Below are 72,089 nucleotides of genomic sequence, written 5' to 3' on the forward strand. Positions count from 1 at the left end.
TTGTGTTGCTCCGCTGCGTTGTCCAGGAAATTCTGGGGAAAGCCCACATCTGGTTGTGCTTGGAAAAAATGACTTGTGAGGGAAATCTAGTCTCTAATTTTCTGGCGCATGAGACCTGTTCCACTAAAACTCTCTGGCAACCTTTTTCAACACACTTTATTGGTGTCAGTCTGTGCTTCCTTACAGTCTTATCTGTTCGCATTCATGTTAACAGAAAGATTATACCCATGCCCTACTTTAAATACAACAACAGGAGACACAGCGAGGGCCTGACTGCTCCACCTCCTGGAAGCAAGTGAGAAATACAAGCTCTGGACTAAGGAGCATGTCTGCACATGTCCAATGCTGAGTCCAGGGAATACTAAAAGAGATGGTTAAGTTATTTCAATGGAAGCATGTGAGGTTGTTTTAATCATCCTTCATTAAGAAAATATTAAAATAACACTATTTATATATCTACATGCCTCTATATGCCAAAACATGAACACAATCTGTCCTCAAGACTTGGCCAATGTTTGATACTTTGATGTGTAAAATCAGATCAGACCAGATGATCAATTTTATTAAACAAAACAACAATTTCTAAAACTGTATTGAAATTCATTAAGATACAAAAACTATTTGCAAATGACATTTGGACTGTGCAGGAAAATGTCTCATTGAAAAAATACAAAAAAACCCAAAACTAATAAAAAATAGTTGTCAGAAACAGAACGTCTTGCTTTGTACAATCATCCATCTTCATTGTTCTGTTGTAATCTCCACTGGACCGACATCCCATCCCACGCCTGTGTCCATATCTACGTGGTGTTTCACTGCTGTACCGTCAATCTCCAAAGGGTCCAAAGGATTGTCACTGTAAAACTCATCCATTCACATATTAATGAAAGGTCAAATCAGCCAGAGAGAGGGTGGGTGGGTGAGCGCTTCACACTCGTCTCTCTGCGCTGATCGCAGGCCGCTCCCTCTCTGCCGGGCCGGGCCTGTTGTCCTGGGACCATCGCAGGAGGTAGCGACTGGCCAGCTGCAGGTTCCACTGGTACCTGGACAGGATCCTGACGCAGTCCTCTTTGGAGCAGAGGCTGAGCGAGTACAGCTGCTCCAGCTGAACGGGACAGAGACAGAGAGGACAGGGCTTAGAGGCGGCTATCGATACTCAATGATGATGAATAAACAAAACCTGAGGTCAGGCAACTGATGAGTATTTGCTTTCTGAAAATAGGTGTTTTGCATCAACATTCAACTATGAAACACCTGGAAAACACATGATGTGACATCACTAGGTGGGTGTGGCCTGTAGTGCAAGGTGTCTGTTTTTGTAAGAAGTTTTTGCAGGAGATGCATCAGAAAATTACAACCAGACCAACCTGTACTCCTATTTCAAAATTTGGCTTTATTTTGAAAAATATAGACAAAAATAGCATACTGTCTATCATACATTGCTGTGTATTAGCAGCAGATGCAGACAGGGCCATTGTATAGGGGAGAAAGGTGATAATAATTCTAGGGGCCCAGCGCCCAGTAGGGCCCACAAAAAACCCAAGTAGTCTAATCTTTGTGTGACTGAATTATTCTGCATAAGACCCTGACTAATACTCATAGTAATGCTGCATTAGCATCAAAATAAAGTAGGCTAAATAAAAAATGATAATACATACGTAGTCTAAGAAAAAAAAGTGGAAAAGTCAGGGGGTAGGGGCCCATTTTGGTATTCTTTCAGGGGCCCCAGAATTCCTAGCAACGGCCCTGGATGCAGATGGATCTATGTTTATGTTATATTTCATACAGTGGTGTCGACATTTTCTCATGTTCTGACCTTGAGTTGTTGCTCGGCTCGCACCGGGTTCCAGTCGCTGCGCTGAAGTGCGATACGAACCTCGTCAGTGGTCACTCCGTGTACTGCCTCCATCACCTGACCACAGCAGAGCAGAGAGATAAAAACTTATACATGTATTTGAATCCCTTGAACCAAAAAGGAAAAAAACTTCTGTGCTTCTAAAACAGGAGGAACTTCTTCTTCATACCTGCGCGATGAGACCGTCTTTTGTGTTCTGCACGTGAGGCGACTTCTCCCTCCTGTCCCTCTCCCGATACCTCTCCCTGTACCTCTCCCTGTTGTCTGTGTGGTCATCCAGCATCGGGGTGGAGCGCGCCATGGGGGCCATCTTGGTCAGGTTGGAGCCTCCGACGCCCGGCGGAGGCAGGTGCTGGGGCTGAGGTTGAGGTTGTTGAGGTTGTGGCTGCGTCGGAGGGGGGGGCGGGACCACCTGTGCGGGCCAGAGGGCGACTGGGCCCTGGTTTCCTGGGGGTCTCCTCTGGGACCGGACGTTCAAGCGTTTCAGGTTGGGGGGCGGCGGGCGAGGAGGGGGCACGATGCTGGCCTCGCTGAAGCGACGGGGGTCCTGCTGCATCACCACGCTTTGAGCTGCCATGACGGGGGGCATGAGTTTGCCGTGCTGGTCCACTCTGACCACTCCCACCGTGTGGGCTCGAGGCCGCTGTTCACTCAACACCGACTCCAGGCTCCGAGACATACCTGAAGACACAGGGAGCATCAGTCAGAGTTAAATATAACCAGTCTACACTGCAAAAACTCAAATCTTTCCAAGAATATTTGTCTTATTTCTTGTCAAAATGTCTCATTTTAGTCAAAATGAATCTCTTTCCACTTAAAATAAGACTCATCACCTAAAAATGAACTTGTTTTTAGATAATTTTCACTTGTTTCAAACATATTTTCACTTTAAATAAGTAGAAAAATCTGCCAGTGAAAGCAAGTTTTTTGTGCTTGTAATAAGAAAGAAAAACTTGCTCCACTATCAGATTTTTCTACTTATTTCAAGTGAAAATATGCTTGAAAGAGTCTAAAAACAAGCTACTTTTTAATGTGATGAGTCTTATTTTAAGTATAATGAGATTTGTTTTGACTAGAAATAAGACAAATATTCTTGGTAAGATTTTGAGTTTTTGGAGTGTATAATATAATATAGACTGGTAGCAGTGTTATGATGCCTACAAACACCAGTAGGGGGCAGACTGGCCAAAAATAATTAGATAGCATAAAAAATATAATAAACAGAAGAACATTTAAAAACAGAATTCATGAATATATGAATCAAAAACACTGAAACACACTGGCACAGTGATGGTGTAAACGTGAGCAGAGGGGGTACAGAGAATAGTAGCCACTGAAAGTCATTCACAATTTTTCCTTGTGGTCTAAAATCAAAAAGTAAAAGTAGTATTTTTCTACGTTGGAAGTCTCGTTCGTTTCTAATCCACCTGGAATCAAGTCTCATCAACAAACTAAAAAACCCTCCCTGGCGGTAATAATAATTCAAAACTGCCTGATTTGAAGGGATGAAGCACAGTGAATTTTATTTGTTGTTATTAGTTATTTATTAATCCCTCTTTTACTTGTATTTATAGGTCTGTGTACCTATTGCTTTAAGATGCACCATTAGGGACTCTGTGGATGGGTGGGTGTGGTCAACTTGTTTGTTTGTTCTGTGATAAAGCAAAAACAAATCGGTTTCCATATCTCTGTCTGTGCTACACTGCCCTCAATAAAAAGAAAGTTGATTTTTTTGCGTGAAATTTAAATTATTTACTTATGTTTTCAATGGGGTTTATTTATTGAGTAGATCACAGGAGCTAATGGGGATCCACATTAAGAAGTAAAAGTTAATAGTAGGTAATGAGGATGTGATGGAAAACAGACTGAGGCTTTAACTGTCCATTTTATAAATCAGTCCAGACAATGTTTAAGTTGTGTAAAGTGCATGATTATAACACCCAACACCACCCAGGTGATGCTGGGTTAAGCCATGACGTTTGACATACACTGACAGTTTGTCTAACAGGTGTATTTTTAGCTCATACCTGCCATTTTCTGCAGGTTGGATCCCTCCTTCTCTCTGGCAGGACTCGGCCTCCAGCTGCCGCTGCTGCACAGGTCAGAAAAGTAAACACATTAGTTTGACAGCTGTTTTGTGTGACAACAGGTGAGCAGTTCAGTCCTGCATCCAAGTCATTCTGCAATAAAAAACTCAGACTCAGTGACCTGAGGCAGCTGTTTATAAGATTTTCTTCTTTAACTGCTGCAGTTGATTTAAGTCATCACTTGTTTTTATGTGAATAAAAAAATGAGCCAAACACAATCTGACTGTTTTATCACACTGAGTAAACTATCAAAAAGATCATTCTGGGCACTAAGCTGCCCTTCAGAATAAAAGCCAACGTTAAACCGTCACTGACTCGTCCAGGTGTTCTGGCGTCCCCCAGCAGCGGTCAGGCTTGATGTCTCCGTGCCCGGTGTGCTGCAGACTGCCCTTCAGAGGGGCTGAGATGAGGCCAGAGCTGGAGGCTGGGATGCCCCCGGGGTTCCCGGAGGGTGCGGGAGGAGCAGCTACCCCAGGGGGGGGCATTTTCCCGGAGGGTGCAGGAGGAGCAGCTACCCCAGGGGGCGGCATTTTCCCGGAGGGTGCAGGAGGAACAGCTACCCCAGGGAAGGGCATCGGCACCGTGAGGCTCGCGGGAAACCAACCGACCGCCAGCGTCCTGTGATTCTGACCTCTCCACTCACTCAGCTCCAGACTGAACAGAGAAAGAGACAAAACATTTAGTTAGAAACCCAATTAAGATCAAAATATTGAAAGTTTTGGTAACTCTTTAATTTACAGGCCGCTAATTAAGTGATAATGTCAAGAAATAGCCAAGAAATAATGGTCAATTTCATAGCAGTGTCATGTTTTTCATAGAGGCAAAAGATTACACATGCTTTTCATGCTTTTTTTTGGGAAAGGCCAGAATTTTCCTAACCCCCCTTGCAACTGACTGTTATTTCTGGGCTATATAAGCAAACAATCGTTATTTCTTGGCTATTTCTCGACATTACTATGATATTTACTGTTATTTCTAGGCTTTTTCTAGACCTTATGATGCAATTTCTTGTTATTTCTTGGCTATTTCTTGACATTATCACGTAATTAACGGCCTGTAGAATAAGAGAGTTACAGTTTTTTTATTGGTTTTACATGTTTGTTTGTTTTTTGGACTCCACTTGTTCATGTGCAACAAACAACTGAAAACACTGTGAAGTCCACTTCAGAGCTACTTGTACAAACAAAAACAAGGCAGAGTGCGTTCAAGGACTCCATGAGCTCACGGCTGGAATGCACTTTAGTGAACAAGAGGATTTAAAAACCCTGTTTCATCTCAACAAAAGCCCATTGTGCCGGTCAAAGTTCTTCTCTTTTACGCTCTTGGCCCCACCCTCCTTTTCCCTTCACCCACCCGTGGTCTATGACTGTCACAAGGTCGTTGGTCACCAGTGTGAGTTTCCTCGGTTCAGAAAAGTCCCTTGTCGCTTGCACCTCCATTGGTTTCGCCTGTTAAAGGGAGAAAGAGAAAATGAGGAAGGAAAACACAAAGACAAACTGAGAGGCGTTTTTAAAGGGATAGTAGCATTTTTTTTTAAAGTGGGGTTGTATGATCTACAAATAGCCCCTAAGTACTTTAATTGCAGTCGAAGACTCTCTGCACTCCTCCTGTTAGCAACGCCAGCCCATAATAGCCCTGCCCAGAGATTTATAACATACAGTGTTGTGAACAGACCCAAAGAAACAGCCTATTTTCACGGCCTAAAAGAGGTTTTACCTGAAAAATAATACACAGTTCCATTGTTCGCTATAATATAATTTTTTCCAGCCCTTCAAAGTGCAGGAAAAACACAGTTTTTATTTGGACCTAACCAACTCACGTATCCCTCCGCCCAGGGTTAGCGCCCGCCGATCAGCAGTTGGTTAGCTCCAAATAAAAACTGTGTTTTTCCTGCACTTTGAGGGGCTGGAAAAACGTATATTATAGCAAACAATGGAACTGTGTATTTTTTTTCATGTAAAACCTCTTTTAGGCCGTGAAAATAGGCCGTTTCTTTGGGTCCATTCACAACACTGTATGTTGTAAATCTCTGGGCAGGGCTATTATGGGCTGGCGTTGCTAACAGGAGGAGTGCAGAGAGTCTTCGACTGCAATTAACTCATTGAGTGCCATTGACGTATATATACGTCAATCAAAATCCAACGCTTGAGTGCCATTGACGTATATATACGTCAAATGCAGTTTTCTGCGGCTGGTAAATGGGGACGCTGTTGCGCAGACTGTGAGTAATTTTGGGGCTTCTGGGATGTGTAGAACGAAGAAGACTGTAGATCAGAGCAAGAAGTGAAGAGGAAGGAGAAGACGAGTGCGATCGGTACAGAGATAAAAAAGTTGGGAAAAGTTTCTATTTCTAGAGAAAAACGACGGGCAGAGCCTGGAACAAGTGTAACGTGGAGCTGGAGGAAAGCTTAGCCACGGATGCTATTAGCATAGCTCCAGCATGAAGTGATCGGAGGAGGCAGGAAAGGTAAACTGATCTAGATGATAAGCACCGAAATGCCGAAGCGAAAGCGGATCGCGGAGTCAGTTTCACCAGTTGCTGTCTAACCGACGTGACGACGAACCGAGAGATCAGCGCGGTGCGTCGCTGCCGCGGCCGCGTCCAGCACAGAGGCTGGAGACGCCATGACGTCTCCCTCCCTCCTTCAGAGACGAAGGGAAGCAGCAGGAGGAGAAGTAGGAGAGGGGAGGGGCAGAGAGGGGGTGAGGGGAGGGGGGGGGGGGGGAGAGGGTGAGGGGGCAGCAACTGCAGGAGGAGTAGGAGAGCAGGCATCACTCTGCAGAGTAGGACTCCTACTTGTTGTATTTTTTATTTTTATTTTTTTTTTGTACAATGAAAAAACATGTGAAATGAAATTTTCAGACGTCTTACATGTTTTTGAAGCCAAAATTAAAACGGATAAATCACTGTTTTTCTTGAGAGACTCTCATTCACAAAAATGCATTTTTCTCAGCTTTCTAGAAAAAAAGTGGTCTTTTTGGTGCAACCAGGCTCTATTCAACTTAAGATAAATTAAGAATGGAACAAGGTACAAACAAATGGTTTTTCCCTAGTTAAATAGAGAGTCTCCTCTTTCCTTTGAGCTATTTTGTGTTTTCAGAGTCATAATACAAAATATTCTCTTGGTCTTAAAATATTACTCAAAATGCCCCGAAACGCTGGCACATGGCACTGACCATTTTATAAAAGGGCTGGCACTCAATGAGTTAAAGTACTTAGGGGCTATTTGTAGATCATACAACCCCACTTTAAAAAAAAATGCTACTATCCCTTTAATTCAGGCCACAGGTTGTGACATAAATAAAAACGTATAAATGTTCATACCTCAGCCACCATGGTGCTGAGCTGGGCGAAGCTGGGTCTGTCGCCGGCGCTGCAGGCCCAGCACTTCCTCATGACGCCGTACAGCTCCTGAGGGCAATCCGGAGGTTTCTCCAGACGCTCGCCCTCCCGCTCCACGCGCCACAAGATCTGCAACGGCGGCAAGAGAGTGAATGTCAGGAATACTTTAATCACTGAGTCACAGAGTGCGTCAAAAGAAAGTGTTTAGGGTGTGGACGCATTCCAAACAAACGAAGACAAACGCGCCGACTGACTGACTGGCACGGGTACAAAACACTGACAGCTCTGACGGGAGTTGACAACAAGTGCGTACCTGTCGACCCGACAGACCGAACCAGGGCTCCTCGCAGTAGGTGAACATCTCCCACAGGGTGACGCCGAACATCCACACGTCCGAGGCGTGGGAGAAGGAGCCGACACGGAGGCTCTCCGGAGCGCACCTGGAAGAAAAGAAATGCAGAAAGACCAGAAGGTGAGCGAAAGATGCAAAAAATGTAATGATCATTTCCTTGTTCAGCTTTGAATCTCTCCCAAGAGTCTCTCACTCTCACCAAGCGAACGGGATGCGTCTGTGCGCCGACATGACGTAGTGATCGACCTCCTGGGTCAGGCCTCGCATCAGGCCGAAGTCGCCGATCTTCACCGTCTCCCTGGAGGCCAGCAGCACGTTCCTGGCGGCCAGGTCCCTGTGGATGTACCTCCTGGTCTCCAGGTACTCCATCCCCGCCACGATCTGGGTGGCGAAGAGCCAGAGGCGGACCAGCGGGTACTCGTACTGACGCGAGCGCAGGGTGTCGTATAGTGAACCCAAGGGGGCCAGCTCTGTCACCTGGAGCAGAGAGAAACAGGCCAGCGTGAACTCCAGCTTCTGAATTCATCTTGGCTTTAAAGGGATAGTTCAACATTTTGGCAAATTGGCCCATTGCCATAATCCCTATAGTTTTAGCAGTAGGTTCGTTACCTTTAATTGTCGGTGCAAACTATTTTTAGGAGCGGAGCAGAGCCGCGAGCTGCTCAGAGCTACGCTACGGAGACTCATGGGATTTCTTGGTTTCCCTCATCAAACTCATCAAATACACAATCCAAAAACTCTAAAATGCTCTCGTAGACAAGTTGTGACCTGCACATCCACCACGCTATGAGATAATACGGAACATGACGAGACCGATAGCGTTATCTCATAGCGTGGTGAATGTGCAGGTCACAACTTGTCCACGAGAGCGTGGAGTTAGAGTTGTTGGATTGTAAATTTGATGAGTTTGATGAGGGAAACCAAGAAACCCCATTAGTCTCCGTAGTGTAGCGCTGAGCAACTCACGGCTCTGCTCCGCCGTTCTAAAAACAGCTTGCACCGACAATTAAAGGTAACAAACCTACTGCTAAGACTATAGGGATTATGGCAATGGGTCAATTTGCCAACATGTTGAACTATCCCTTTAACAGATTCACTCGTCACATCTATCAGTTCAAACCAACTCACCATCTTGAGCGGCTGTGTGAGCACCACGCCGTAGAGTCGTATGATGTTGGGGTGATCCAACGACTGCATGATGGTCACTTCCTGGAGGAAGTCCGTCAGCGTGTCCGTCTGCCTGGACATGCTGCTCCTCAGAGACTTCACCGCTACAGGCAGCTGACGGGAGATAAGAGGCAAACACAGAGGCTCAGAGTCAAACAAAAAACAAAACAGCGACTTCAGCCACAACATCTCTGTGATCATTTTACTCAGTATTCATTTGTTTCCTTTATGTAGTAGTGTATTCTGAATGTAATATTTTTAGGGACTCTGTATGTAAATAAGCATTTTGTAAAAATCCAGCATGTGTGTTTTGTAATCATGTTCATGAACTTGTATTGTCCCAGTTGCATATCTCTGTCTCTGTTATTTCCTGTCATTTCTGTCTAAAGAAATTGCCCAAAAATATTGAAACTTATGAACAAACCCATCCAATCAATCTACAGCTGTTGTGACTTGGCTTTTTAAAAAAAAAATTATCCTAGAAGGCAAAGCATCAAATGGAGGAAACAAAGCTCAAGCTAACACAAGCTTTAAATACAATATTTACACATTCACACCACAAATAATCCCTATCAAAACACTGAACAGTGTCCACCTGATGAACTCAACTCCAATATTTCTTCTCCTTTTAGCTCTGATTTTGGTCGCCACCACCTTCTGAGGGGAAATATCTGACTCTTCTGTTCACCAGATTGGTGAAGGTTTTGTGTTGCTACAGATGTGCCCTGGCCTACAAATTGTATTCACCAGATGTGGCAAAAAATACTTGTGACTCCAGCAAAAGGTAATTGAAAATCACATATAAAAATTCCTTTTCCCACTAAAATCATGATGGAAATTCATCAAATAATCGCAGTGCTGCTCTTTATAACAACCTTCTCATGAAGAGCTTAAAATAACAAGATGTTCAGTCAAGAGAAATAAAAGCAGTTACCACTTTGATACCCCTATTGATAAATGTATTTGATTTGTACCGGAAACATTTGACAAAAGAGTCACCATCTATTTCATTTTACAATTTTGCTGCTTTTATAAAACTGTCCCTTACCACTCTCCCAGTGGGTGTGTGCCACTCTGCCCTCTTCACCACCCCGAAGGACCCGGAGCCCAGTTTCTCAGCCAGGACCAGCTCGCTGTCCTGGATCAGACAGGGGAGAGTCCGGCTGCCCCCGTCCTGGCTCTGCGCCGGGCCGCTGCACTGCTCCACTCCATCTGGACCGCGACCACTAAGCACCTGTAGGGCGTCAAAAAGTGAATAAAAAACGGCCAAGCCTCATCAGATGTGGTTCACACACACACACACCATCCGCATGAACTCTACGACACTGACAGACCTTAGGGATCCATGGACGGGATCGCGAAGCTGATTTGTGGCGTTTCAGAGCATCCCATAATCTTCGTTGTGCTGAAAAAAAAAAAAAAAAGTTTATCCTCAACATGACTTCTCACAGTTTCATCTCTAACTTTATTATTTTATTAACTTTTTGTATGTGTGTTTGTTTTTTTAATGGACCTTGAGTCTAATAATAAAGTCTATCTACTGTATCTATCTATCTATCTATCTATCTATCTATCTATCTATCTATCTATCTATCTATCTATCTATCTATCTATCTATCTATCTATCTATCTATCTATCTATCTATCTATCTATCAACTGTAGTAAAATAACTACATTAGATATACAATCATCAATTTTACTCATTCTGTGCATTACATTTAATATTTTAAGTGTAATGACATCACTGTGATGATTTAAGGGAATCTATCTGATGTAATGAAACCCATTAAGGCAGTGTTTTTCAACCTTGGGGTCGGTACCCAGAAATTTGTGATGTCAAAATGGGGTCACAAGCCAAAAAAGGTTGGGAACCACTGCATTAAGGAAACTGTGATGATCAAACATGACTTTATGCAAATGGTTCCATCAACAGTGTAAATCCAAATGCTGATTGGGTGAATTCAATAGACCAACACGCCACTGGGTTTAAACAGAGGACAAAACCCTTTGTGCCGGAACCAGTTTGAGCTCCTCTGTGTCTTGTGATGTAACAAACAATCCATTATTAAGAGGAAATCGTCTCTGACAGTCTAGATACTGTACGTACTGATTTTCACCCAGCGTGGATGATCAAAGGAGGCGATCAGATCAGGCTCACCGGGTTTGCTGATTCCTATCTGCTCCAGGTCGGCCTCCTTGACGTAAGCGAAGTGCTCGATGCGGGTGATGTTGAGGCCATCCCTGACGCGCACGTAGAACTTCTCCAACTGGACCTCGGCCAGGAGTTGGTACAGCCACTGAGTGTCCTGGTCCATCAGCATGACCTGGCCGACCTGCCTTTAATGGAGAGGAGGGGATCAAAGTTCACAAGACGTGCACGGACCCTTTTTTGTTTTCTATAAATGCAATGCTTGTATCAAATCTCTCAATCTCTTTCTCATTAGGGATTTCACAATAAAAGCAGGAAACTCAGAATATAGCCACACGTTCCAGTCTGGAGATCTAAGACAAAAACTCCCAGAGATGCACATACCAAACAGTCTTCCACATCTCATTAAAGAGCCTGTTAAACTGCAGCTTTGCTCCCACTTGGGCCTTGTTAAATTACCATGGAGACCAAACAAATAGCCCACAGTGAATGAAGAGGAGGAGACGGAGGAGAAGGAGGAGGAGGAGGGGGGCTGTTGTTCAGCGTGTAGCCGTGTGCCAGCTTTTAACAAGTTGTTTGTTGGTATCCTATGAGGAGGCCTCTCTGTGTCTATGTATCTCACCCTGGCAGCTGCATCACAGAGCCCATTTTCTACAGTATATCAATGTTATACAGACACAAAGAGGAACAATTGAGCAACTTAAACATAGCAAAGTGGAATTTGTGATTTGCATAAACTTCCACTACCAAACAGACAGCTAATTACCTAAATGAGACCAAAAAGCCGAGAGGGAAAACGTTGCCAGACAGTGGAAGAAGAAGAAGAGGGAACAGGTGGATGAGGAGACACAGGTGGCGCAGGAGGTGAAAACACAAATTAAAAGATGTTTTTTCCTCTAAACAAGAAACACGAAGGTCCAGTGTGAGCACAGTGAAAAGAGTTGTGACTCATTTTCAGCCTCTAATGTGACGATCCTGAAAGGAGACACGTTAGCTTCCTGGTGGTTTCAGGGGCACCACCACCAGTCGGACTGGATCCTGTTCACACACCGTTCATGTGACATGACTCAATATAAACTCATTACACTATTTTGGATACCATCTTCCTTCCAAATTGTTTTTCTTTCACATCCTTAATGCTGTGACCTGAGCAATCGCCCTGCCCTGGGTGATTAGTGCAACGATGAGGATGATTCACTATGAGTAACTGCCTTCTGAAAACCTGAAAATGCACAGAATTCATCTTTTCTTTTTTTTTTTTTAATGGATTATAATCTCAAGCCTCTGCACTTTATTTTACTGGAGGCCTGTGCCGCCATAAATCTCCATCTTATCAGCTCACCCAACCCAGCAGGTGAGTCAGGGAAGGCCTTCAACATTCCCATGTCAGCAACCCCTGGAAAAAAATTAACATCCCAACTAAACAACTAGCCCAACTACATTGTGATCAGTTATCAACGCCATTACAACAGAACCAGACATGTGTATACTACGGTGCCAGCCTGGACTTGCATTAATTTCCAGGGACAACTCCCCAATTAATTAGCCTCTAACGTGAGAGAGCAGGAGGCCGATCCTGCACTGGGCTGCGTTCAAAAGAAAAAAAGAAAAACACGCTACAAACACAAAGAGCTCTCTCTGTGTACACACTGATGAATCTTTAACCTGCTCAGCTACTGAAACAACTGCTCTCAGTGCACAGGCATGTGTGACCAAGTTTCCAACTATTTAGATAATAGCTTAATGTGATTGAACAGTGGCTGATTAAACTCACACAGCTTTTTTTTTTTATCGCACACATCTGTATGTGTGGAACTTCAAACTGGCCAGCAGCTCTGTTTACCCAAGTGAAGCTGCGCTGCTGTTGCAGAGCAGAGCTGCTGTTTACACTGCTGGAGATGCCTGTTTCCTCTGTCTGAGGAGTAAATTAAGACGAATCCACGCTGCTACAACTGAAACACTGTCGTTGTTGTTGTTGATCCCTGGCCATGCTTCATTTGCAGAGAAATGCTGTTTTCTCTTGTTATCATAGGAGTGAAAGGTGCGACTCTCACACATCTGCACAGGATGCTGTGCAAGTGTCCACAATATAAAGCTCCAGAGGCAAAGAGTAGCAGGTAAAGATGTAGTAAGGGCTTTTATTTTGGTAAAAAACCAACAGTGATACTGTGCAAAAAATAAATAAATTCAAATCTCAAATTGTATGTGAAGTAAAGTAGCCTATATATACCCCCCTCTTAGAGTTATAATAACATATTATTGACTATTACTGATGGATTGTTGTGTTTACATGTTGTGGAGGTGAAGCTGCAAGAAGCTGCTTTATGAGGATTGATAATGTAAAATAATGAACCATTATCTGTGCTTTATGATCACAGGTTTTGTATATGAACCTTGGGTCAGAGCAGTAACCAACATGGCTGCCATGTAAAGGCACAACAACAGTGTTTTCTTTTAGGATAAATAGACAGAATGTGTAGTGTATTTTATTCCAGAGGGAGAAATTCAAGTTATTTGAGATGTTGTTTAAAACAATAAAGTACCAGATTTAGGCTATAAGTATTACAACTATGATGGAGGATATGCACTTGAATAATTGTTCTCATACCCAGACATACTGTATGTCTGAAACCTGTTTGAATCATAAAGCTCTACATGAGTGGTTCAGTCCAAACCGAGGTACCCACCGTTTACCTGAATAACTCGGTCCTCCGGTGGTTTGGCAGCTGTTTGTTAACCACTGACGCCCCGACACCGGTGATCCATGGTGGGTGGTTGGTTGGTTGGTTTAGAAAAACCGACGGAGGTCTCCGGTTCCCCCCACGAACAACAACAGATCAATCACAGCTGATCTCTGAATCCTCGGCTTCTGCTCAACAATAATCCACAGTCCGGGCTGTCGCTCGTTGAAGCTGCAGAAGTGTTTTATTTGTGTCTTCTCACGTCCCTGTGACACACAACAGGTACACAACAAGTGCACTTGTGATCTACCTGGGTGTTTCGCCTCCTCTCTCTCTCTCTCTCCCTCTCTCTACTCGGTGACCACACCTCTTCCTGAGCTTTCAACACCTCCAGACAACATGACTTTACCTGCACAGGTAGCAGGTAACATCAACTACCGCCGTAATGTGGTCCAACTGGATTAAGTGGAGTCAACACTCATTAACATTGCGCTTTTGTAATTATTCATTGTCACGTTACATATACAGTGATCAATACACAATTGTTTTATTCTCTACAAATCACTTACGCTATAATCCATTACGATCAACTCATGGGTTGCCAAGTTGTGGAAAATCCTCCTTCTGTATGACTTTTTTCCAGACACTTCTCCTTGGGTTGTTTCCTTATAGGCTACTAGAGGAAATGCATTGACATTTATGTAGGCATTGATTATTCACATGTTTACTAACGGACTGTTGAACATACGGTTTATTAAAAACTTATAAATATACAGAATCATAGCCTGCCTATTTGTTTTAATTCAATTTTATGTTTGTGAAGGCTGCAGTTTATGGAGCTGATGAATTCATATTTTGCCCTCACATTTTATTTTATTTTTGATTATTGACAATAAACTGTAGTAAATATTAGAAAAAATAAATCCCAGATACATTTTAGAAACAGCTCAGAGTAAAACAACAGCCATCATAATAATAAAGTTAAATGAACACCATTAAAATAAAATAAAAAAGTGTTTTCCTTGACTGGGTGTACCTAATAAACTGCTAACTGCTTAATAAAGCAATAATAAGGTCACTGTCTTCTGACTCCTTACTGTAATATGATGATGTTTTCAGACATAAACACGTTGCAACACAATGAAACTACCCATTAGTCAGTGTTTATTATGTCTTTCTATAAATAATACAATGATTTTCCTTCATTGGCCGTGATTAACTCCTACGTTTGACCTCAGACGAAACTTTCCAGGCGCTGTGAGTCAAGTCATAGTTTTCTGTCTCTGTCTTCCTCTCCTTCATGCCTCCTTGCTGCAGAACTAGTCGAACAGGATTCCCCCCGCCTGCCCACCCCTTACCTTGCTGTTCATTTGAATGCAAACCAAGCCACACAGTAGTTACAGCACAGGCCCATGGGTGCACTTTGCACTTCCTGGTACAGTATCTCCCCCCTGGTTGCTCCTCCTTCTCCCTCCCTCCCTCCCTCCCTGATTTACTCAACACACACAATAGAGTTCAGACCCTGCAAACAGGAGCGGCTGTGGAGATCTGTTTTCACCTCTTTCATGCACTTTGAACAAAGTTATAAAAGACAGCATAAACACCTGGCTCGTGTTTACTCTTTTAGTTTCAGTTCATAGTGTCAATTTTATGGAAGTTTCCACAAAACAAATGATGCACACATGACACATTTAAGTATAAATTTGAAACCTATTGACGTTCATAACCTCCCTATCATCAGATAGGTATTCAAACTGACACTTCCCAGATCTGATGAGCAGATGAGTCTCCAGGGCCGACAAGAAGTTAGTGGGATGGATGTTTACACTTCAATCCCACGTCTGCAGATACTGAGGCTGAAATTTGTGAGTGTCAGCTTTCAGTGTGGGAAGCTCTGTCTTGTTTCGAGCGTCTCAGAGACAGGGCCGACTGGAGGTGAAGCTACACGACATGTGAATCACTGCAGGGAAAAAAGCAAAATAGCCGTGTGACCAGAGCGGAGGCCTCAGTGAGACTGAGCATTATTCTCACACACACATACGTAACAGAGCTGCCTCAGGGGTGGGCTGCAGATGAGCCTGTCATTATCTTACGGCACTTCCTGTCAAATGACTGAAAAGATGACAGAAGTGGAAGAACAAGCGCACACAATCACACGTTACTAGGAGAGGAGGGAAAATCATGCAGAGCTAAAATCATACTAGTAGTAGCTATTCAAACTCTACCTTGAAAACAACATCCCACGATATGATACAGTAGACTGTTTTTATGATTATTAATGTTCAAAATTATTGTGAATAGTTTTTTTTGTGTTTGTTGTTAACTGGGTGTTGTTTTGTTGTTGTTTTTATTGTTTTATTATAGGCTATTATATTATTTTGTTAATCATAATCCTAATGAACACAATAAATAATTATGGCCACAGACATTTATAAAAACAAATGAATTATTTAAACACCAATAAGCATCAAGCAAACAAACAACAGTCACAATAAGTTGGGAAATTATCTGTTTGTTTGTTTGTTTTTTAAATTATTATAGGAACTTTCCATCCATGATGATACCATACAGTCTATGGACACCAGTGTCTATTTTTTTTATATTATGCAAAACTTTGTTTCACATTTTAGTTTTTCAGAATAATATGCAATCTCTAAAGCACATACGCCAGGGGGAATTTACAAGTTTACAAAAAAATGTTCAAGTTTTCACATAGTAGGGCAGGCTATATTGATAATAGGACACCAGTGACACAGCGCCCTCTACCGTCGCTGTAACGTCACGGCATGACTGTAGGTTCGTCATCACTCTGCGTCAACATGTTTTTTTTTCTTCTTTAAAATACATTTTAATATAAAAACCTATAAATAATCCGTTTTTAATGTTGAGATGTGATTCTGGAAGTTTTTTTTTTCCCCCCAAGCCTGTTTTTTTTTTAATACCATAAATAATAACTTCGACGTACAACGTAAACCGGAAGTCCGCTCTGCGTCTGCTTGTATTGTAAACACATGGCTCCGTGTCGTGTGTGAAGCTCAATGATGCCAAAGCTGTCTGATGTGAAGTTCCCAGCGGGATGTCAGACTCTGCCCGACGGCTTCTGGTCCGCCGTGGACGTGTGGGTGCAGAAACCTCATGTGGTCAACAAGCGGCTCTGCGGGGTGAAGGAGGCGCAGAGGACCGAGGTGGACGCAGAGGACCTGCGGCTGCTGCTGCAGGAACCACCGGACTCAGTCTCCGGACTCTGTCCCGACCTGCTGTCCTTCCTGTCCCCTGCACAGACACACGACGCCGGGGACAAACCCTGGTGCTGCACCGTCAGGACCTTCATCCCCAAAGTGAACAGTTACGGGACAAGCCTTCACAAAGAGGTGGTGCTGAGAGGTAGGAGCTGGACTCATGGATGGATGGATGAAAGAGTGTGTGCATTGCAAAAATTCCAAATCGTTCCAAGAATATCTGTCTTATTTCTTGTCAAAATGTCTCATTTCTGGTCAAAACTAATCTCTTTCCACTTAAAATAAGACTCATGACCTAAAAATCAACTTGTTTTTAGATAATTTTCACTTGTTTCACTTGAAATGAGTAGAAAAATCTGCCAGTGAAAGCAATAAGAATGAAAAACTTGCCCCACTATCAGATTATTTAAAGTGAAAATGTGCTTGAAAGAAGTAAAAAGTGTCAAACAAGCTACTTTTTAATGTGATGAGTCTTATTTTAGGTATAATGAGATTTGTTTTGACTAGAAATTACATTTTGACTAGAACTAAGACAAATATTCTTGGTAAGATTTTGAGTGTTTGCAGTGTGTCCCCTGTGCTCCTGTAATAACACACCCACACACTTTGTTTGTCTTGTGCAGACTTTGCAAGACAACAGGTGTCCTTCCTGCCTGTGGAGGAGGACGCGGGAGGACAGGTGTCTCTGAAGAAGACCAACATCTATCAGATTCAGCTCTGCAGTCAGGAGAACTGTGAGGAATGGTGAGACTTTTACTGGGTCACTGAAGGCATCACAACACACACACACACACACACACACACATAGAAAAACATAGAATATATCTATTATTGATCGATAATAGGTTGGATTGAAATAGATGAAACATCAAAGGCAGAGAATATGTGCAATAAGAATAAAGTGCAAACAATCATGATTAGTGATCACTGTCTTCAACTTCAACTTCAAACTACTTTATTAATCCCACCAGGGGCAATTGATTTCAGCAGCTTGCACAGTCCAAAAAAAACACAGTACGAGTACACACAATAAATACATATAACAGATAAGGTAAATAAATAAAATAGGATGCCAAGGGTACAGTGTAGTCAAAGATCCGTTGAATGAGTGAATAAATACATAAGTTGCACATGTTTGACCAATAAAATGTGCATGGTAAGAGGAATAAAATCATTATAAAGAATTTAAGAGGCGAATAGCAGAGGGGATAAAAGATTTAAAAAACATAGCGACGACCTGAGGGCAACAGAGAGAATTTACTTCACAGCACGTGACCAGGAGAAGACAAAATATTATTTACTTTCCTCAAAGTTTGTTGGTCACAAAAACTGTTCAGGTCCCTGAGTTTCATTCCTGTGATCTTGGAACAGGTTTTTATAATGCTATACAAGCTGTTTTTATCTTTCACTGTGAGGCTGGGAAACCAGCATATAAAGGAAAAACACAGGAGACTGTCTGTAGAACATGTTAATCTAACACTCTAATTACTTTATATTATATGTAATAAGTAGTGGTATTCACAAAGACATGATAATAATACAACTACTGAATCCTTCCATATGTGACATTTTGTATTAAAGTGCCTCATGTCATCAATTGAACTAAGGCTGAGAGATTATTAATGGATAAAATGTATTGATCTTATATCCTGCTCAGTTTTTAAGAAAACACATCAAACAGATATTTCTTTCCTTGCTCACATATGCTGAAACCGAGCACACTGTTAAAGAAGTAAACAACATTTCACCCTCAGGTCCTTGGAGCTGCACGCCTTTACCCCGGACGCCTGGGTCTCCGACGGCGTGGCGTACCCGAGGCTGCCCTGGCTGACCTCAGACCTGCTGCCCAAACTGGTGCGCTGGGCGACTGAGTGCAAGAGCAGCGAGTTCAAGAGCACCTTGTCTCTGCTGCCGGTGGAGAAGTACGGCCTCATGTACCAGCAGCTGAAGGAGAAGTACAGGGCCCTGGTGAAGGTGAGGAGGAGGAGGAGGAGGAGGAGGAGGAGGAGGAGGAGGAGGAGGAGGAGGAGGAGGAGGAGGAGGAGGAGGAGGAGGATTGACTGTGTGTGTGTGTGTCAGTAGGGATCGGTACCGAATTTGGTACTTTTATTGGTACAGACTGAATAGTATCGATTCATGTGAAATCAAACGGTACCACATTTCGGTACCTGAACGCACCATCACGTCGCATCAGTGAGAGTGGATACAGAGAGATATGAACTATTCAATTTTTTTTTCATTGAATGACTATTTGATTATTTGAAAATAATTTCCCATACTTAAAACATAAAATACTCTTAAAGGCTAAGGAAATACATATTAAAAATTCAGAGTTTTGACTATTTTTTAGTAGACAAAATAACTTTAAATACCACACATACACACAAAAAGTACAGAAAACAGGTACCGTTGTATCGGTACCATATCGATTTAAATGTGAAAGGTTCCCATCCCTATGTGTCAGTGTGTGTGAACTGGATGTTGATGCTATGTGTCTTTCTGCAGGTTTGGCCTGAAGTGACGGATCCTGAGAAGTTCGTCTATGAGGATGTTGCCATAGCGACATATCTCCTGGTGGGTTCAAACTGGGTTTCAGTGATTTATTGGCTTGTTGTGGGTCCTGAAGATTGATATGTGAGTGTAAAAAAAAAAAAAGAAAAGAAAAAAAAGAGCTCCTTCACTTCACAGCCCTGGTGGCTCATACGTCTTTTTGCACTTCACTGTAAATGAGCAAAAATGTGTCCAGATGTGTTTGTGTGTTGGTGACACACGTTGTCGCCGGGCGGAGCAGCCAGAGGTGGGTCAATCAATTTGAGTGTGAAAAACGGCTTTGACCCAGTAGATCAATCAGTGTGTCATGACGGCTGCAGGTGTGAAGGTGTCAGGCAGCAGCAGCAGGTGTCACCTACACACACACAAACACACACACACACACACACACACACTCGGCTGCTGTAAATTGGATTTTAATAAAAGTGATGGAGAGCCCTGGTGGTGATGCTCTGTCTCTGCTGTGAAGGTGCTGTGGGCTGAGGAGCGAGCAGAGAGAGGCCTCGCTGACCGACAGTCCTTCGTGGACCTCGGCTGTGGAAACGGCCTCCTGGTTCACATCCTGACCAATGAAGGGGTGAGTCACAGAGTGGATGGACACGATCAGTTCATCATTATTCTTACATTTATTTACATATTCTATTTTTTTCTTTGAAAGATAATAGCATTAGGACACATTTTCTTTTTTATATTTATATATTTATGTTTATTCTTATCTCTATTCAGCTGTAACACAACCTTATTTCCCCCCTAGGGATTAAAAAGTGTTATGATTCAGATTCTGGGCGACACAGTGGAACAGTGGTTAGCACTATGGCCATACAGAAAGAACGTATGTTTGTTCTCTCCAGGTTTTCTGGCTTCCTCACCACATTGACTGGTGACTCTAAACTGCCTGTAGAAGTTTTATTTATTTATTCATTTGCACATATATATATATAAAGGGAATATGGGGTGAGGATGTAAACCCGAAGAGGGCTTATGGAGTGACCCCACCCTGGTATTACCATTTACTTATGTGGAGAAAACAATTTAAAAAAAGAAAAAGAAAAGAAAAATACAAGAATAAAATACAAGAAAAACAGGTGACTGAGAGTATGTGAGCATGGTTTGTCTATAAATCGGTGGTGTTATAGACTTCATCCAGGCTGTACCCTACCTGTTGCCTGTCATGTCAGCTGATTCTGATTAGTGTGTCAGCGTGTGGCTTCAGTACCAAAACATTATGAGGTTTTTAAGCCCTTTTCTGTTTCAGTAGCTGTAACATTATCTGTTTAAATGAGCTCAGTGTGAATGAATCTTGGGACGGATCATGGAGGATCCACCTGTTGGATCTGCACTAGCCCAGGTAAACAAGGCTGCATGTGTAGGATTAAATCACTGCTGATGATAAATAATTGCTAAATGTGCTCAAATCCAAGTGTATGAAGTTAAACCCCGAGATACCAGAGGTCCTTCACTAAGCTTAATGACACAGAGCACTGGTTGAAGCTCAGATGAGGGGAGTAAGGGTGATACATTAAATCCACACTCCTTTCTTATTAAGGTCCGGTCACAAACTAGGTCAGGTGTAATTGAAATGACACACAGCAGGTTGATGGACAGAGCGTGAACGTGGCAGAGGAAGATTACCCGCTGCTCCGACTGACTGTGTGTCTGTGTCATCTTGTGTGTTGCAGCACCCCGGTAAAGGTCTGGACGTTCGCAGGAGGAAGATCTGGGACATGTACGGCCCCCAGACTGTGCTGGAGGTGAGAGAGAGAGAAGATTTTAATTAGAGTCATTATCTTTTTCTTTTCACATGAAACGGGAGAATCCATACGATGCGACGGAGGCGTCAGGGCCCACTCTCTGCTTTATACTGTGATTAATTGGGTTTCTTTTTTTTACATCTTTTGCTCTTAAACAGATTGAACTATTGATTCGTCTCTTAGCGTTAGACAGATAGTCGCAAACGTTTCCATGACAACAGAGTAACCTCCATCTGCTGATGAAGACCCCTCTCATATGATCAAAAGCTCCAGTCCGGCTATTAAAGGGACTTTGAGATGAGGTTGTTTTCTTCAGCTCATGTTTCAAAAGGTCAAAACTAAGGGGTGCACACTTTAAATCGACTTCAAGGTTCAAGAGTCTTTATTATCCCCTAGGGGCAATTTGTTTCACAGCAAAGTAGCAAACATGCATACCAAAACAACAAACACGTCCAAAAACATTCAACATAGGTCATTTAAAGCAAATATTCACGTTTCCTTTTCATTTATGATCCTCACACACATTGGCCTGCCACCTGTTATAACGCATTATTTGAGTCACCCCCTTCAATGTTTCACCAGTGTTAAAAAAAAAAAAAACCGTCAAATCTACTTGTTGCACATGCACAAGTAGATGAAAAATTTACTTGCACTGCCTTGAATTTTAGGGGCAAAATGCTCCCATGTAGGGGCAGTCTGGAGCCCTGACAAGCATTTTGAAATCTAACTTTATGGAACTTTTTCACTAATGAATTGATCAATGAACAAATATCCAGAGGATTAATCAAAAATAGAAATAATCGTCAGCTGCAGCTCTAGTAGAAGTAGAAGTAGAAAAGACGTGTTAATCCTCTTGCCAAGTGGTCATTGACCTCTTGGCGAAACGGTTAGCATCGTTGCCCACGGTGCGGGAGACCTGGGTTCGAAACCCACTCAGGGACAGTGTGTTTTGAGAATCCCATTATTTGTGTGCTAATATCTAATGTTGAGTTCAGACATGCCCCCCTCTCTTTCCTCTCTGCTGCGTGGCCTCAGTCGCCCGTTTGACAACAAGCTGCTGACTGCCTCCATCTCAGGTCATCTATTATTGACAGGTTTTTTTAGCAGAGCGGTCGTGGCTGACCAATCTCTCCGGACCCGCCAGAAGTGACACACTTAGTTTTTAAAGCTTCATTTGGAAGCAGCTCTCTGGACGCCGCAGGCTTCAGCGCTCTTTAACTTGCATCATTTGTAAAAGCAAGCTGACGTGTAGTGTCTGTTGAAATGAATCCAAGTATTTATGAATCTCACATCCACAGCTGTGTGTGTGTGTGTGTGTGATGTATTAAAAGTTTCAGAAGATAAGAAGTTTTTTTTCTTTTTCCTTTTAGACAATTTCCGTTAAATGATTCAGAATCAAATCATGCCGGCGCAGATCTTCCCTGCTCTGAGGCGCTCTCCTGCTCTTTTTGCTATTTCAGGAAAAGGCAATTACTCCCAGTGAGAGCTTCTTATTCCCGGGCGCGGACTGGCTGATTGGGAACCACTCGGACGAGCTCACACCGTGGATCCCCGTCATCGCAGCCAGGCGAGTCATCAGCAGACACAATCTCACTCAGCAGCTCAAGTGCCAGCTGATCTCTCCAGTTTGGAATAACATTATGGGCAGAGAGGGAGGATGTGTGAATGTGCGAGCGTGTTATGTGTGTTTGCATCTGTGCATGTGTTTATGAAGTCGACCATCTGGGGGCGATGTTGAGCCTCAACTGAGAAAATCAGCTTTTCCCTCTATTCATTGTGACCACTGATGATAATCTGTGGCAGAGAATTGTTGCTTCCTGTTGCAGGAGCATGAACACAGTTGGGAAAACACTTAAATTGCGCACGAGCGGCTCTGGCGGTGTGCGTTCGCCACGACAGACTGATAATCATCACTGTCTGAGAATGTCTTTCACTCTCGTGTTACAGGTCGGCATACTCCTGCCGCTACTTCGTCCTCCCCTGCTGCTTCTTTGACTTCTATGGAAAATACCAGAGACGTCAGTGCAAGAAGTCTCAGTATAAAGAATACATTGACTTCATCAGCGAGGTCAGCCAAGTCAGTGGCTTCGACACAGAGGAGGACTGCCTGAGAATACCGTCCACCAAGCGGGTAGGACGACACCGGCAGAGCTGCTGACCTACATAACTCATGTGTTTGATGTTTTTTTTGAAATATCAAAAAAAAAAAATTCAATCTTTTAATTCTTTTTTTTCTTTTAATCTTTTTTACATACCGTTACCAAATACTTCCAAAGCAGCAGAGCTCAGCATATCCTGACTTTTAGTCTCTACTGTGGATCCTACAGTTCCCACAATGCACCTCTGTCACATCTACACTTCCTGGAGTACGCCCTCACCATTCAAACTTCACACCCTCAGTTTGCTACCAGGGCGGCAAATAATAATTACCTAATGTATTGATCTGCCAAGTATCCAGAAGCATGTGAAATATATATGACATTTATGTGACATTTTGATTTCTTGAGTTATAGCTGAAACTTTTAACTACTAAAATCTAAACATCTTTGAATCCAAGTGAACATTTGTATCAAGTTCCTGAGATATTTTGTTTTACAAGGTCAAAACTTTTCTATATGAGGTCACTGTGACCTTGACCTTTAACCTTAAAAACACTACTTGTATCAGTATCAGATTGAAGCTTAATATCAACCAATCAGATGAGAGCTGCAATTTAACCAATCAGAAAGCAGCTAAAAATCAAATGACACCTACAATATGATTAATAAGAACACAGGTACAAACCATTCAGCTGAAATTATTAATTGATGATGTAAATCTCTGTTGTCTCAGTTGTGAACTTTGAAGACTGAAGCTGGAACTGAGATAAACCTGACGAGAAGTTTAGTAATTTTTTCAGGCTTTGATAAGAGCCATTATAAAGACTAACGTATACTTAACATGGCGATTAAACTCAACGCCTGGTTTCTTTGAAAGGTTAATTCACAGGTAGCTCGTACCTGTGAAGTCGCAGGCTCTTGTTGGATGTCATCTCACTTCATCTATGATTACTTTTAGTCTTTTTACCAGTGGTACTTTCCAACAAAGTGGAGCTGCCAGGAATTATTTTTATCTTACATTAAAAGAGCCTTTCAAGTTATTAGATATCTCAGCAAAATTATCATAAAATGTCTTCCTGTTCTTCAAACAGACACAGCTGTGCTGCTGCCTTTTCCCCACCTGAGCCTCATTTAGTATAGATGGCAGGAAATAAATCAAGACTCTGCTGTCTCCAAAGGGACATGTGTTTCATAGCTGGTAGCCACTAATAGCTGTGATACACAAGGAGACGCCAAATTAACAAACAGCTATTTGTTGTGGTTTTAATGTAGATGTAGATCAGTCACGATCAGTATCAACATAAACACATGTTGGGACGAACATAAAATATTAATATTACATGAAATTATTTAGTTATTTTCCCTCAATCTAGATTTCTTGGTGAGTTACTTTCCCTAAAAATCCAAAATTATTGTTGTATTATTACTTTTTAAAAGGCCATACATCTTTTGTTTCCTATTGAATATACAGAGAGTGAATCACTGTGTTGTGATCTCAGTTTCGAGTTTCTGGTTTTACAGTTTGAGGCCTCGGCGCCCGCGGGAGTCGTCCTGACAACCACCTTCTCTCTCTGCAGGTGTGTTTGGTGGGAAAGTCCAGGAGCTACCTGCTCCGTGATGAGGCCGAGGCAGAGCGACGGAGAGCTCATTACATCCTGAGTCGACAACCGACCGCACCAGGGGTGACAATTCAACGGTCAGACGTTGGCGATCACGGACACTGTTGCCATGGGAACCCAGACGGCGACAGGACCCCCGGGAGCGGCTGGGGAGCCGGGTTCCAGCCACGAGACAGGGTCGAAGTGGTCCGAAACTGCGCCGCGCTCCCCCGGGACTTTGTTGACGGTGTCGTCCGGCAGGTTGCCGAGGCTCTTCTGGGAATGACTGCGGGCGACGGCGGCGGCGAGGACTGGAACCGAGGAGGTAAACCACAACACGACAACAGAACAGCCACCAAGCGTCAGAGATAAACAAACAGATCGCAAAAGTCTCCCTGGACACGAGCTGCTGATGCTACTGGAGTGATGAGTGGGTTCAGATTAAATTCAGAGTAATACAGCTTGTCTGCTCATCCAGTCTTTTAATTGTGCACTTTGGGGGTTTCTGAATTCATTATCCGGTAATATTTATTGCAGGGCTGCCGCGCTGGCCTATAGGGGCTGATATTAGGGAAACTGAAAAAATAAAGTTTTCAAAATGGCTAACAAACAACCTAACAGCCAATTTTAGGCTTTTAGACTTAGACTTTTAGGCCAATTAAAGTTGTTTTTGCCTCCAATTATTAACTTAAAATGCTAAAAGCTAAAGAATGCCAACACAACATCTACCAATAAAATATGTTCATTTAGCTGTCTTGTACATTTACATTAGGAGTGTATATATATATTTTATAGATACAAGTCATGAAAGTCAATAAGTAAATTTAGTTCAAGTGAAGGCTAGCAACTTGCTAACTAGCTTGATGTAGCTCTTTGCTTAATCTTGAGCTCCTTTCTGTAGCATCTACAGGTTAAATCCAGGTCTTAAAGAAATAGTTTAACATCTGGGAAAATGGGTTAATTTGCTTTCAGGCTTTGACGATTAATACAATTACACTAGACTGGAAACAAGAGGGAAACCATTAGCCCGACCAGTTACAACATGTTTAACAGTGTCAGTGAGCTCTAGAAGTAGCCTATTGACCAAGGGGGCAGTTGTCGGTCTGAGAAGTGAAGCTCACTTCCGCGTTCAAAAAACTGCAATCCCCTCGGCTGTCGCTGGGGGCTGGCTCCAGAAGGGAGCAACTCCAATTGAGCCCCATGTTAAAATAGCCGATTTTACAGCTTAAAAAAACATATTTACAGCCTGGTACATTTTATTTTTTTGGTCTCAACTGATAGTTTCTACCCCCGCACACACTCTGAGGGGGGTGAATTTTTTTAAAACTCTACCGTTTTACTATTATTAGGTTTAAAGTTCTGGCCAATTAGGGCGCGCAAACGTTGAGTGACAGGTCCGGCGACCGCTGCTACGAGGCCAGTGGGCGGGCTCTCGGCCGGCTAACGGCCGCACCGCTCCAAATATGGCAAGTAGAATCCAACATGGCGCGGTTCAAACCACCGTAGTAGCGGCACAAAACAGACTCCCCCAAACCAATGGGTGACATCACGGGTGCTACGTCCATTCTTTTTACAGCTATTGACGCACAGATTTTACAAGTTTAACTGGTTTCCCTCTAGTCTAAATGCTAAGCTAAGCTAACCAAGTTGCAGCGACGTGTAGCCTTGAGAAGAATTGATCTTCAGTCTCTCAAGTGAATAACTTCGTCTTTAACTTGAACTAAGATTCACCCGAACAACTCCAAAACAACACACATGAACTAGCCTTCCTCTCATATTTCCCACCAGTACCTTCAAATGTATCTCAAGCTGCTTTGTTTTGGCAACTTCTGAAGGCTGACACCCCACCTCCATCACCCTATCTGACCCCCACCCCCCCCTCTCCTGGCACCATCCTGTCCCCTCTCTTCATCAGTCCGTGGGGCCTTTGAGACCCTGAGTGACGCCACTTTGAACTCTGTATCTGACTCTCCGCCAGCCACTTCCTGCACCACACGTCGCATCACACACACACACACACACACACACACACACACACACACACACACACACACACACACACACACACACACACACACACACACACACACACACACACACACACACACACACACACACACACACTGTTTCACCACTGACGCATCACCTTTGTCAGTGCCAGTGCACCCTCGCTGCCACACAGACCCACACCATATGAATAAGATAAGGAGATGAGCACCACTGTGATTAAAACAGAAAATTCCCTGTCAGGATGTCAGGGCTGAAATTAGAGATAGAAAATATGAGGCAGCACGAATACAGGGAGAGTGTAACTCTGTATAGAGATGACTGGATGAATAATGCACCACTATCTATGATTTATGCATGAGTATGCATTTGTATTGAGGTATTCCTACCAGTTATCTGCTGTGTTAGAACAAAGGGTAAGTTCAGGCTAAGCCAGCCTACGGTATATTGAATAAATCCCTTTGAGATTCACTTTCTCTCCATTTTTAGTGTGTCCTCAAACAGTGTGATGATGATGATTGATAATATATTCTTTCAATTTACAATATCCAAATTATTTTCAAGGAGAATTTGGGTTATATAGCTCCAAATATTCATCTCTGAAACACAAGACACAAGTTGTCACCCTATGGATTTTCCCTTTTTAAATTATATTACCGTAAGATAAATATTAATTGTTGGATAGGGACATTTCTTAGTGGAAATAAGAAATTAATAAAACTCACAGTAACTCTCACAGTAGAGGTTCAGGATCTGTTGAAATCCTATTATCGTATATAAGCTATATATAGATAGATAAAACACTTTCTATTTTACACCATGCATGGATCAGTCTGTCATTTCGTGCATGAACATAAATGTGTTTATATTTTAACAAATGACGCCATAAAACCTTAAATTAGAAACAACACCAGCCCTGCTGCTGCATGATGTGTGTGCTGTATAGCTCACTGGGTGTTTTCAGTAGTTAATGTGTGAACGTGTGAATCTTGTGACTGTAGCAGTGAGTCAGGTTACTAATTCATGCGTGCTGTACTGCTGACTGGGGCCGCTGCAGTTATGTAATCGCGCTGAGAGCGAAAGTAGCTGCAACACGCATGACGTCCTCCCGCGGAAAATCGGTGAAGTGTCGGTACGACGACGAGGTTTAAAATTCACAGAGCGTCTGATGTCAATGTTCTTTACTCTGTTCTGCTGTGATCTCACTGTGGTGGAGACACACGGTATAAAGGAGGGAGTGGGTGTGATCCTGTTATTAAAGGGTGGGTGCCTCCTGTTATACAAGGCCTTCAGAAAACCCATTGGTGGGCTGTGCTTCCCAGAGTCTCTCCCACCATCATCATCATCATCATTATCATTATCATTATCATCATCGTCCACACCTGCACCACCCCTCACTTCTACTGTACATCAGATTACACCCTGACTTATACTGGAATCACAGTAAACACAAAGTCTACAGATGTACCCACAATTCTGGACAAGACAAGACATCATAAGACAACATAACATAACATAACATAACATAACATAACATAACATAACATAACATAACATAACAAAAACATAAACATAGCATAACATAACAACATAGCATAACATAGCATAACATAACAGCATAGCATAACATAGCATAGCATAACATAACATAACATAACAACATAAACATAGCATAACATAACATAGCATAACATAACAGCATAGCATAACATAACATAGCATAACATAACATAACAACATAAACATAGCATAACATAACATAACAACATAACATAGCATAGCATAACATAACATAACATAACAGCATAGCATAGCATAACATAACATAGCATAGCATAACATAACATAACAACATAAACATAGCATAACATAGCATAACATAACATAACAACATAGCATAACATAGCATAACATAACATAACATAACATAACAACATAAACATAGCATAACATAACATAACAACATAGCATAACATAACATAGCATAACATAACATAACATAACATAACAGCATAGCATAACATAGCATAGCATAACATAACATAACATAACATAACAACATAAACATAGCATAACATAACATAACAACATAGCATAACATAACAGCATAGCATAGCATAACATAACATAGCATAGCATAACATAGCATAGCATAACATAACATAACATAACAACATAACATAGCATAGCATAGCATAACATAACATTTATTATATTGGCTTTTAGTTTGTAATATTGCTTCTTATGTTATTTATTGTCTTCTTTTTAGTTTCTTATCTCACTGGGCCTGAATAACACTTTTCTTTCTCTGTGTTTTTAACATGTACAACATACCACAACATAACATAAATCTACAGTGAAGAAGAAAGGGTCGACAAGATTCAACACAAGTGTATATGGACAAGTGATATTGCACATATCTACACTAAAATAGCCTTTTAAACAATGTTGCACTTCCATAGACTCTCAGATGTAATTTCAGAGTAGTATCATTTCCCCAACACAGAGAGGTGCTGTGATTGTGAGGAAACTCTAACCCTTCCAAAAATAGTGAAAAATGTCCATTACAACATCTTTGAGTCCAAGTTGATACAATACAAAACCCAATGATATTGATTCTTTTATCAAATATCCACATTGAGAAACTTATTATTAATGTCAGGAGGACCGATTCCCAACCTTTTTATGGCTGTGTGGTGTGAGAGGTTTAACCAAACCAGCCGCCCACTGTTCCCTTCACAGGTTGTTTTCATTTTCATAGAGTCCAGAGTCCCGAGGAGGAAATACTCTGGTATTTTACAAGACTTAAAAAAAAAAGTTTTGAGAAAGGTCAGCTGTTGGGATGTTTTTGACTTCAGCTTATGTAAAGATGATAATACTTTGTTTTCTTTTCTACTTTTAAGCATTTCCAGGTTTGAGCAGATAACAAAGTGGAAACATGAGCGATGTCCTGTGTCAGACTCGTGCTCTTGGCGGCTGATGAAAATGATCCTTTCGTATGTTTTATTCATCACTCAGCAATTTTCAGAGCTATTTTTCCCCACTCAGCCTGATTCTGAATTGGCTTAAGCAGCAGAAACGGTCCTCCACAACAAGCAATCAGGCGCTGGCCATCTTCTCCACGGGCACATTCAACCCTAAACAAGTCAAACTGCACGCCATGCCGGGCCATTAATAATCGTCTACGCCTGGTCTCAGTCCAAACAGAGTCTGCTCTGTCAATACTGCCCTCCTCCCATTAATCCCCATTAACATTGTAAGCAGTAAAGGGCAGCTTTAAACGGTGTATTGATATTATATTAAAGCCTGGAGCTCCCTGGCGTCTCTGTGCTGTGGGACGGCAGTCTGCCCGGTTTCACACCCTGCAGCACAGGACTGTGTTTGGCTCAGTGAGCGTCTGCGAATGTGGGAGTGTGTCGCATATTTTAGGGATTACCTCAGCAATTTGTCCGGCTAAATTTGGGACATATTCAGAGTGGACAATATGTTGTGCTTTTTTTTTTTTTTTTTTGGATGAAATTCTGTGGCAGGAAAAACAGACTTCAAAAAACAAAACAAACAAAAAAAAAACAGCAGATGTAATTCAGTTTGCATGAACTAAACCCTAAAAATAAAGGATTTTATACCTCTGCACCATCTGATCTGGGATCAGGGGCACGGACAACACGTGAAATTCTCTCATATCCACTCATCTCTAAGCCGACAGGGGTTTGCACGGAGTGCCGCCAGAGATTTGGCGCAAAAGTACAATGAAGATCGCATTAAGATGTCTGCGGATTTGGGTCAAATTGCTATGGAACGACACAAAGGAGGGAGCATTAGAAATCCTGGAGAGCGTCCCTCTCCAATATGTCATAGAAAAAAAGGGGGAAGATTGTCATTTGTACAAACCAAAGGTCAGCCCTGATTGAATTCTCTCGGGGGGGAAAAAGGGCAGAGCTAGAAATATAAAAAAAAAAAAAAACTTGGCTTGAAACTGCGTCCAAAGGCGGGGTGCTGCGAACGGAAGGGGTACGTCATTTACCAGCTTATGGGAGCTTAGGATTTTGTGTATTTCAATAATATCACCCCCACCTTTCTCCTTTTTTTTTTTCTTCTTTTTTTTTGCTCTTTGGTATCTGAAATTGCTGTCCCAGTGGGGGAGTGACGACAGTGACTCATGCTCTCGAGCGGCCGGTGGGAGATGCAGCGGTGAAATGCATGCTGGTCGCTCTGACAGCTTGTTGGAGCAGCTTTAATTGAGCACACTTCACAGCCCTGACTAACACTGACAGACAGGGACTGAGGTGTTTTTTTTTTTTTTTTTTTACCCCTGCAAATGTTCTGTATATAGCAATGATCACCATGAAGGAAGTCACTCTGCCTCTCTCTCTCTCTCTAAACAACTGCTGACATCGACCCGAGCCAATCAGCTGTATCGGACGCTTCTTTTTTTAGTGCATAATGATGGATAAAAATTATTTCCGTGCATGCCTGAAGCAGTGTGGTAATACATTGATGAAGGTAACATCGATAGACCTCCTTCTGCTCTTTTGTCACGCTTATCTTTCATCCTCTCCCTCCTTCCTCCTCCTCTTCCCTCCCTCCCTCCCTCTCTGGTCTTCAGGCAGCCTCTCTGTGAGCGAGGTGGCCGGCCTGTTGGAGCAGGAGACCCTGCAGCGCCTCAAGAAGGAGTGTGGAGGCCTCCAGACGCTGCTCAAGAACAACCATCAAGTCTTCAGAGGTACCGGCAGCTCTCTTCTCTCTACACACACACACACACACACTCTGGGTTTTTCCAAGAGTCGTTAAAATTCACAAAAAAATGCTTAATTACAAAAGAAACCCAAACCAAAAATAACTAAACTCAAGGTCACTTACCGGCTTTTTCCCCCCTTCACATCTCATGATCGTCATCAGCTCAGTTGTCATGGAGACCGCTTCTATTTCCAAGGTCAAGAATGAGCGTCTTAGGAAATCTAGTTTATTCAAGAAGTACATTGAAGGAATTATCCCTCATTTATTTCCACTGACGCCGTGAAATCACCAGGAGTGAAGTAGACACTAGAGAGCAGATGAGAAACAGTGAGTGTACGGTGGAAAACCAAGACAATTAGTTTTAGGGCAACTTCAGTCTCTCCTTTTGTAAGAAGATGTTTTTTCATTTATTTGATTGGACCAAGTGTTGTAGAAAGTGGGAGTTTGTTTTTGTTTTTTTGCCTTTAGTGAGAGACAAAGTAGCAAAAGGCCGAACCCACGGCTGCGTCAGAGGGATTATAAAAACCAGGTATTCACAGGTTTTTATGACGTCCTTCAGTTTTTGATCAGCGTCTTGTTGTGAATGATCCACGCGCCTCTGTTGCTGTTGCCATGGAGGAGAAGTCGGCACCAGAATCAGACAAAAAGCTCCAGCAGCTGAAAGTGAAACAGATTGAAACTCCTCAATGTTTCAGCTTTGAAATCTCTTTTGAAGGTTCATCACAGAGAAAACAGCTGGCACACAACATCCAGTAAATGAACTAGAAGTTCTTAAAAAGCATTTTTCACAGCATTGCACCTGTAAACACCTGGAAACACCTGGAAACACCTGGAAACACCTGGAAACACCTGGAAACACCTGTAAACTACTACTACTATTAATGCTAATACTCATACTACCACTTATACTAATACTTATTCTACTAGTTATACAAATACTTATACTTAAACTAATGAATACTTTCCACCAATAATACTAATACTAAGTCCACTAGGCCTACTACTGTACCACTACTAATACCAATCCTAATACTACTACCAATAAAACAAATTCTAAATCCACTACTACTACCTCTACTCTTAATTCTACTATCACTACTAAAACTACTACTTTTACTACTAATCCCACTAATACTAATACTAATGACAATAGTACTAGTGTCTCCCTCCACGCTGGAGGAACATATGACTGCTGTGACAGTCAGTCATCTGTTGTCTTGTTATTATTATGCACAAAACAAACAGGTTGTTTACTTCTACAACTCCAGATGCCTGAAATAACTCTCCCACCACTCGCTGCTCAGTAGGAACACGTTTATTTTTTAAAGTTTTAGTAAGGGGAACATCTTGTCGCTGCCTGTGTTTCAGTGGAAGGAGGGAGGGTCCACATCAGAGACTGGCGGGACAGGAAGTCGTCCAGGGCGGACGCCAAGAGGAAGCCCGTTGCCCCTGGCGCCCTGAAGACTCGTCCCTGTTGGTTCCACAGCCGCCACCCTCAGGGCTGCCCCCTGCAGGACGAGCACTGCGCCTTCGCCCACGGAGCCGATGACCTCCGACCCTCAACCAGACCTCTGAAGAAGATAAAAAAAGATGCTTTTTGATTCCATCATTCCTCCGCAAACACTTAATTTATTATCCATTTAGTTTTAAACCGCTCCTTATGATAAATGAGCGTCTGAGTTAAAAACCGGGGCCTAACTAGATCTGTAATCAACAATAAACGCTCCGTCCATCAGTCGATGATGACCCTGCTGTGAAACGTCCACTCCTGCTGCCATGAAGCGAGAGGGAAGGTTTCGGTCCAAGCTGAGTGAGTTTTATTGATGCGACGTTACATCATTTCTGGGAATTGAGGTCTTGAAATTTCACAGTGTCCTCTCTCTCTCTCTGTTCTGTCTGTTCTGTGTGGGACCAGACTGTGAGGCTTCCTGGTGCAGCGTGAAGGTTTCACTGTCGGAGCTCGCTGCCATCTCTGGGTTATCTGCCGGAATTTAATTTCAAAGGATCTCTCTGCCTTTTCTATTAACTTTTCTAAGAAGTGGGCTTTTGTAAAGTTCAGATTTCCACACCAACTTGTCTTTTCAGAGAGATTTCAAGCAACATCTTTGTATTTATTTAAAGATCATAAAATAAATCATGGATTTTTTTTTTTTGAAGTCGTTTTTCTTCTTGGTGAAGAGTCTGCCAAGTATTTTTCCAACTTTTACCTCAACTGCACCAATACTTTAAAAGCTTTTGTGTATTTATAGTATTTACCGCTGCACTTTGCTCAGACATTTACTGCACCTCAGTCAGGTACTTTGAGGTTCACAGACGGGGCGACGGATGAGGACCGGACAGCGTTTGAACAAAGTAAATGTTAGTGGTATGAATTATTTGTTGGAAGGAGTTGAGGGGTTGAGCGGCGTGGCGTCCCCTCTGGGCGGGCGCTGGCTGCTGTGGCTCTCTAACGCAGCTGGCCGTCACCCCGCGGCTCAAATGTCAAAGACAGTCAGGCCCACCCGGGGACTGCAGCGGGGCGACGAGACCCGATTCCTGGGGGGGTTTGTTTGTTTATGTGACAGACAACAATCAGACTATTGATGCAATAATTCATGAGGACAGACAGTTTAAGCCCATTCAATACTGCAGTCACATACGGAGCCCACGCAACGTGACAAATGACATTTGGTTTGCAGCGTCATGTTCAGCTCATATGTGCAGTTTTATGACGTTAAATGATGGGCGTACCCGGTTCGAGTCCCGCATCGGGCAGACATTTCCTGCATGTCATTCCCCCTCTCTCTGCCTCCCCCTTTCCTGTCCATCTCACTGTGCTATCAAATAAAGGCAAAAATGCCAAAAAATATACTTAAAAAAAAGATTGAACATCTTTGTTCTGACATTTAAGCCACAAAGGAAGCAGCACTGACGCATCTGATCACCCAATATCTAAAAAAAAAAAGCTACGTTTTGCCAAGCAAATGGAATAAAGATGAAATATAAGGACAAAAAAATAAAAATATTAGTCAAATCAAAAATATGACCTTGACTTTTTCAAACAAATTCAGTTGTATTTTTGAATTTGTAGCACATTTATATGTATGGTTGTGTATAGATATCTTATAATTTTGATTTGTATAATCTAAATCCTGACTAATACCTTGACTTGCTGTGTCAATTAAATCAGAATCTAATCGTGACTTCCTGTTTCCATTTAGAAATTTCTTTCTATTGTTTGTGCCGTCATTTTTGTACCTTCAACCATCAGGCTTTTTAAATCTTCTGCAAATGGTAGATGAGCCGCCAGACAAAAAAAAATACCTTTGGGGGATTAATAAAGTAATTTGTGTCATATCATATTAGTATTTTTGCAACTGAGAAAGTAAAAGTGACTCAAATATTTGGCTAATGAGTATTTTTATGCTTCGGGCATTACATTTAACAGTGAACTCAATGGAAGGGAGAAAAGTTTTACAGTACTTTTTGTAATTTTATATGGAATGACCCTTAAAAACCAAACTGCATCCATTTCAACAACACAAAACCAAATGAACAAGAGCCACGACGTTTGAATGTCTTGTACACTGCAGTATAAAAATCCATACAGCAGCTGAAAGGGACATCCTCAGGTTCGTTAGGTGTGGCAGACTGGATGACCCCGTATCCCCCGGAGCTCAATGGCTGTGATTGAATATTGATGAAGGTGAACATGTATTTACTCCACCTGACCACATAAGGTCCAGCATAGGAGGAAGGAAACGGCACCAAAGAGAGTTTTTTTTGTGTGTGTGTGAGAGCTACAGTAGAAGACAATTCAGCGGTGATGAAAGGCCGTTCAGACGTTAACGGCTTCAGCGATGATGGACGTAAACTACAGAGGAGCTGAGAGCCAATCAGTGCCAGTGTGGTCGTGTTGTGACAGCCAGCACTCAGTCATAATGTGCACAGCTATGTGTGGGTTTTAATGACCTGTTTAAATCATTTCTCTCCCACTCTCCTCACCCCCCTCCCACCCCCACCCCCACCCCCTCCAACTCTTAAAAAAAAAAACCCTCCCCCATGTCATTACGCTTCCTGGAAGGAATCAATTTATGAAAATACTCCCGCTGCTCAGGGGTCTGCAGAGATCATCCGGTCCAATCGACCTGCTGCCCTACATTTAACTGCCGAGGAGTGTGACGTGGCCGAGCGGAGGCGTTTCACCTGCCCCCCCTCCCATCCCCCCTCCCCAGCTCACACACACTCACAGACAGCTCCTGGCTTGACCTTTGCACCCCGGCCGTTTCTGATCGCTGTACAATAAGCCATCGTGATGACTGTGTTTATGTCCTCGTCTCGCACGGCTGCCCCCGGAGACGAGAAGGAGAAGATCCAGAACGAGAACAATTACGGCTGCCCGCACCCACCCACCCACCCCACTCCGTCCCACCCGCCCCACCCACTCTGAGTGAGTCTCTCTCTCCCTGCCCTCGGTCCTCACATAAACACATCACTGGAGACTCTCACAGCTCATCTCCATCTCTACAGGAACAAAGACTGTCCTCCTCGTAATGGAGTAGCAAATCACTATAATGAGATACAGTACCTCATTATTGACCTGTGCAAGAACTGCATCCTTTCACTGTGTCTAAATATACATTATTAATGTTATATTTCATCACAAAATTACAAGAACCTGAACTCAGTCAGCACAACAGCCCCAACTCATCGTCCACTCCAACCATATAAACATAACTTAAGGTATAACATAATCTTACAGGAAAACAGGCCTTTACCTTTTTACAGCCCAAATCTCCATCATACCAACACAAACAGCTAAAACACAATTATGATTCATATACATATGTCACCAGACCAGCAATACAAGGCTGGTTTATACTTCCTAAACTAAACACCAACTTTTTGAAGCATACAATAGAATACAGATCTATGAGAGCATGGGATTCTTTACCACTGACGAAGAGCTAAACGCTCAAAACGTTGTCCTTGTCCTTTTATTATGTAATCCTCTATTACATTATTGAACATTTTGGGAGAATACAGTTTGTCGCTTCACCTTCCTGGACTCAGCACCTGGCTACATTTTGGATGTGTGTGAGCTTTTTTCTTTTTTCCACTGCCAATAATAGAAATCAATATTTAAAAAGCAATTAAACAAACATCTTGGACTTTCATACCTGTGAGATAATACTATATGCGCACACACACATGCATACACACATACACATGTATAGACAGGGTTTTATGGCTTATGTAGGTTTTTCTTGTTCTGCACTGGAGTATCTTATATATGTTCTTTGATTTAGGATGATGATTCATACCTTTTGTAAAGATTTAATGTAAATTTTTGTTGACTTGTCTATTTTAAAATGTGGACTCCGACTGCGGTGCTCTATGGGGATCCTCACACATCAACAAATAAACAAATCAATAGTAAAGTCTTTCAGAATAAATCAGAGAAGTGAACGTCACTCTGTGTTAAAAGTGTAGTGAAGTGAGTTTAGCATATAGAGTGTAAGGTCACAAGCCGACACGATTATGAAGCCGTAACACAGATGAGTGTGGATGTGGAGGACCTCAGCAGGAGCTCCTGTGTGTTCAGTTTAATTGGCTTCCAGATAACAGGATCCTGCTGCTGCTGCTGCTCCAGCGGAAAAATATGTGAATCATGCGAAATATGTAAACAAAGTGTTTCCTTTAGAGGATCTGTCCTACACAACGTCTGATACTGAACAGTGGCTACTTCATTTTGACTGCTGCTTTATGTTAATGCTCTCTGTGCAGTAATTGAAGAGATTATAGCCTATAAGTATATTTTTTGGATGTATCCATCCTTATATTGGACATGTCTGCCTCATTCAACTCCCAGGAAAGAATTAGAGTTGGTGAACGGAGAAGAATGGACAGAGGGGAACACATTAGCAGACGGACAAAATTACTCTCCACGCCTGAAATCTAGGTCAGGGAGAAGTGGCTGCATGTGTTTGTCTAAGCCAACAACTTTCCCTGTGTTTCCCTCATGCCTTATTCATTGTGGCACCATGGGGCTCAGTGTAACGCAGTGTCTCTGAGACATTATTTTGGATGTACAGAAGTCTCTCAGAAAAACGAGCCGTGTAGGACTCCGACGCTGACAGCTGTCACTGCAATGAATTCTTTTGTTTGACTGTTGCTGCCTTAGAAAACCTTTTTCCTCCTCTTCGGCTTTGTTTGTTTGTTAGTTTTCTGGAGCTGGGTGTGGCAGCACTGTGTGTCAATATCGTTGTGTATTTATCTATGTATGGATATATGGACTGCAAGATTGTGAGATACTATTATTTTTATTCTTGTAAACACTACTCAAAGACTAGGCTACTATCACATCAGTTAGACAAGGTAGATATCAAGCTTATTAATATAACACCTTTCATCCAAGTCAAAATGCAAGTGATTGAAGAAAAACAAAAATGGACTTACTTTTTAGATACTAATGCACACCAGTAGAAATAACACATGAATATTATAAAAAGAGCAAAAAGTAGGCTATATAATTAAAATAAAAGCATTGGAATAAAGATAGGCCTATAGATAGGACTAGTAGTAGTCAAATGTAGAAGATAAAATGGAAGAAGATATAGACAATAACATAAAATACAAGATAAAGTTAAAAAAGAAATAAAAAACATTACGATAATGATAAAAAATATCAAAGCAGGCTTTTCATTTACAGCTGCTTTGATAGCAGATTTGATTCTCTTTAGCCAGTTAGCTGAGCCGACTTTAGCTTAATAAGTTAGTTTAAAACTGTTTAAAACTGGCTCCTGTTCGCTTTTTATTCCAGTTCCAGTTGATGTGTTTAAAAAACAAGATCAACGTAGTGTTAATACACACTTCATACCCATACACACCTTCATACATGACATTTATACCAAGAAACATGAGGCTAAAGCTGTTTGATCCACACAGAAAGTTTCTGTAGCAGATTGGGAAACAGGAGCAGCACGGTCCTGCCTGTATGGAGAAATAACCCTGTTGTTTGGATTATTAATGAAATATTTCATAACAGTATGTTTCACTTTTAGTCTTACAAGTGAAAGCTTCTATGGTGAAGATAAATATGTTTGCCTCTGCTCAATAACTGCTCTCCAAACCTGACTTCCGTACCTAGATGGCTTATTAATTAAATATGAGCTACTGTTCATAGAAATGGCTTTAATTCTTAAAATTGTCCCTAAAACAGACATCTTCAGCTTCATGTCTGTACCATCATCTGATATTATTTGAAGATCTGCTTCGTTAGTATTCAGCTGCACCCCATAAACACTGAATGGCTCGTGTGACTAAGTCACCTCAAAGGAGAAGAGCTTACTCATCCTGGATGACGCTGACCTACTATTATAAATTAACAAGATAGCAGTGAGTCACTGGGTGATTTGTTGTGTTGATGTCATCATGTGTAGCCTACTAATGTGATGAAATGGTGAGGAGAAATACTCCCACAACTCTTTGATTAGGTTTTCCTGGACGCTGTTGTGTTTACCTTAAGAACAATCATTCACTTTGTTGGGCTTTATAGCTATAAAGTATTAGAAATCCCCTAAATCATGTCTTTATGGTCTGATCTGAGATGTTTCTCTTGATTTGTGTGACCTCCAGGGTTGATTTATTTCATGGATCACCAGAGGGCAGTAAAACAACCTGTAAACACAACTTTTATATATCATCACCATCTAAAGCCGCGTCAGTGAACGTGTTAGTTACACGTAGGTGATACAGTTAAACATTGGCATTATACTGTGGAGTTGTTACTTTGTCGGTTTGGTCTCCACCAGCTCCAAAGGAAAATATGCATGTAGTTCCTTAGACCAGTGTTTCTCAACCTTGGGGTCGGGACCTCTCATGGGGTCACCTGGAATTCAAATGGGTTCGCCTGAAATGTCTAGTAATTGATAAAAAATAAAAATAAAAATATATTTTTTAACTATTTATTATTCTTTTAAAATTATGATTAAAAACACCACACTCAATCTTAAACAACTGTATTCTATACTTTCTCGAATATAAATCAAGTTCAAATAAAATGCAGCATTTAAAAATATCTGAGCTGGTGCATCTTGATTGATGGCCGCCATCATGTGCAGTCACATGATGGCGGGGTCGCCAGAAATTTGTGATGTCAAAATGGGGTCACGAGCCAAAAAAGGTTGGGAACCACTGCCTTAGACGCTAAATGCTTCACTGTTGCTAACTGTGATTTGGTTTAACCAGCTGTAACCAACTACAGTATTTTGAACTCGATTGAAAAATAACATATGAAATAAGCATGAAGATGGATCGAAATAACTTTTTCTAAGTTTGTTCGTGAACTTACTTAAAGAAAGAGAAAAGCCCACATCACATCTCAAATCCTCTCCCATTTGGGCTTTGATAAGTCGAGGATGATACTCTCATCCTGGCACTCGATCGATTTCTCAGAGCTGACCGACGGATGTTCACAGTAGATAACAGATAAAGTCCAAGTCTTTAACAGAATGTCATATTACACTTGTATAGGAGACCCCTCTTCAGCCCACTGTACCTCCTCCAACCCCCCCTGCTGCCCCCACCTTCCTCATCCACCGACCTCTTGACACTCAGAGATAAGGGGCGACGGCCTCTCTAGCTGTCAGGCCTGGTGCTCCCACAGTTTGGTGTTGTGTCAGCTGAGAGACAGAAAGACAGAGACAGAGAGAGAGAGAGGTTTGAAAATGTTTCCATTTGACATTTCACCCTTCAACACATACTTCATTTGAAATTCAAAAAGTTTAGTGTCGTGCCGTCACCAGTGGAATCGCTTCCAAGCGCTGAAGCTGTAAATACACAACACACATACGGGCCGTGCCATGGCATCTACCCAACGCACGCATATTTACATAGAGTTAAAATTAGAATATAGCTTATTCTATGCACAAATCTCCATATTTACTTATTTATTTCACTGATTAAACCTTGATTTAAAGATTAGTTTTTCGTGAAAAACAAATCACGAACCACCACATTTACTCTCAGATTGATCAGCATCAATATATTTATATTGTTTTGTTTTCTTTTAACTTGTTGAAATCACCTCGTGGGAGCTAATCCACTGAATTAATATTTGATGAGATGTTAATCTAATACTGTGTTCTGCACAAAATGCGATGCCTCACAGAGTGTGAATTCCCTCTCTCCCGGCCCCCCCTCCCTCCCTCCTCCTCCTCTTCATCCTCCTCCTCCTCCTCTTCCTCCTCCTCTCGTCTGCTAATCAGATCAGAATATAGATTTTCTTTTTTCAGGCCTTATTCAAATTACACCCTGTTTATATCTCGGCAGCTGTAGCGGTGTCTGCGGAGCATCAAAATGCTGAGTGATGAGGTTACGTGTTTACATGACTAATGTGCAAAAAGCTTTTTCAGTATGAACTCTGTTTTTCCTCTTAGTGATTTATACAATACATTTCTCATTCACATTTAGTCACAGCAAATTGCTCCTATGTTAAAAACTCACGATTTGTGTTTCCAAAGGTCTGTAAACCAAACAAAGACTTTATGACCCAGGAACGTGATACTGTATACACAACAACACACAAGCTGGGGACAGTGTGTTAGGGTGGTGGGCTCCCTGATGATATAATTTCACTGTCACATCAACAACATGAGAGCTAATTAATGAGTGATGAAGCTTCACAATGTTGATCTCACTCAGATTGTATCATCATTCAAACACTTACAGATTCTGCTTTTCCCAGATTTTTGATCACAAACAAAATCACAGATTTACACTTTCTCTAAACAACTCAAATCTAATCAGGATAATGAGAAAGTAATAAGACTTGTTGTGATTTCAAAACTGTGCACGATGGGGGTCAACGGCCGAACATGAACAGTATCTTAACCCCCACTGTGCAAATAGTCCAAAAAATAAACAGAACTGGAAATCATTAAAAGTTAGAGCTGTTGAGATTGTGATCTCTGCATCACTACATTTGCACTATTGGACCATACTTAAGCATCAAACTTTAAAAAAAATCACCAAATATCCTTAAAGAAAAACAAGCCTAATAATGATAATTAAAAAAAAAAAAAAAAACTGCTGCGTGAACAGGCTGAGCCAATTCATCAGCATCTTGCACCTTCACTAATCTGCAGCGATGAATCACATTTCATTGAAGACTCGGGATGTTTTTTGGCTGCCATTAGCAGCTTACACTCACTCTGTCGTCCTCATGGGACAAAATTACACCCAGTTTCGGTTTATTTTTCCAGCAAACATGATGCAACGCTACATTAAACTCAACTCTTTTTGCTGTTGGGGGTGAGATTGCACCTTTAGCCGGTCATTATGTGAAGTGGTTGACGACCGGTCTTCACAAAGTTGCTAAAGTGAGTAAAAGAAAAAAAAAAAACGTGTCAGACCAACATCCGAGCAGCTCGGCAGCTCTCATGCGAAGTGAAATCAGGGGGTTTCCATAGAGGCAGACTTGGGAGGGGGTGTTGTTACCATGGGCGACGGGCTGAGGTGACCCAGATGACATAGAAAGCAGCTGAGGCTGTTGGACCACTGTGCTTTGACAGCTACACTTATCCTGGTCTGATAGCAGCCAGAGAGGAGGCCTGCTGTTGAATCACTGGATTAGTGCGTAACAGACAGATCTAAGCTGTGCATGAAGATTTTTGTGTTTACCTTTTGTTAAACACTCACAGATACAGTGCTGTGTATCAGCTGTGTGTGTGTGTGTTTGTTTGGAGGTCGGCCGGAGCGCTGCTGGCAGCCAATGAGGAAAAAGTTAAACAGTTCAGCAGATACATGTGGCTGCACAGGGGAGGGCAGAGCATGTCAAAACACAGACATGACTGCTGCTGTGCTGTTTGCCTAATGAAAGCCGGCCCACGGAGAACATGTGTGATATGAAATTATCACACCTGACCTGAAGGTCCGAAGAGGATGAAATGCACAACAATACTCTGATATTCACCTGAATAAGATCATATTACAAGTAAGACATGATACATGTGGAGTACTCTGATCTTAATCTTATAATGGAGACATTTATATCTGAATATTATCAGGGAATTTTGTGGCATTTTTCATCAAACAATTTCATCCAATTTCATCCAGTTCCCAACATCTTGACCAAACTAATAGAAACATGGCTTCTTTAAATAAGAGGTACAGTATATTTTTTTAGGAAAGGAAGAAACGTTAGCTGTGCTTTATGTTTTGAGAAAAATAGTTTGGATGGGTGGAAACATCGCCCAAAGAACGTGCCAATGTCATGATATCAGGCATCAAAACTAGTGTTATTCAGAATCTACTGATTAACTTGTGAACAGTAATATTCCTGTAGCTGCTGCACATATAACACCATTTGGATTATTGCCTTAACCAGAACATGGATTTTACTCAGAATATGTGGTGCATATAAACATAGTCACTATTCATTGAGTTACTTCACTGCTTATAGAACTAAAGCTGATATTTCAACATTTCTTTTTATATACTGTGGAAACAAAAGATATAATTAATGCATTAGCCGTCAACTTTGAAAGGTGTAGGTAGGTGTATTTTTTTGACATTTGAAGGGAGCTGTTTGTTGTAGTGTTATTCAGGCTCCAGGGGCTCCAGTTCTCTCATTTGCATAAGTCTTTGGCAAGAAAGTGTATTTTTTTTTCAAATGTGGAAATATCCTCTGAATGGTAATTTTATATACATACATACATTTTATATACATGACACGTAGCTTATACCCTCCTGGTAGCTACATGTACATGAGCATTTTGCTTCCTTTAACTGATATAACACCTGAGAAAAAAAACATTTTTACAGGCAGTTTGTTGATGCCATGATATTGTTTCCAGCTGTTGCATTTAGGTTAGAAATGTAGGAATGTAGTCAAGTGTTTAAAACATTTTTTCTTAGTGCACATCCAAGCGTTAAAATCATCAAGTACCATAATACACGGACAATGAATGGCTTCATGTTTTTGATTCAAGCGTACCGGCTCTATTGAACATCCACCTGCCTCATCTTCAGAGAGATCCTCTAAATCTTAACATGGTATCAGGCACCAAAAAAAAAAAAGCCTCATATAGCACACAACGTCTTTTTTTTTTTTTTTTTATCAGTGCAACCAGCATCCATATTCAGAATCAAAACAAGCATCCGCTTTTAAAATGGCTTTTCCTCAATCTAATCGCACTTTGACAGGAATGTTTGGTAGCCTCCTCTCTGCTTTTAAAGGCTCCCTCTGCCTCCCCAGAGAGGGGAAGAGTGGGCGACGCCGGCTGAAAATAGAACTCGTTGAGAAAGGATGAATCAACGCTGCACCTTATGCTTAATTAAAGATTAACGAGAAATTGCTCGCTGGTGTGGAGGTTTCTCAAAGCCTCACTTTACTTCTCTGATTAGGGTTATGTAACACTTGTTAATACTGCATGGACCATGCTAAAAAAGTAATGACATCTGCCAAGTGTGGCTGCATCAATCCTGTCATGGCCGGGGCTGCAGAAATCTGTAGCCGGTGAGTTGCCTACACGTTGATTAATTGGCCGCACACATCTGCTTAATCACTTATATCATACTGATTTGTATGAAATGTATCTGATTTATTAATGAACCCCTTCGTGAAAAGGTCCGAGCGCCGGGCCGTAATCTGTCACCTCTTTGTTTGAAGCGCCGGCAGATGATTTTCTCGTCTGCGTGCTAATGCCACACATGCTGCTGAACTCAGTGAACCCCACATGTAAAAAAAAAAAAAAAGAAGAAAAAGAAAAAGATTTGCTCTGCATAAAAGCAACAGAGGCCACCGCTGACGTCTTCTATAACCTCAAACAGGAATAGGAAATTGTTCTGTAAGGCAATTAAAATGTAGATATCGTGGTCAAACATGATCCCAGAGTTTTGGTCTGTGGTGCCAGAATAATAGGATTTATTTCAATCCTTACCAAATAACATAAAAATAATTTCAAACGAAACATGTAATTTACAAAATAAACCAAAGCTATTGTTTCACTTAGCTGAACTTTATTGAAGTAAAACACAGTCAAAAAGTAAAGCGATACTTGAAATCTCTTCAAGCATTTGATGCCATGTAATTAAACGTGCCAGTTTTTTTATATCCACCGTTTACAATTTCATCTGAAAAGCTTAATCTCAAAAGTATTGAAAGTTAAATTACCGGCTCGATTGATCTCTTAACTTTCAGTGCTGTTTTATAATGAGTTTTCTGAGCAGTCTCTGTTCCTCACGGCTGAAGAAGATGAGGAGAAAAGTACCTACTGTACATTATAAAGGTGTTTTAACACAGAATGCATATAGACTTTACTTGAATCAACAACAACAAACATGGCAACCACCAAACCAAACAAACATCACATGCTAAAGCAAACAAAACATCTTATAGATACTGTAGATGAGGGTGGGCCCTGGTTGCTGTGGCAACAAGACAGTAAATGTGTGAAATTTTCCAACTTCTCCTAATTACAAACCGTACTCAAAAAAACATTGTTGTGTTGTGTATTTGTTTTCAGATGCATGAAGAGAGGAAACTCTCTAATGCTTCTGCCTTGTTAATTTAATTTGACTGATTTATAGTAAGAAATGATATAATACAATAATAATCCTAATTATTATTATTATTACATCAATATATAATAATTTTTCCTCCCAGAATGACCGGCACCTCCTTGTTGACTGAACACACACTCTTATAGATGGTGCCGGTGGGAGCGGTCGCAGAGCGAGGAGAGATTACAGACATGTACACACACACACACACACTTGGGAGCTGCCGAGTACAAATACAGTTTTGGCAACTGAGCCGTGAAGCTCACTCACTGGCACTGTGACAGCAGCTTTTGGAGAAGGGGGGGAGTAGCCTACTCTTCCTTTGTGCAGAGCGGGCCAGTGACTTCTCTAGTCTTCTTGTTTCCACTGTCTGGTCCCTCCTGTGCACACATACTGCTCTCAGATACCACGACGACGCAGCCTTTAGATCCTTATAAATATCCAATGAAGGGTGCCCAGAGAGTGTAAGGGTCCGGGTCTCTGACCCAGTGCAGAGTTTACAGCAATTGCTTTCTTGCTCGGCCCTTCGTGACTCATGCAACGTATTTAGCATGAGTCACAGCAGTCCACACCTTCAAGAGCATCCAAGTCTGAAAGATGCCTTGAAGCTTGTATGAAGCAGATGTTTTTGGATACAGCCTGTTCTGGGTGTGGGGGGGTCTTGTCCTTAAGGCTGATGGGTCGGAAAGGTTAGATGAGGATGAGTAAGAGCAGAGGTACTGTGAGATGCACAGACGGGACAAACTGCTACCACTGGGGATTTAGCTTTCGAACTGTATTTATTTACGTGTGCAGGGAGAGGGAAGAAACTAAGTAGAGCAAAAGAGAGAAGTGAGTCGAGGCTCAGACTGTTTGTATTTACTATGGCTGAGGGCTGGGGCACATGGAGACAGCTGGTCAAATTATAGAGCTCATAACATATTCACTGGCAGTGGATTGAGTGTAAAATGCCAAAACAGCATCACGCAACGCTGTTTAAACAAACTGTAAACCTCTCGTATAAGTATTATTATTGTTATACCTTGTTTGAAAGCTGATGGACAGGAATTATTGGACAATAATCTCGGTCTCAAATGACCTTTCACTGAGCGTTGGCCCCATTAATGTGCCCGGTAGGTTAATCATAAAACAATAACAGCAGCAGAGATACCAACACAACATTTTCAACCATTTTCAAAGCAGTGGGTTCTTGCCTGGCTAATTTCGGCCAGCAATCATTGATTTTGTCCACTGAAATTTTTATCCTTACAGAATTTTGTCAAGTATAGCAAGTTACTTAAGCTGACATTAGCTTTGTTGGCTTTAAAACATTATCTCTGACTGACTTAATAATAAAGCTAGCTTGTTTTGATATGAGAATCCTTATAATAATGTCGTACAATAATGTATTAAAGGGACTATTTGTTAGTTTTCTCGGCTGTAGAGGCATAGGGCCTAGTGCTTTTTGTGAGTCACTATCAGAAAGCGACTAGACTAGCTGAGCTTAGCTGGTTAGCAAAGAGATAGATAGGTCTATACTTTCTTGATACAATGCTGATTTCAGTAGCCTAGAAGCAAATATGTGACAGAGACAAGAATCACATCACGTGGAGACTAAAGTTTGATGCTGAACTATAAAATGTCTTTTCTAATGCTCACATGCCTACAGAGCAATCAAAACTAACAAGGCTAACAGTTAGCAGTTAGCACAAGACATCAGAATAAAGAAAAATAGGTTACACTGCATCAAAAGAGTAGGTAGCCTAATATAAAGTCAGTCAATGATATTATAATCATGTTAAGGGAAAAAAGTAAGATGGAAACAGTAGGCTTTACTTGGACATGCTAAAATTGTTATAGCTAAAACAACAGGTGATATTTAATCTCTCCCAAACGCATTTGTTTTTATTTTATTTTTCACACTCTTCTTCAGTTCCCATCCACCACCTTATTTATCTGACTCAGATTTATTTGTCTTTTACGTGCTGAGTGAGTTTTCAGAGCAATAACTTTAAAACCCATTGTACTCTCTGAGATTTTCCATGAAACCTTGGCCGGCGTCTTAGCTCCAAAATGTGCCTGTTTGGTTTGGAGACATGCAGTTTTCATCCAACAGCAGCAAAGGAATAACAATGAACATTTATCCATTTAGTAGAACGCACACCATGAAATCCATCTGTGTCACAGTGCAATGGTGTAATGGTGCAGTGTAATTGTGTCATTAAACTGTGGGGTTTTTGTTATGGATGACAGTGACGGGCTCATTATTGGTCAGAGTGATGGATCATTTACAAAGCTGTATTGTAAACCACTATAGTACATTTTGTACACTGTGAAGGGCTCCTTGAGGTCGGAGGCCATGTATGTGTGTGTCAAGATTAAAGCCCTTAAAATGGATTATTAAAAGTATTTATACTTTTATTTGAACCATTTATTTTTCAGATTTCAAAAAGTAGCAACCAGAATTAAATTAATCTGTTACTGTTATAAAAAATAAGACAAGTTGCACCTATGTCATTGTTGATTATTATGTGATTATAAAAACGTAACTATTATCGAGACCACTGATTATGAAGACCGTGAAATGCCGTTGAAAGCCACAGCTTAAAGGAAAAAGGATGTGACCATTAAATTAATCCGATTTTTTCCAGAAATAAAAAACAACCAAATAGAAAAAATGGTTGTTTATCATTTCTGCCATGTTTACACAACTTACTTTAAAGGGATAGTTCAACAGTTCGGCTCGGCCGTTCTAAAAATAGCTTGCACCGACAAATAAAGGTAACGAACCTACTCCAAAATGTTGAACTATCCCTTTAAATTATCCTATTTGACAATACTGTGCTGCCTTTTAAAAAAAAAAATCACAACTCACTATACTCATAAAAACACTGTACTTTACTCTTGTATTGTACTGCGACATTGTTCGCAGCCACCGGAGCCTTAAATATTTAGTGGTACAGGACATCCATCTCAAAGCAGTTGAACTGTCTGCACAACATCATCTCTGAAAGGCAGAGCCGTTCATTACAGCCCCCCCTCTCTCTAAAAGACTTGTTAAGTAGTGTTTCCTTCATCAGTGGGCCTGCCTGCACGTTTTATGAGGCTCTTTTCATAGTTTGCAGCAGAAGCTATAATGCTCCATCACGTGCCTGCTGGCCTGCTCTGTCTGCCCACTGGAGCCCCGGCTGGCTTCAAAGCGCTCCTGTCGCCTAATGATAATGAATGCAGTGTGTCTGCTCAATGTGCTTAGTGGCGCACTGTCAATCTGTTCCACTCAGACTCAGGTTACAGTCTGCTCCTGCTCTTACTCTCTGCAGGAGCAACCGCTGCCAAGATAGACAGTCTTTTTGCTCGCCGGACGCTCGGAGTTGGAGCTCCCTCACGGACGCTTTGCAATAACAATCGTGTTTGTGACCCTGTGGTCCAGAACAAAGGAATGCTCTTTAAATCCAAATCAAACACTGTAGTCAGCAGTTTGATACAATGCTGGACTCCAGCACTATTCTTCTCCCTGTGGCTTTTTTTTTTTTTTTTTTTTTGCAAAGGCATCCATCCAGGAAGCCTGTGTAATATATTTCAAAGCTTCATAAAGAAGTCTTTGACTGTATGAAAGGATTGATGAAGAAATCAATAAATAGGCAGGGTATAGCCCACTGGGTCATTAATAAAACACTAAAGGAGTCCTTTCAAATGTGGCCTGTCCACACTGGGTCAAAGCAATCTATTTATGCCTCTTCCTCCTCACCCCTGCTATCTCTCCATCCACTCCCTTAGGTCTCCAGATAAAAGAGGGCTCATTGTGAACAAAGCAAAGGGTTTGACAGAGCTTTGGACACCTGCAGAGGACCAAACCACTCTGTTGGCTCAGATTCGATAAAAAAAAAAAAAAAACGCTTATGAGAGAGATGAGGAAAGGAAGGACCATGAGAAATTTCACTGCCACTTAGTGGTTGCGCGCGTGTGTCATGACCAGCCGTTTCAACCTGTTGAAAGCTGCTGAAATGCCCAACCTTGTTGCATAGATACGGAGCAATTTTCAGGCACTTCTTTTAATGTGTAATTTTGAAAAAAGCAGCTGATAACAGAGGCTCCATAATCTCCTCGGAAGACAATAACAACCCCCGTGTAAATGATATTTACATCCACATCGAGAGCATGTGCTGCCAGAGATGGTGCGATAACTTCTCCGGCTGAGATGTTGCTATGGGAACATGACTCATCGCAAGTCTTCCTGCTTTACCTGTGGCAGCTGCACAGTACTCATGAAAGCTATTTCATGCTCCTTTTGTTTGCCAACCAGCAGCGCTGACTGAGCCTCAACTTTCAATAACATATCATATCAGATGTCTGGGAAAACACAATGTAATACAGGTGCTAAAACGGCTTTTGTTGGGAGTTACTTTCTTTTTTTTCTTTCTTTAAAATCTCCCAGGAGGTATATTTATGTGAACTTAAGGACAGGAGTTTAAGCCTGAGCAGAGAGAGGCTGTGATTGAACCAACATCAGCCAGTCACATCAGGCCACGAGCCAAGAACAACACAGACAAAGAAATACTGCATGCATCAGTGCTAAGTGGCTGGAGTTAAAAATACACTATGATTTATATAGTTCATAAACAGTATGTATCCTAATGAGCTAATTATTGCCCATTTGTCAGTGTATGTATACATTTTGATGTTTAAATGTTGTAATGCGAGTCAATGATTCTCCATGGACTTTAATGCATTACATCACTCATAATAATATATGATCATAACTAACATGATATGTTATCACAATGAGATGATTTAGAGTTAATCAATATGCAAAATTGCATAATCTAATATAATTTTGGTAACACTTTATTTGACGCCTATCTTTATAACGCACTATAACCATACTTAAAATGAGTTATAATGCAGTTATAACACTGTATAACTATAGTTATAAACACTCATGAATGATCAATCATAATGCTTTATAACAATAATCATAACACATTATAGAGCATTATAACTCTATTATAATACTTGACCTTATAAGCCATTATAAAATTCTCTATGATGTGTTATGCTTATTGTTATAAAGCCTTATGATCATTAATGAGTGGTTATAATGATAGTTATACATGTTTATAACCCAATTATAACACATAACTATATCTATAATGCATTATCGATGTGGGCATTGTCAGCAAGTTACTAACAATTATAACGTATTATAAAACCTGACCTTATAAGTCACGATAAAATGCTTTATAGTGTGTTATGATTATTGTTATAAAGCATTATGATCATTTATGAGTGTTTATAACTATAGTTATACAGTGCTATAACTACATTATAACTCATTATAAGTCTGGTTATAATGCGTTATAGAGATAGGCGTCAAATAAAGTGTTACCATAATTTTATATTAGAATGGATTTTAATGATTTATAAAAACACTGTATACATTTTTTTTATCACCTTTCATATTAAATGGGATCAACAGGTTTTTCGCATTTCTCAGTCTTTTCTAAATGTGCAACATACATACCACACACACGCCTCAGCTGTCTTCACAGTCCATAAACACAGGCATGGCAGATGTTTGAGCTCAGATGTGTTTCTGTGTGGTTCTTCAGGTATGTTGTCAGACACTGAGACGTGTGGAGGGGGCCCATCTGTCACAGCACTACTAACCCTGGAAGTGGAATCCAAAGCTGTCATTCACAACAGGGCCCACACACACACACACACACACACACGTCTCTTTATCCTCACTGGCCACTTCCCAGCACTGGCGAGGCTGAAATACATTGGTAATAGAATCAAAACAAAATGAAGCCCAAACTGTCGCTCATATACAGCACGGAGGAAATGTCTGTCAGCTCATGTTATGACACCTATCTGTGAGGCGTCGTACGTCACTCCATGTGGGCTCCTTCCTACGACACATGGAGACTGTTATTTTCTTTTTTCCTCATCAGAATCACTAACCTTAAGATCAAATATTGATCCGTACATGATGGATCACTGGAGTATGAGTGGAGCATAGCGGCCTTTAAAGGTTAATGTCTTCTGACCTTGTTTCTAACCCTATTCGTATCTCCATCCAGATGCTGACTCGGTGGCAGCTGACCTGTGGCCACTGTGAAATGAACACAGTCTCAAACGAGCACTCGCTCACACCACCTGAGTGAAGTTAAGTGTCTTATGGACGAATGTGAAAGAACCACCCCATCACCAAATACACAGATCTATAATCATAACAGAGCAGCAGTACGTATGAGATCACAGCAAATATATACACAATGCAAGTGATAAAAGTGTCTTTCGAAACACGGAGAGATATTGTAGTGTTTAAAAAAGGAGGATATCATGTGAGGATCTAGATATAGTTTGTGAACAGACATGTTATAGTTTTCCTCGGAGTGGTTTTAACTGCTTTGCTACAACTACGTAGAGTGTGAAAACAAAAAGGTCAAAGGTCAAGAAATATAAATGTCTATTTAAATGCACCCCTGGAGGCAACTGAGCAGAGAGACAGGCTGACAAAGTACAGGAGTGAGCATTATGCTGATGCTTTTGCATGTTTTAGTCTCAGAAACCTGTTTGAAATGTATGATCCAGTCACTATTATCGACTCCGTAAAATTTGTTAACCTGACATTGTGATGTATTCCTGCATCCAGGAAAATCACTGCAAAAATAAGCCTTATTAATGATGCGTTCAAGGACTTGTGGGAAACTGTACTGTCAAGAATGAAAGGAGAAAGCAGTGCTTTTTCAATCAATGTTTCTATCTATTCATTAAATAATATTTAAATTAATTTGACCTTCATTAAATCCACATTTTTCTTAGAGCATCTTTGTTTTTGTAAAATGTTATCAGTTGAGTGGTTTGATTTTTGCACTCAAGTATAATTTTCCATATAATTACATTAATACATCAAATTCAATTAAAAGTAACAGATTCATTTATTAAGAGCCTGATAGATTATTTAAATGTTTTGATTTTGATGATAATCTTTTTAAAAACATGTGACATGTAAAGAGATCGGATTTTAATATGATGAAACAGGAAAAGCAACAAGTCAAATCCATGAATCTTTAAAGCAGCTGAGAAGCAAATGATGAAGTGCAGTAAGGATCTGTGCTCTGCATGAAGCTGTCCAAACACATCGTGTTACCCACGACTGTATTCTGTTGCTCTGAGATGAGACATACCAACCGCAGAGTTACCTAACGCACCGCGACCCCGAGGTCGTCTGCAGCTCCTTCCTGGACTCCGGCACTATCGGAGCTCCTGGGACTGTGCAGAGGCAGCGAGTCTTAAAGGGTGCTGCGCAGGTACAAGCTCCGAGTCACACTCCGGGTACCTGAAGGGGCCACGGGGGGATTTCACATCTGTTCTGAGATCACACTTCCCCCCCTGACCCCCCCATGAACATCTGAGGCACTTCTCTCGCTGCCTAAAGGTGATGGGGATGTTGGTTTGTATGAAGGTCAGATGCTGTTACATAAGACCAGTGGTTAGAAAGAGAAGCTGAAAGCTTTCAGAACAGTCTTTGTTATAGGGCTGAGGTCGTGAGGTGCCCACAAAGATCCATTTTACTCTCGCTGTGCTCTGCTCCAGTCTTGCTCTCCTTGCAAAAACGTGACACTCTTTGTGTTGCTCTGTTTGTGCACTGAACACGGCGCACGGTTTAATTTGGTTTTGGCAAAACCAAAACTATGTATCAGACATAACAATCGGAGCTGAATGAGCCTGTTTTGCCATCAATAATTATATCATAGGGGCTGAAACTATGATAACTTCACTGGTGATGAATCTGTTGAGTATTTTCCACAATTAATTAATCAGTTAAGTTCAATAGAAAGTAGTTCCACAGATTCCACAGAGTACAAGGTTTAATATCACTTTTTGTGTTTGTCCAGCAGTTTACATCCTCTTTATAAAACAGAGAAAACACTGAATCTGAGAAGCTGAAACCACTGAATGTCTGGCATTTTTTCTTCAGTCATGTTTTTATGTAATAAATGAAATATGAACGATATTTGTTCATGGACTGAGACGATGGCATCTTGAGGTCAGTTATGAGGTAGCGAGACACAAAACCAATGATGTTCTCCACAGCCTTGGTTTCCCTTGATTTAGTGCTAACTATCAAATGTTAGTAGCCTATGTAACAATGCAAAGAAGCTAAGCTAAGAAAGTAAACTCATTAGGCTACACCCACTTAGCATGTTAGCACAGTGGTTCCCAACCTTTATTGGCTGATTCTGACATCACAACCTTCTGGTGACCCTGCAATCACGTGATCTTGGCCGTCTATCAAGATGCGGCAGCTCTGATATTTTTGTTATGCTGCATTTTATTTGAACTCGATTTATATTCGAGAAAGTTAAAGTATAGAATACAGTTGTTTAAGATTGTGTGTGGTGTTTTTAATCATGATATTTTTATATTTTTATCTGTATTTTTTTTCAGGCAGACATTTCAGACATTTCAGGCGACCCCATTTGAATTCCAGGCGACCCCAAGGTTGAAAAACACTGTGTTAGCGCCTCACCACCTGGTCAAAATGTTAACTTATTCTGTTTCAATATAACACACTAAACTTTGACAAGTCAGTGCATTAGTGCTAATGTTAGCATTTAGCTCAAGATACTACTGTGCTTACATGGCCTGACAGCTGGCTGTAGCCTCTTGGCCTTTGTTTACTGCATCATTTCAGCACTAGGCTACGGATGAATTAACAAACAGTTGATCAGGTCAGGAGCTGTTCTCAATTACATGATGTAGCCTATTAAGACCTAATCATTTAAGCTATTTATCAAGCACTAATGCCAAACGTGTGCTGATATACAGCTCCTGAAATGTGGGGAATTAAATGATAAATTGAATGTTTGCTCTGTTGTGGACCATTGGTCTGACATAAAACGCTAATTTAATATGACACTCTTGCATGTAGGAAATTGTGATTGGCTTTTTCTCACCATTTCCTGACACTGCACGGACTCCGTGGTTAACAGATTAACCAAAGTGGTGAATTGGTGGGGCTTCTTACAGTTGAATCAAGGGCATTTAATCCTAATTGCACCTAGCTGTGCATGTCGACCTAATGTTATCTCTAAAGGATTCCCCTGTCTGCTTCCTCACTGTCCCTTCACGCTTGAGATCGACTCTGACTCGTGATCAATTGTAATTATGTGTGTTTTGCCCAAACTCAGAGCTGGAGATCGCAGCATCTTCTCCCCTTTCTACTTTTATTACAATACAAACCAGCATTGGTTTATTTGGTTTATGGTCCGTGTGACCCCGGGAGAGAATGAGTGGATATCCTCTTGTGACTGAATTAATTTGTTAAACTGCTACAGACCGCTGAGGCATTTTGGAGGATACCTAAAACAGCAGTGGCTGATTACTCAACTCACATAAAAGCATCCTCTCAAAGCAATCTCATTTGTGGCTCCAAAGCTTGTGTTGTGAGTTTCGCTCTGTTACCTCGGTTAGGTAATACACCGGCACTGAGAGTTATATTGGAGGTGACACCCCATCAGACCTATAAATAGCTTTGCACTTTTCCCCCAGGAGCCCAGCTGTAGCTCTCTCCCAGGCATTTGATCTCTAGTTTGTAGGGGACTGACATCACCCACGGCTGCTTTGTCTCCCTGACTTACTGACTCCTTGCACACGAACACATGTGCAGCAAAATACACGCCAAGAAACTATAGGCTTTCATCTGCAGCTGTGATGGTGACGCTTTTTTAAAAGGTAGACGCTTCACAGATAGTTCACCTAAGGGTTTCCCTCAGCTACATTTAATGATGACTCACCTATTCATTTTAAAAACTAAGCTCTGATGGTTACAAGCGAAAGCGGCAGCCGCGGAGTAAAGTGAGTTCTGTGAAGGTGCATCGCTCTTGAATAAATAAAACTGTTCACTTAATTGGAGGGGCTGGGGATTCAGGCACAAGCCCAGCACAAGCCTCACAACAAGTGGGAGTACGGAGCGACTGAAAACAAAAAAAGATATACAGAAGCCCTGCAGGCTGCGTCTGACCCCAGTGAGTCACTGTCTACACAGGCTTCTCCAGGACTGGCCATGACTCAGTGATGAGCGCTAACATTACTGAAGTGCACTTCTGCAGTGTGTAACTCCACTTTGGATTAGGCACCATTTTAATGCTCAGCGTTTTATGCCATGCATTATCACAGTGAAGGCTATAATTTCCTACAGCGACTTTGTTTTCATTATATTTTTCTAGACCTTTCTTTATTCTACTGAATACAAGACAAGGACACTGTTATACATAGTAAACAAACAATATGATGTAACTAATGGCTTTATTAATGGTTAATATTGTTGTTTATGGCTTTATAAATCAGTTATAAGCCATTAATAAGTTACCTAACGCCAACAATTCGTTAGAACACTTACCTGCTGGGAAAGGTGAGAAACAACTGATCATTTATTAATGACTTAGTGCCACATATAAATGCTGACAGATGGTTTATGAGAAACTGACTAACTCATTATTATTAATGTGTTTTTTCTATTATTTATAAATGTATTGTATATTGTATGTATGTACATATATACTTGAAAAGATGGACTCCAAAGAGCTTTTCTACAACCTGGCAACCCCAAACGTCTTAATACTAACTGCTTAGTAAAGCATCAGTAAATGATTAATTAGTTACTAACAAATCCATTAGTCACGCTTATAAATGTCTTATAATGGTTGTCTTTCAAAATCAATTAACACTTAAAAAATCAGCCACTTGTGACAGTGCTAAAAACTACCTCAAGTGTGCAAAACTTAACAAATACAGAAAAGAAAATATTACAGGATGTTCTATTTGAATCTGTAACTCAGATTCATTGTGTCTGTCCACTGTGATATTTCTGCCATCATACTGATGATTGTAAATGGCGGCCCTGTCCTATATTTTTTGCATACCGGACACAAATTATAATACAATAATGTGAATCTACAGTAGCCACCGGCCTATGAATAATTCATTTCAGGAAAGGGATATCTATTTGCCCCGCGCGCGTGTGCACCTGCTGCCATTTGGCCACCACGTTGGCCACCGCGTCTCCAGGAGAAAATCCCTGCTTTTTTTTTTACCCCCCACTCTGCGCCCTCTCCCTCCATGCAGATGTGCATCGATCGGACGAAAGCCCGATCAATTCGGGCAACGCCAGAAACTCTTGCGTGAATAACTTATAACTCAGGCGTGGCGTGGCGGGGTGGGGGTGAGGGATGTGCGATGTGCGCACAAGTTTGCGCACAGAAAAAAAAATCAAACACCTAAACAGACTCGGGATCTCTTTGACACACTTCAGCAATGTAGGGAATAAGGTGTAGGCTAACTTTGGGGTGTTTGGTGACTATATAGGACAAGTTGTTCCGACGCCTCTGGGGTGTGATCACCGTTTCTCCACGTGACGAAGACGATCATTCACTTCAGTGGGCACGGTGCTCGATCTCCGCCCCGGTCCCCGGTCCCCCTCAGTCCGCTGCCTGGATCTGGATGTGCCTGATGATGAGGAGTGGGCCGCCTGCCTGCACGCTGTTTGAATGGTCACAGTTGCTGAGGGACATCATGCCACACGCAGCCCCGACGACGGGCGTCTATTGGAAATAGTCGGTAAGTTTGTATCGGAGGAGAGAAAGAGAGGGAGAGAGAGAGATGGTGCTTCAGCACGCTGGACAGCGCTCGTGGAAGTTGGAGAGGACAGCGGCGCGCGGACACACGAGGATCCTAATTGCGTTTTAATTTCACACTGATGGAGAGATATGAGCGACGGGTGACCATGGTTGATTTCAAGTGCTACACACCGACTAAAGGCGCAGGTAACCCGAGAGCGGACTTTCTGGAGTGAGACATGGACTTTGCTGAAATCCTTTTCGCTTTGTTCATCGTCGTGGTCGCGGTCGTCTCTCTGTTGTCAAACTTGTTGGTGCTGCTATGTTTCGTCCACAGCACCGAGATACGCCGACAGGTGCCCGGTGTCTTCACCATGAACTTGTCCTTCTGCAACATCCTCATCACGGTCCTCAACATGCCGGCCACTCTGGTGGGGATTATCAGGAACCAGCAGCCGTTTGGGGATTGCGTTTGCCACACGGTGAGCTTCCTGGAGACTTTTCTGACAGCCAACACCATGCTGAGCATGGCAGCGCTCAGCATAGACCGGTGGATAGCGGTGGTCTTCCCGCTCAGTTACTCCACTAAGATGCGCTACAAGGACGCGCTGATCATGGTGTGCTACTCCTGGCTCCACTCCTTCACCTTCTCCCTGACGGCGCTGCTCTTCTCCTGGGTCGACTACAGCGACGTGTACGCGTCCTGCACCTTGCAGCCGAGCGAGGCAGGCAGCGACCGGATTAAGTTTACAGTCTTCACCGTCGTTTTCCACGCCACCAGTTTCATGCTCTCCCTGCTCATCCTGTGTTTCACCTACCTGAAGGTGCTGAAAGTCGCCAGGTTTCACTGCAAGAGGATTGACATAATCACCATGCAGACTCTTTTCCTGCTGGTCGACATTCACCCAAGGTATAGTTCACCTAATGCACTTTGTCGATGTTGAGTTTGATTTTTATGCCTTTAATTGCCATGCACAGCCTTGTCACTGTTTGGCCTTTGTTTGCAGTGTGAAACAGAGATGTTTAGCTGAGCAAAAGAGGAGAAAGCAAAGAGCCACCAAGAAGATCAGCATCTTCATCGGCTCATTCATCATCTGCTTTGCTCCTTATGTAATTACAAGGTGAGTGGGACTGATAGCAACCAATAAATCATTTAATTCACTTACATGAACTTCTGTGCAAGTCTTCAAAATTAACAACCTTTTTCACAATATCACAGCCTGAACAATAAAATAAATTCATATCTGCTGCCACGCTCATTGGTTTTGCTGTGTGATCAGCTTATAACACCTGAAGTGTGCACACACACACAACAGTACTGTATGTCATTACCCAACACCTTGCTGTTTATTTTAACATGACATTTTGACTTATTATCATTTCTCTGGCCCGTGAGGCATCAATCATCACCTGCATTGTGCCGTAAACAGGTGCCCTGCCCTGTATTATCCACTTACATGCACATAAAACACAGTGGCTCAATAGACACAGACAAGAACCAAAAAAAAAAAAAAAGTGGCTCATAGAGAAAAGAGGAAATGCCTCGAGGGGCTCATAAAACAGTTGTCAGCCAGATGTGGTGCTGATGACCCACCAGTGTGACATTTGTGGTGTGTGCACATACTGTATGGGGAGAGAGGAGGGATCGCACATTAACAGCGGAAGAAAAGAAAAAAAGGTGTTTCAGTAACTGGAGCAACCTCCTGACCGGGTCTCCCCACAGGACTTAGCCTGAGTGGCCACTGGAAACACAACATCTCATTATTATAAGTACTAGTAGCCTACTAGTGCGATTTTCTCTTTATCTGTCCGTGGTCAGCCCAGTTCTTCCTTTTCAGTTTTGTTTCGTAACATTACCTCCAATGGCAGAGCATAAGGGACTGTATGTAAATTATTTTTGTGTGAGGGCTGAACCCTCACCAGGCTAATACACTGTTCAATGAATCCTCTAACAAAAGAAAACTGCAGAACCCTCTCCCCTAATATGTTAACTAGTGAAATGAAGTGACGTACATCAACCATAACCATGCTCCAAGATTACGATTAAAAATGCCACGTGATTTGAACTGAAAACAGTTAATTAAGATATTACAGCCAAAAACAACTCTCATTTGTTTTTCCATTTCATTTAATTGTACATAAAAAGCAAATGTGTTCTAACATTTATTGTGGTCCATTTCACTTAAAGGGGTAGTTCAACATTTTGGCAAATTGGCTCATTGCCATAATCCCTATAGTTTCAGGAGTAGGTTCGTTACCTTTAATTGTCGGTGCAAGATATTTTTAGAAAGGCGAAGCAGAGCTGTGAGCTGCTCAGAGCTATGCTACGGAGACTAATGGGATTTCTTGGTTTCCCTCATCAAACTCATCAAATACACAATCCAATAACTCCAAAACGCTCTGGTTGACAAGTTGTGACCTGCACATTCACCACGCTATGAGATAATAACGGAACGTTATGAGACAGAGTTGTTTTCGAGGTAAATTCATGCAAAACCGCTGATGCACGTTTTGGAGTTGTTGGATTGTGTATTTGATTTTGAGTTTGATGAGGGAAACCAAGAAATCCCATTAGCCTCCGTAGCGTAGCTCTAGGCAGCTCACGGCTCTGCTCCGCCGTTCTAAACATAGATTGCACCGACAAATAAAGGTAACAAACCTACTCCTGAAACTATAGGGATTATGGCAATGGGCCAATTTGCCAAAATCTTGAACTACTATTATCTTTGGTTTATTTGTTTTGTTTAAATCTTCCACTGGATAATGGGAGACCATTGAAAACATAATATACAAGTGGAGCAAGTGTCTGCTAATCTGCACAACACCTATAACTGTCAACTTTAACTTTCAATTTTCATACAACTCCTAATGTAATGAAGCATGTAGGTTCATATGACAAAAGGTTTTGGTGGCAACTTTGATTGAGATGTTCTTTGTTGAGTCTTGTTTCTGCTGCCGCCCCTTCAGGTTGGCTGAGCTCCTACCTTTTGTGGACATCAACCGCCACTGGGGAATCATCAGTAAGTGCCTGACATACAGCAAGGCTGCGTCTGACCCCTTCGCCTACTCCCTCCTACGTCAGCAGTACAAGAAAGTCCTGGTTACAGTTGTCAACAGGCTGCTCCGCCGCGACCTGTACCCTTCATCTGGCCACAACAGCTCTTTGGACACAGAGAACGACTACTGTCTCCAGAGGATCAGCTAATGGCAAACTCACGGACATGACAGATTTTACACTATACGGGCCAAAAATAAAGGTTGCCTTTTTTGGAAAAGAAGAAGATGGGGCGGAGAAGAAGAATGAGGATAGAAAGACAGAGAAGACAGGATATTGTTAGGAAAGGAAAAGTGAGTAGATAGAGGGGACAGATTGTGGGTGGGGTGGAGGGTGAAGAGAGAGCAAAAAAAAAAAGCAAGATAGTGGGTGGAGAAGAATGAAAAGACAGTGATGAGGGGGAGGATGAACAGACAAAGCAGTGAAGGAGAAGGAAGACGAGATGGGCGAGGGGGAAGACAGATAAGGAGCGACAGGGATGATGTGGAGATGCCGGCCTCAGACAGTATTGGTAAACAAGAGATCTGTGATTCATCAGTGGACGGCAAAACACACAAAAAAACCACACAGATGCACACACAGATCAGACGAATCGATCCCATCGGATAAGTCACGGACCACCCCCACCCCCCCCCTTTGCAGCCAGAGACGTCTTCACTCCCAGAGACATGTATAAAGTGGCCTTTTGTACTGAACCAGCCACTTTGTAATGATTTTGGCAAATCCACATGCAGCGACGTTTTTTTTTTTTTTTTTTTTTTCTCCTTCCCTCCGCCACGCAAAACACAGGGACAGTTAGTAGCCGATGGTCAATAGGCAGCAGAGCGACGATGTGAAAGAAAAGGACGGATGACATTGTCCCTGCTTCTGGATGATGTACCCTCAGTGAATAGATGTACTCTTAGGTGTGGAGAGTGCAACTGCTGCACGTTATCGCCATGTTCTGTATTGACCGTGTTAGACTACTTTGCAGTGTCATGTCAGTCACTAAATATTGATGCACTTTGTCTAAATCTCTCAGTCAGAGCTACTATAGTTACAGGAGCCAAAGGCAAATAACATTTACACCACCGTATTAAAGGATAAGGCTGGTGATATTCTATATATATATTTTTTTGTTATTTTCATTAATGCCATGAAACCCCTTACCCCCAAAAACCTACACAGTGTTTGTCTTTTAAATACATTACAAATTCTCAGAGTCTGCCTCCAGCCTTCTGCTCCAGGAACCATTTGTCCTCGGTAATTCTCTAAAATTGGGCCATGGATACACTGTATATCCTCATTAAAAAGTTTTGCTGACGAGACTTGGACTTCGGCACCGACTGCATTCAAACTCGGGAGTTGGAAAAGTGTTTTTGTTGGTAGCGCGTATAATTAGCTGTTGTGTCACGCACAGTGTGGAAACTCCTGTTAAAACCGTGACAGCTGTGTCATTTGTATTTCATGTCAGTTCTTCCACTGCCAGAGTGAAGCGCTGGAGCCCATGTTGGAAATTGACGTAGGAGACTCTTGTACTTTAATGACATTGGTGATCATCATACTCAGATTTGACTCTTCTTTGGGACTTTGACACTTACAACTTAACTCTGACTACAACGTTACAATCAGGAGTAAATAGTAAACTCTTCAGGGACTATATTTAGTTTATAGAGTATATAGCAGCAGTTCAGTGTATATAGGTTTTATTGTAAGGTTTGTATTTTCCAATATCACTGCATTTAAGTGAGCAAAAAGTGAGAATGATTATGTGCTGGAACGACAGGTGTGGTGGTCCCTGGCCACTTAGTCTTCAAAGCATCTTTGTTTTGACACATGTTCCATTTAATTAAATCGAACTCTCTTGTGAATTCAACAAGGGAACTCAAGTCCAGGAGGCAGGGATATGTGGAAGAGGGTTTACTTGAAGATTTAGGTCACAACATCATGTCAGGAGACTGTAATCCAAAAATAGCAAATATAAACATAACCTTTGTGTAAATTGTATGAATTTCATTACCGTTAAGGCGTATAGGAGCCTATAACAACGTGGGCAGTTACGTGGTTAAGTGTCAGGTGAGATGAACGGATGCCTGAGAGGAGGAAATGGGTTGTTAGTGGCTGGATGTTGGTTTATCTGACAATAAGGAACACACAGAGTATCACCAGACTTATCCTTTAAAGTGTGCGTTTGTTACTGAATGTACTAGAGATAGCCCACTTTTAACTGAAATGCATTTGTACAACTGTGCTTTGTATTGCCAGTTGACTGGAGAAAATGTTTCTATGGATATTTACATGATGTTATTATTATTATATATTTTGCACTGTACAGGAAAAAACTTCTTTTGTCTAGATGAAACGGGAGGAGCAATGTGATGTAGCATAGGACTGCTTTCAAAGTGCTTTAAAACACACTGTTTTGTGTTTGTGCCAGATTTGGATAATGTGACTTTTTTCAGCTGTTCTATACTTTAACCAGAACGGCTGCTTTATTATTAAAGAAAACTGTTTCTTTGGATGTATTTTAAGCACATGTATTTTTCCTCCTGTGAGCCACTTGCTGTTCTTTGGCAGTGTGATTAGCTGTTAGTGGAATATGTGCAATAAAAGCTGTCAATTACAAAGCTATTAAAAATATTAATGTTTCCACTGTAATGTCGATGAATCTGGATTACGCCCTTAGATTTAATTTGTAAGCTTGTATATTAAATTCAAGCAGCGCAGTTAAAAGTCTTGGGCACTAAAATGGTAAAAAGTGGGACTTTTATTTAAATAAGGATTATGGAAACATCGTCTACAATATTCAATATCTGAAATCGATGGATACAGGAAGTCGAAAGGAATCATGATTCAACCATTCTCTGGTTCCTGTTTCACCACCAGCCACTCACCTGTTGTTTCAGCATCACATTGTTTTGCATCCATCTGCCAGTAATTATATTGTAAATGATATGTGGCATAGAAAACGACCATGGTGTCACATGAACAGTCTCTGTTGCAGCAGTGTTATTGCCAAGTGTAATTAAAGAGACAGGTCAAAGATCGCTTCTGCAGATTAGTGAGTCTGATTTACTCTGACTCAGTAATGACTCTGGCTTAATTTGATGCATGGAAACGGACCAACACTAATTATTTGCAGCATTAAGTGAAGGAATCTCAATTTTCGTGGCTAACTCCACCAGCACCACCACCAGCAGCAGCAGCACCCCTGAAACCGAGCAGTTCATGCTAAAAGCAGCTCAAGGTTGAAGTGATGCCAGGCCTTGGCTATATTAACATATCTTTCTAATTAACCCCAATCATAGGGAACTGATAAAGGAGAAACTGGTAATTAAAACTGCTGAAATGGAAAATGTATGCGAGGCAAAGTGAGTAGCCTATTTCACAGCTGCTTTAGTTCAGTGTCAACAAACTCTTTAAAATATTTTTCTAAAGTGAGTCATCCTCGGACATTCAAGTGTACAATGTTACTGTACTGTATAAATGTATAATTAAGCCTAAGGAAAACTTCAAAACAGTTTATCTTAGTGGAACATGACCAGGGGTAAACAGCTCAATCCCTAAAAGTGTTTGAAGCTCTGAGAAAGGCAACGAAATATACAAAAAAGAAATGGTTTAAAACGCTCTGCAGAGATAGAAATTAGCAAAAAGCTGATGCTCCACTCTGCACATAAAAAATTAAAGCCAGACCTATTGCATCATCGTCTTTCCCGAGGAAGACAGAAGACATTTATAGCCACCATGCTAGCTGCTCTGTCAGGTTAAACTGAGGTAGAGCTGCTTTGAGCTGAATGCAAATTACAGCAAACAAACATGTTTAAAAGTGTCAATGCTAACATGGTGTTGTTTTTTTTATATTAATGTTAACTGGTTAGTGTGCTAACATTCATCTTGAATTTCACAAAGAATTAATAAACAAAGTAAGAAGCAAACTCTACAAAATAGCCTTGTCATCATGAAAACTGGATTAGAGCCTGGCATTTTGTATAAGCAAGAAAAAAAGGCAAGGCAAGTTTATTTGTAAAGCCCGTTTTTACAAACACTTTGTCTCAAATGGCTTCACACAGCATCATAACAACATACTCTGCCCTTAGACCCTAGAGTTAGAGTTAAAAAAGCAACCTATTGCGTATTACATATAATTTTGACTACTTCAGTCTGTAGTTTATTTCTCTCTCTCTCTGTCTTTTTTTTTTTTTTTTTTGCCTGTAACCGTACCTTTCCAGCATCTCTCCCCAACCCCCATTTGTGTCTCAGCTAAAATGTTACACTCACTCAACCAATCCAACCAGAAGGTTTCCTGCCTGCTCAGTTTCTGGGCCATGCAATAATCTGTGTAACAAATGACTGTGATAAGGATCTAATTTATATTCCTGCTTTAGCTTAAGGATACAGTATTCCTTCTTTAACTCCAGTGTGCACCTCCCTAAACTCACCACACAGCCAGAGGGGCCCAGCCTGCTCTTGAGATAGCTACTCCATCCAGTCTTTCACCCAGGGGTGCTGCGACTGGCTGCGACTGGCTGCTTGGATGATGAATAATCATGCCTCCCATTATGCTAATATAGATCAGCTCAGCATGAAGGAGATAAGAGACTATAATAAGTAGAATGAGTTAAACAACACTTTAAAAATGTAGGTAGACATCGCAAAAATGTGATAGTGACCAAGATTTATTTCTCCCTATGTGACCAAGTTACCGTCACAGTAAATAAAGACAAGGTGCTCACTTGGTGCTTAGAAAAATTACAGCAGAAGTAAGCGGAATGTTTGTGTTAATATATGTCTTAAATATTTTTATCTTCATCTTCGTGCTTTAAAGTCGAAAGTCAGGTTATGTGGCATCCACCTCATCTGAGCCTTAAAGTCTCTTCTTGAGATATTGTTGTATTTGCTTGATTGCCAGGTGTCAGGTACAGTGAGTTGCCGTAATCATAGACATATAGCTCAAACATCGAAATAATTAAAGCAGAAGTAAGCGATCCGGTCGTTTTGGCTAACTTCTTGTCAGCCTATGGAGTTAGCAGTCCCCGCCCTCGTCATGGATCTATTGGTCCTCGTCCCTACGTCACATTCACGCACATCCCTTGGCTGCCGTTCTCTCTCCTCATTGGATAAAGGTTGTAGGATACAAGGAAAGTTTTCTCCTCGGCTTACAGCAGAGCAGAGTGACTGACAGACCCGTGTTTCGGACCAAACACTCTATAAGTGATTCCTGTCGGAAGATATAACTATTTAAGACTTATATTTAACACAAATATTCCGCTTACTTCTGCTTTATGTAACATAAAATTGTGAAACTCCGCCTCAAGCCGAGAAAAAAAACATCAAAATAATGTAGCCTGTGCTCTAAACTCTGATATAAGTTGCTGTATCTGTGCATGAAACCATGTGTTATATTACCGGTAGGCTAAATGTACACAACTTGAACAATACTCTTTGATATGGTGCCCAAAGAGTGAACATTAAAATGTGGAACCAAGCAGGTACTGGTTGAGTCAGCCTATTGGTCAATTGGTGTCATGTGACTGGAAAATGCGCACCCAACACCTAGCTCCATGGCAACCTGGGTGTCCATACCACCTATAAACAAGTGTCTGTCTTTCTGGTTGTGTTTCAACTTTCGCCTACCTCTCTAGGTTAGGAAATTGAACCTGTAAACAAAGGTAGGCTATTAGGGTAAGTTGTAAAAGGCTACAATACCGGAAGTGAGCCAAGTGGGCGGGGCTACATAAGGTGAATTAAACAAGGTAAGTCCTGAGTTGGACGAAAGCTGCTTTCACTGACGCTTTTTGCTTTTATTCAACCCAAAACTTCCTTCAAAACATAATCAACAAGTATTTTTTCCCTCCTCTAACTTAAAAAAAAATTAAAATACCCCTTAATGCTTCCCTGTTGGCTGACATTAAAATTAAACCGCCATATTTGCAAAATCGACTGTTATATTTCCATGCACATGTCCCCACTTCGCCTCTCAGAGTCATTTCCTCTGTAACCTGATAGCTGACCGTAATGTGTCTAATAAAGCGCCTTTAAGGGACGTGCAGAGGGAATTTATGCAGACTTGCGAAATTCAAACGCACTCTGGCGCGCATAGCCACACACACACACACACACGCACATACACAGACACACACGCACACACCGTCTCGCTGGCTGCGTGTGTGTGAGGTGCCACATCGAAGCGGAGTACAAGTGTAGGAAAAAGAGCATCATGCTGCTGATTCTGCTGCAGTTGTTGGTCCTTGTCTCCTGCGCTCCTCCGCGGTGTGACCCAGCGTTTCGAGGTGAAGTTTCCTCTACTTTGATATGATCACACACTTTTTTTTATTTATTCTTAAAGAGCGAGCATCCGGACCTGCCGCGTGAATTGGATACGGCATGTCTTCACGTGCAGATTTATGGACTTTTCTAGATTCTAGTGGTTGAAGATGATGCTGGAAAACTTTTTAAAAGCACCTTATGTGCAACTTAATTACTAAAAAGCTACTAAACGTTTATGGATATGATTAGATGCTAAACTTTGGTTTGTGAAATTGTGTTAATATTATTGATGGAAGCATGTTTTTCCAACCTTTATAATTATGAATTCACCATCTTGTAGAAATGATACTTTGTGGACAGACAGGCATTTGAGAAAGCTGCTGAGGCAGGAGCAGAGGTTGATCAGCAGACAACTTTACAGGCCACAGTGAGACATTTATAAAAAGCCACTCTGCCATCTAGTGTCTGCCACAGTGTCGGCTAATGACATACTGATGTGTCTTACTTGCAGGACTGTGCAGGCCAACAGTGGAAGAAAAACGTAAGTACCCTTGGGCTTTGGAGGAAGAGCCGTGTCATACATTGGGCTGTTTGTCATCCAGCTTGCCTCATGTTCGGAGCAGCTGATCACACCTCTCGGCTGTTTAACCCATAAATAGCGTCTCCTCTTTGAATTGTGATCCTAAAACCGCTCTGTGTTGTTTGTACCTGTGATACTAGAAGGAGGTCAGGCCCTACAGTCATCCCACCCTCCCTGGCAGGTCAGATGCCTGTGCAGTTAAATCCCCGGTGGATTTGGTTTGAGTCAGTGTTTTTAACAACAAAACGGATGAGATCATAAGTCAAGCTGGGTGTAGTCTTAATGGAATCTGGCCTGAAAGCCATGAAACCATCATGTGTATTTTTAGATGATCAATGGCACTATGAAATATTCAAATTCTAATTTCCAGAGATAATAGAAATATTTGGAACTAGATGATTGAAGACAGCACAGTGAGGATCCTGAGTAAGTGTGTGATAGATGGAGATACAGAGCAGATCCTGATCCTTTAAGACTGATAAAATTAGGATAAATAAGGGATGTTACCTGTAATGTTTTCTGCACTTTTTTCATACTCCTACTGAACAACTTGGTTTAAACCTGTTTCAGGGCCGTTGCCAAGAATTCTGGGTCCCTGAAAGAATACTAAAGTGGGCCCCTGACTTTTCCACTTTTTTTTCTTAGACTACGTATGTATTATCATTTTTTATTTAGCCTACTTTGTTTTGATGCTAATGCAGCATTACTATGAGTATTAGTCAGGGTCTTATGCTAAATAGTTCAGTCATACAAAGATTAGACTACTGGGGTTTTTTGTGGGCCCCACTGGGTGCTGGGCCCCTACAATTATCATCACCTTTCTCCCCTATACAACAGCCCTGACCTGTTTGGATGTTATTTTATGTACCCCAGCCAAATGCACAGATGTCCAGCTGTCCTACTGCGACGACATGCCCTACACTCAGACGATGTACCCGAACATCCTTGGCCACCGGTCCCGCGACGAGGCCGAGACGGGCGCGGAGTATCTCCTCATAAGTGTGGTCGAGTCCCTGCTGAGTGGAGAGTGCAACCCCGAGATCCGCATGCTGGGCTGCTCGGTGTTGGCACCGCAATGCGAGAAGGAAAAGGTGCTGAAGCCGTGCCGCAGCACCTGCGAGGTAGTGCGTAAGAAATGCAGCCATGCTTTCGACAGGATAGACATGGCCTGGCCCTACTTCCTGGACTGTGACCGCTTTTTTGTCAGTGACGAAGAAGGATGTTATGACCCAATGGAAGGCCTCCAAGGTGAGACATAACTTTAGTGTTGTTGATACGGTGACCTCATGTGTGTCCTCATGAATAGTGAAGCTTTTGTTGTTGAGCTCTAACAGCGTATTGTTCTCATCTGAAAGAGAGAATTGTCATCCAGAGAGTTTTTCCTCAACATGTTTTCTGCAGGCATCTGGTTTGTAGACCCACTCATGTGGCTCACCTCAAAATAAAATCGCAACAAGGAACGCCTCACGTCCCCGCGTACACCCTCACTCTCGCTCGGTGCTGTGGCTGTTTTCATGAGGAGCCTAGCTCTATAAACAGTGGCAAGCATTGTGTGGCAGTGTATCTGAAAAGATGTTGTAAATTCTTGAAGTGAAAAACAGGTTTCCAAGGAGATAAAAAAAAAAAATCCTACTGCTGCTCACAATAGAAATCATGTGTGAGCCATATGAGAGCATGAACAGCATGAACGTCTGCACTGACAGAACAGAGAGATTTTGGCATTTACTATATGTAGCCTACAGTAATGTGGACATGGTCATGGTCATGAGGTCTTTAAGTCAAGCGCTGGAATGAACCATACCGTCCTAACCTATATAACAACTATAACAAAGTGTCGCACTTTTTATTGTGGTGCCAATATTTTTCCGCCATGAAGCAGAATGAGGTTCAGATGTCTGGCAGGAGGTCGAGGCCTCTGTAATTTCTCCCATATTTGTATTTAATGTCAAGCTGATGTTCGGTTCTGTTGTGATACTATCTGACCTCCAGTTCCTCATACTGTACAGCATGTCTTGTTTCATTTACTTAAACTAGTTCAGCATCGTGGAACAATTTTCCAATACATAAAAAGTTTCAATGTAATAACAAAAGGTCAGGTCTGGGTAGGAGGTGAAAAACGGTCATTTATTTGCTGCGTCTTTAGAGAAAAATAATATTGTTGTGTTGTTGTTTTTCAGGCCAAAATGTTCACTACTACTTGATTCCAGCTAATGACATTTCTGTCAGCTTTACTTTGTCTTATACATTATGTTACAAAGATTGGGTATCTGGGTTGTCTGGTGTTGTTTGAAGACGTCACTCTGGGTTTCTTCAGTTTTACAGACCAAACAAGAGTCACTCAACAGCTCAGACAGGCTATTAACCAGTTTAAGTCACTGGTTCTCAACTATAAACGTTATTCATAAAAAACAAGTACTTTTTTATTGCTGTACTTTATTTTGTGTGTGTTTTTTTTTTAAATTTGTTCTAGTGTCATTTAAGTTTAAATATTTTTATTGTATTTTGATGTTTTTGTCTGACTCGGTTTTCAATCTTTTTGCATTAAACTGGAAATCCTTATGGTATTCCTACTCAGTTTGAAGCTAATCTAAAATAAGATTAGCCAAGTGATAATGAATGTTTTATGTTGATAATACATCAAATGACAAATTGTAATAATGATGGACTTGCTTGTAGTAATAGTTCGGTTTGGTTTTGGTTCGGCTGGAGCAGTGGCAACCAGCTGGTGAACCAGTGGAGCATTTAGCAGCTTAATACTCCTTCTTGACTTGGTTGAGACCAAAGTAGAGCCAAAAGGAAAGCTAATTTTTGAGCCATAGCAGCCATAGTCCAGGTGGCCAGAAACTGTAAGTGAGTTCTGATGTTTTGGTGTCGTTGACACATATACCAAACAACTTTATGGTAACAATGATGTGTGAATAGTTGAAGAAATATCCCTTAAAAGGTTAACATGACCAAGCCATAGTAGTAAAGGCTTTTGAACTGTTATCCCATCCAAAGAGCACTTCCAAGAAAAGATTTCTGAGTCCAGGAAGCGCGCCTCCTGCACAGACATTTTAATGATGTGTGAATGTTGTGTTTATGGCTTGTTCAGCTTCCCTCAAAACACAGAAGAAACACATAGATAAATGAATTCAGCTTTTTGGAAATACTCTAATAAGGAGATAAAGAGAGGCATACAGTGTACCGTAGCTGCCATCTGACAGATCCAGTCTATTAGGTCATGTGAATCTGGCAGTACTGATGTTTTATGTATTCCATCTGGTTTTGGAGCTATTATTACTGGTTTCTGCTGGTGTCAAACTAAGTTTAAGACTAAAAAAGGGGCAGACTTCATCAGACATCAGCAGCTTAATGTGTCAGCTCAAATAAGCACTTTGAGTTCATCAGGTATTTGGTGTCATACCTACCAATTTAACACACATTCCTTCTCGTTGCTGCTGTTTGTACCATTCAAACTCTGGCAGCTCTTTAAGAATGGAGATAACATTTAGATCTGGGAGATCTCAAAATGTTGAGCTGAAAGCTGATAACATGTTAGTTTTTTCCCTCCAGCAGACCAGGATGCAGAGGCCCTTGAGAACATGGAGGGTTTTCCTCAAGAGGACCCTGCTACCTCGATGCAGTTCACCTATCACTCCAATGCCCAGATGATCAGTACCCTGAAGAAAACTGAAGAACAATGCTCCGACATCGCCCGGACCTACAGCATTGGAAAAAGCATGGAGGGCAGGGAGCTGCTGGTGATCGAGTTCTCAAACAACCCGGGCCAACATGAACTGCGTGAGTAGCGCTCATCATCCTCTGGGTTAAATAGTCTACGATGTTGCTCTTTTCTTAATCAGTTTCTGCAAATGTGACCTTCTGTAGTCGAACCAGAGATGAAGTATGTTGGAAACATGCACGGAAATGAAGTCATGGGCCGGCAGCTGCTGATCTACTTGGCTCAGTACCTGTGCTCAGAATATCTGCTGGGGAACGAGCAGGTCCAGAACCTCATCAACACCACGCGCATCCACATCCTGCCCTCCATGAACCCAGATGGATATGAGGTGGCTGTTTCTGGAGTCCAGGACAACAATGACGGTTACGAGGAGGAGGAGGTCGGTTCTCCATCCACATTCAGGCTTTGGTAACTAAGAACAAGTTCAGTAGCTGTTCATGTTTTGAGGTTTGTGTTTCACCTGTGAATCCCTCAGCAACATCACTACGATACTTGGAACATCGGTCGAAGTAATGCGCAGAACATCGACCTCAACCGAAACTTCCCCGACTTGACCTCCGTTGTTTACAACCGACGCAGGCAGAAGGGCTACCGCACCGACCACATCCCAATCCCAGACTATTACTGGTTTGGTAAGGTACAGTGTGAATCCTTATTCATATTCCTGAATGATGTTTTTATGGCGCAATGGGTGATATTGTCAAGGGAAGCCTTTTTTTAATATCGAATAAACTCGATTTGTTTCGTTTCTTGGTCCGAATAAGTCTTAATGCCGCAATCCAGGTCGCACCGGAGACGTACGCCATCATGAAATGGGTCCGTTCCATCCCGTTTGTGCTCTCCGCTAACTTCCACGGCGGCGACCTGGTGGTGTCGTACCCCTACGATCTGTCAAAGCACCCGCTGGAGCGCAACATGCTGTCCCCAACACCGGACGATCAGGTGAATGGGTTCCTGAATGGGTGATAACTGATATATATAATTTTTCAAAAAAATAGTGATACATTTTGAAAGTTAAGACTATTTCTTTGTTAAGTCCAAGTATGACTCATTGACCCAATATTAAGATGTTATAGAATTGGATTATAATATAAATATATACTTAGAATTTGGCCTTTATTTAACCAGGACAGGAAACAACTAATTACAGATTAACATGATGCAGTTTGCAAAAAACGAAAAAAAAATAGTATGAAGATCTGAAGATGATGAGTTTTTCCTTTTACATATTTCCATTGATAATCTTTCATAAACCCTATTTTATACTGTAGTTATCATCGGGCAGTGTAAAAATGTGACTTGTTGGCAAGTATTGATCAAAAAGAAGAGAAAAATAATGCACCAGTTTCTATTTTGTAGGTTTTCAAGTTTCTGGCCAAAATATATGCAAGCACACATGAAACAATGTCCAATGAAAACGCTCGGTGTGGACCGTCTCGCTCTCACAGTCAGAAGGGAATCGTCAACGGAGCACAGTGGTCCAGCTTCGCAGGCGGTGAGTCAGAGAAGTAGATTATTAAGTCGAGTAAAAGCTGTGATTTGTGCTTCTAATAAAAGTGAAATAGTGAAATGTTGCCACTAGAGGGCGCAGTTAGATCAAGTATGATCAACAATCAGGGATGCAGTGAGGAGGAGGAGCCTCCAGAAGTCATGCTGAACTTCCCATGGACTTCTGGGTAAAGCAGTTTTGTCTCTTCTCTGGTCAGGTATGCAAGAC

The 72,089-nt window shown here is 41.6% G+C and overlaps 4 protein-coding genes across 9 annotated transcripts in view; 3 read left to right on the forward strand and 1 right to left on the reverse strand.

Moving 5' to 3' along the window:
• Nucleotides 1–857: 857 nt before the first annotated feature.
• Nucleotides 858–14,936, reverse strand: tnk1 (tyrosine kinase, non-receptor, 1). 4 transcript variants are annotated; one of them, XM_083992350.1, is made up of 15 exons: nt 14,205–14,936; nt 13,649–13,901; nt 10,964–11,142; nt 10,139–10,209; nt 9,853–10,038; nt 8,766–8,918; nt 7,837–8,114; nt 7,599–7,725; nt 7,268–7,414; nt 5,296–5,390; nt 4,258–4,596; nt 3,883–3,947; nt 2,025–2,536; nt 1,817–1,912; nt 858–1,105 (listed from the first exon to the last, which is right to left on the reverse strand). In XM_083992350.1, the coding sequence occupies exons 3-15, from the start codon at nt 11,124–11,126 to the stop codon at nt 929–931; spliced, it is 2,409 nt and encodes an 802-aa protein (XP_083848476.1). In that variant the 5' UTR covers nt 11,127–11,142; nt 13,649–13,901; nt 14,205–14,936; the 3' UTR covers nt 858–928. The 4 variants fall into 4 exon arrangements, with proteins under 4 accessions (XP_083848476.1, XP_083848479.1, XP_083848478.1 ...); XM_083992353.1 differs by having other exon boundaries at nt 10,964–11,138; nt 13,642–13,901; XM_083992352.1 differs by having other exon boundaries at nt 13,642–13,901.
• A 1,716-nt stretch (nt 14,937–16,652) lies between these two features.
• Nucleotides 16,653–33,673, forward strand: trmt44 (tRNA methyltransferase 44 homolog). Of its 2 annotated transcripts, XR_014596178.1 has the most exons (12): nt 16,653–17,019; nt 17,498–17,618; nt 18,629–18,848; nt 19,380–19,448; nt 19,894–20,001; nt 21,104–21,175; nt 22,636–22,742; nt 23,123–23,306; nt 24,852–25,197; nt 31,486–31,602; nt 32,985–33,426; nt 33,532–33,672. XR_014596178.1 is itself a non-coding variant. In XM_083992504.1 (11 exons), the coding sequence occupies exons 1-11, from the start codon at nt 16,674–16,676 to the stop codon at nt 33,215–33,217; spliced, it is 1,923 nt and encodes a 640-aa protein (XP_083848630.1). In that variant the 5' UTR covers nt 16,653–16,673; the 3' UTR covers nt 33,218–33,673. The 2 variants fall into 2 exon arrangements, 1 of the variants encoding a protein (XP_083848630.1); XM_083992504.1 differs by having other exon boundaries at nt 32,985–33,673.
• Nucleotides 33,674–57,006: 23,333 nt separating this feature from the next.
• gpr78b (G protein-coupled receptor 78b) lies at nt 57,007–59,972 on the forward strand (the record flags this gene model as incomplete). Its single annotated transcript, XM_083992724.1, has 3 exons — nt 57,007–57,677; nt 57,775–57,888; nt 59,735–59,972. 3 exons carry the CDS (start codon nt 57,007–57,009, stop codon nt 59,970–59,972), a joined length of 1,023 nt encoding a protein of 340 aa, XP_083848850.1.
• A 5,940-nt stretch (nt 59,973–65,912) lies between these two features.
• Nucleotides 65,913–72,089, forward strand: part of LOC311001774 (carboxypeptidase Z-like) — a 7,659-nt gene continuing 1,482 nt past the window's right edge. Inside the window, exons 1-9 of one of the 2 annotated variants that reach the window (XM_083992928.1) lie at nt 65,913–66,091; nt 66,580–66,609; nt 67,522–67,896; nt 70,204–70,431; nt 70,519–70,751; nt 70,848–71,009; nt 71,156–71,314; nt 71,732–71,867; nt 72,079–72,089. The exon at nt 72,079–72,089 is cut by the window's right edge and continues 129 nt beyond it. In XM_083992928.1, the coding sequence (XP_083849054.1) occupies nt 66,019–66,091; nt 66,580–66,609; nt 67,522–67,896; nt 70,204–70,431; nt 70,519–70,751; nt 70,848–71,009; nt 71,156–71,314; nt 71,732–71,867; nt 72,079–72,089 (1,407 nt within the window). In that variant the 5' untranslated portion in view covers nt 65,913–66,018. The remainder of the gene's footprint in view (nt 66,092–66,579; nt 66,610–67,521; nt 67,897–70,203; nt 70,432–70,518; nt 70,752–70,847; nt 71,010–71,155; nt 71,315–71,731; nt 71,868–72,078) is intronic. The other variant, XM_083992929.1, reaches the window with a different exon arrangement.

Source organism: Trachurus trachurus (genome assembly GCF_905171665.1).
Source record: "Trachurus trachurus genome assembly, chromosome: 18".
NCBI lineage: Eukaryota > Metazoa > Chordata > Actinopteri > Carangiformes > Carangidae > Trachurus > Trachurus trachurus.

Coding starts and splice junctions, on each gene's coding strand:
- tnk1 (XM_083992350.1), bottom strand. CDS start 11,126: ATGCTGATGGACCAGGACACTCAGTGGCTGTACCAACTCCTGGCCGAG. Junction 10,039..10,138: donor CCCGTCCATGGATCCCTAAG/GTCTGTCAGTGT, acceptor GACGCCCTACAG/GTGCTTAGTGGTCGCGGTCC. Junction 7,726..7,836: donor AGACGCATCCCGTTCGCTTG/GTGAGAGTGAGA, acceptor CTTTTCTTCCAG/GTGCGCTCCGGAGAGCCTCC.
- trmt44 (XM_083992504.1), top strand. CDS start 16,674: ATGATGCCAAAGCTGTCTGATGTGAAGTTCCCAGCGGGATGTCAGACT. Junction 17,020..17,497: donor CAAAGAGGTGGTGCTGAGAG/GTAGGAGCTGGA, acceptor TGTCTTGTGCAG/ACTTTGCAAGACAACAGGTG. Junction 22,743..23,122: donor ATCCCCGTCATCGCAGCCAG/GCGAGTCATCAG, acceptor CTCGTGTTACAG/GTCGGCATACTCCTGCCGCT.